Genomic DNA, 71,381 nt, shown 5'->3' with positions numbered 1-71,381 from the left:
TCATGACCAATTAACAGCTTACAAATACTTTCATTTAAAAACATTTTGGTGCTGAATTTGACCTGAAGAATGACCACCCTAGGAAATAGGTCAGTTAAATCTTTCTTTCATTTAACCTCAGGAACCACCCTCCGCTAGCTTCATACTTTTCTTCTGCAGCTTCCTCATCTCTCTCAGCATTCACAGAATTGAAGAGAATTGGGGCCTTGCTCTGGATGAGGCTTTGGCTTAAGGGAAGGCTGTGGCTGGTTTGATCTTCTATCCAGACCGCTGCAACCTTCTCCGTATCAGCAATAAGGCTGTTTCCCTTTCTTATCGTTCGTGTGTTCACTGGAGTAGTACTTTTAATTTCCTTCAAGAACTTTTCCTTGGCAGTCACAACTCGGCCTACTGTTTGGTGCAAGAGGCACAGCTTTCAGCCAATCTTGCTTTTCATCATGCCTTCCTCAGTAAGTTGACCATTTCTAGTGTTTGATATGGCACAAGTGATGTGTGGCTCTTCCTTTCACTTGAACACTTCGAGGCCAGTGTAGTGTTATTAACTGGCCTATTTGCAAGGCTGTTGTACCTCAGGAAATAGGGATGCCCGAGAGATGGGGGGAGAGCCCACTGGTGGAGCAGTCAGAACACATACAACATTTATCAATGAAGTTTGCCATCTTACATGGGCGTGGTTTGCGGCACCCCAAAGTAATTCAATAGTAACATTAAAGATCACTGGTCACAGATAACCAAAACAAATATAATAATCATGGAGAATTACCACAATGTGACACAGAGACACAAAGTAAGCAAATGCTGTTGGGTAAATATGCTGGTAGACTTCCCCAAGGCAGGGTTGCCACAGAACTTCATTTTGTAAAAAACATAATATCTATGAAGAGCAATAAAGTGAGGTGTGTGTGAATATTGAGAAATTTAAGAGGAAAACGATTGTCACCCAAGGTCTCTCTTCCTCTCCCCAAGACTACCACCGCTAACATTTTTGTGTCTTCATTTCTAGGTTTTTCTCAGTGGATATAAAAAATACAAACGATTTTAAAATAAAATTGAATCACATGGTGTAAGTGTTTTATTACTCTGCTTTGTTCTCTTGACATCCTACGATAAGTATTTTATTGCCATTAAATACTCTTTCAAAATACCATATTTATCACAGAATAATATTTTTAGACATTCAGGTTGTTTATAATTTTTAATGATTGGACATAACACTGTGATGAAGATCATTAGACATAAGTCTTTAATCACATTTTGATTATTTTTTTAGGAGATACTTGAAAGTGGGATCCTTCTGACAAATGACATAAATATTTTTACGAAAATTCTTACTGCTAAGTTGTTTCCAGGAATGTTGCACCAATTTATAGCCCTAACAGCAAGTATGGGTTAGTGCAAAAGCATTGCAGAAACAAGTCAATATTTTTAAGTGTTTTTCATATTAATAGGAGGAAATGATATCTCATTATTTTGATTGATATTTCTTTGATTAATGGGTCTATTGACCAATTCTTAGGTTTGTTGGCCATTTGGATTTCTTCTATGAGTTGCTTGTTTATTTTCTTTGGTCATTTTCCAATTGGGGTATTAGTATCTTTTATTGACTTGATGTAATTAAGGCTGTTATTCTTTGTCAATTTTATTGCAAATATTTTTGCCATTTTTTTCATTTCACTTTTAATTTTTATTATAGAAGGATTTTTAAAAATACAGACAGTTTTGGGTTTCTTGTTTGTCTTATGTAGTTAAACGTAACAGTTTCCCCTGTGATGGATCCCAATGGCTTTATGCTTAGAAAGCTCTCCACATCTCAAGATCAGTTAAATGTTCCCCTATCGTTTCTTTTAAATAATTAAGAAGATTTATAAAATCACAACCTATAAGAATTGGAAAAGCACTGTGTTCTTCATTTTATAAATGAGACAACTCAAGCTTAGGAGGCAAAGTAACTCAAAAACCGGGAGACAGCCAGTGAGTAGAAAAGCCAAGATTTTATTTCCGATTAAAGAATAATTAGCACACAATAAAAGTTACATATCTTAAGTATTCAGTTTGATATGTTCTGACAATTGTACACACTCTTGTAACTACCACCCAAACCAAGATACAGAATATGTCTACCACCATCAGCACCTACTATCTGACATTGTTCACTATAGATTTTTTTTTTCCTTTATTTGGATTTTATAAAAATCCAAAAGTACTTTTTTGTGACTCTCTTTGTTCGCTTACTTAGCATAAAATGTTTAAGATTCAATCATGTTATTTGGTCTACAAGTAGTTCAGTCATTTTTTATTGCTGAATGTACTATGAATACACTAGTAATTGATCACATGAATATATTATGTAAATATAGTATGTTTTGTTCATTCTCTTATTTATCAACTTCAAGTTGTTTCCAGTTTGGGGCTTTTTTGAAAAAGGCTGATGTGAATATTCTTGTAGAAGTATTTGTTCACACATGTGATTTCATTTCACTTGGGAATGGAACTGCCGGGTCATTGAATAGATGTGTGTTTTACAGTTAGGGTTTTCCAGCTGACTCTAAACACCATGTCCTAAGCCATTCAACCACACTGCCCCTCAGAGGTCCAAGCATTAGGAGATCGAGTTCAAATCCTAGCTCTTCTATGTCCTTGCTGTGTAAACTCGGGCAAGTTACCTCATCTCTCAGTGCCTTGTTTCCTCAGCTGCACCAGCCCCTCAGGTTATTATGGAGATTAAATGAATTAACAGAAATAAAGCACTTCGAACAGGTCTGGCACATGGTTAGTTTTTATTATTATTCTTATAAGAGAATGTGTCTACATTTAGCCTCTCGGATAGTGGATTCAGAGAATGGTTCTCTTGAAGCCAATGGGAAAGGCCTCCCTGTTGAAGGTGGGACCACACCATAAAGATGATTTATGGAAGAAGACCGTCCCTTCCCACAAATTCAGCTGGACCTGCCACCTAAGCGCCTAGTGTTGGGATCTGGCGGCCTCAGGCATCCCTGAGGCTCTCATTCTCTAGTTCCTACACTCGTCCTTATCTGGTCCTACATGCATTCGGCCTCTGTGTCTGCAGGTTCCACATCCACGGATTCAACCGACTGCCATTTTATATAAGGCCCTGAGCATCCTTGGATTTTGGTATCCATGGGGATCCTGGAACCAGTCCCCTGCGGATACCGAGGAACAATTGTACTCATGCTCGGTGTCCAGCCGCAGCCAGGCCCCGAGGACTCGCTCTGCCCTGAAATCCTCCTTCATATCTGAGCAGGAGCACATACCTGGCTCCACCTCTCCTCCCTGGGCATCAACCCTATGGCCCAAGACTCTAACAGTGCTGTGTAATTACCGATGTCCCAGCCTGAGGTCAGCATGGAGGGAGGTCTTCAGGAGGAACACGTTAGTGGCCCGAGGTAGTGCTGTTGGCCCTGAAATGAAGAACACTTTTCCAATCTTGATTATTTCCTGATCTCTTTGGAGCATCATCAATTATGGCCCTTTCTCCACGCCACTCTCCCACTGGCCGGTAAGCTCCACAGGGGCAGAATCCAGACTATTTAGCGCAGGATGGCATACTTGAGTGCCTAGCAGAGACCCGGCATACAGTCAGGAAGGCACCCAGTAAGCATTGCTGATGTGTAAGAGGAAAAGGTACTTACAGACAAGTATTCAGCGTCTCTCCTCTCCTCTTACCTGCCGGGGAGATTTCTGCCTCCCCTCAGAGTTCTGGGCTTTTATTATCAAGATCAGAAAATAGTTGAGAAGGGAAACAGAGCCCAAGGAGTCTTCTTAGATTTTGCTGGAAAATAAATAGAAGCAAACTATTCATCCATCAACAGGAGTATTTATAAATAAATTATGACCATGCATATAATAGAGTATATAGTGTAAATACACAATCTAACGTGCACTAATCCATAGACTTTCTCCATGCTCTTATGAACATGGATAAACACATAAGGCTCGGTTTTTTAAATTTGGAAGGTGATATATACGTACGTATATGTGATGCCATTCAAATGAAATTTGAAAAATGCAAAATTATGCTACTGTTGCTATAATAGATGGTTATGAGATAGACATAGAAATATTATATATACATAATATTATGAAAATGATAAATTCAGGATACAGGTCATGTAATTTGGGGGCAAACTATATGATAAGTGCACTTTATTTGTAGAGTATAAGTGAAAGTATTGGAGGAAAGAGGTTTTTCATTCCATATCCATCGAGTGACCATTAGGTGCCAGGCACTGCTATTGGCACTTAGGATAGATCAGGAACCAGACAAAAGTCCCCATTGTGGGCTTCCCTGGTGGCGCGGTGGTTGAGAGTCCGCCTGCCGATGCAAGGGACGCGGGTTCGTGCCCCGGTCTGGGAAGATCCCACATGCCGTGGCTGCACCCGTGGGCCATGGTCGCTGAGGCTGCGCGTCCAGAGCTTGTGCTCCTCAACGGGAGAGGCCACAACAGTGAGAGGCCCATGTACCATAAAAAAAAATAAAAAAAAAAAAAGTCCCCATTGTCACTAGTATCCTTGTAGCTTTCTAGGCCTGAAGTAGAAGCACCTGTCTCAGGGTGGTCCAGCTGACAGCTAATGAGGGCCTGGAGGTGTGAGGGGCGTGAAGAGGAAGTGTTGGAGCTAGAGGCCACCTGGGTGGAGGGCAAGGCCCTGCGGTCACGGGGGAGGCACGGTGTCTTGGAGGAAAGTGGGACTTTGCATCTGGGTGCCCCGAGCAGTGGGGTGTCAGGGCAAGAAAGAAGGGGCTCCTGCTCTAGGCCTCGCCCTGCAGCAGGGCCAAGTTCTGCAAAGATCGATGATGTGTTCCCTGCCCCCAAAGAGCTCGCAAATTAGTTGTGACAACCATTCACTCAGCAGTTCGTTCAGCAAATACTTTCTGAAGCGTGCCGACATTTGCACTAGAGAACTCATCCTCCTCGTGACCCAGCCAGAGCTTGACGTCCAGCCCCCGAAGGCAGAGACGAGAGGGCCCCCGGCTCCGGACAGCAATGAACCTGGGAGAGTTACGAGGTGCACTCTCCTCTCACCCAACTCAAGTACCTGCATGTCTCTTCCATAAACATTGTTAATTCCCCACGCCAGGTCCCTTGCTGGCTCAGCCCCCAGGAGCAGCAGGCCACAGCCATAACTTTCCAAACTCAAAACATCCACTCAGGCAGGATAAATTTCTGGTTCTGGCAGGACCCTCTGGGAAGGGCTGTTACAAAGGCTCACCCAGGGCAGCTGGCTGCTCCGGGGGACTGAGCATCAGCCTGGAAAACTGGAGAACAGAAAGAGTCTGTAAGCAAGTCAGAGATCTGGGTTTAAGTCTCAGCTCTGCCACTAACTAGCTGGGTGACCCTGCACTACCACTTAACCTCTCTGGGCTTCAGTTTCTTCATGGGTAAAAAGACACACTTAGATCTCTTGGGGCCACTCCAGCTCTCACCACTGTACCAGTTTCCTAGGGCTGTTGTAACACAGTACCACAAACTGAGAGGCTTAGAACAACAGAAATGGAATGTCTCGCAGTTCTGGAGGTTGGAAGTCCAAGATCAAGGTGTCAGCAGGGTTAGTTCCTTCTGAGGCTATGACAGGGGAGAGTTCCAGGCCTCTCTCCTGGATGCTGGTGGTTTGCTGGCAGTCTTGAACATTCCTTGGCTTATAGAAGCATCACCCAATCTCTACCTTCATGTTCACTTGGGCTTCTCCCTCTGTGTGTGTGTGTGTCTCTCTCTGTCTGTCTCTTCACACAGTTATTCTTTTTATAGGACACCAGTCATATTGGATTAGGGGCCCACCCTACACCAGTATAACCTCATTTTAACTACTTATACCAGAATGACCCCATTTCCAAATAAGGTCACATTCTGAGGTCCTAGGGAGTTAGAAGTTGAATACGAATTTTGGGAAGACATAATCCAATCCCTAATGAAAATCTTGAATCTCTAATTCCTCCTCCCATGGACCTCTGGGGGGGCATAACATTTATTATTATCATCCAAACAGGACATTCTGAGAATGAAAGGGGGCACCATGAATACTTACGACAGACAACAGGTGTAACTGGGAACTGACCCAGGCAAACTGGGACATACGGTTCCCGCAGGTACTGTTAGGTCCAGCAGAGGCACCTGACACAAGACTGAGAAGCAGGGATTGGGACACTTCTCCTGCTTCCTGCTGGTCACTCTGTGACCAGGCTGAAAATCACATCCTCTCTCAGTGCCTGGGAAATGCCGGAGGCTGGGACATGCTGCTGCTGAGGATGTTCACCCATGGGGATGAGTTGGAGAAAAGTCATCCCAGTTTCAAGCAGGAACTCTTCACTGAGAGGCAGATATGGACTCGAGCCCAGGTCAGACCTGCAGGGTGTGCGTGACACCATATGAAGTATGGAAAAGTCCCCTCAATGAGTCTTCAATCTATCTTGAGTGAGATTGAGTCACATGAGTAATGAATAAGGAGGTACTGGGCTGCTTGGTGCAAGCAGGGTTCAGAAAAGGAGACAGTCGAGTGCTCTAAAGTAACTGGGAGATTCCAAGGTGTGTAAATGTCACTTAAGGCCAAAAGAAGTAGCCAGGCAGCCTGAGTAAAGCAGGCTTCATAAAATGAGTTGAGAAGTGTCCCCTCTTCCTCTATTTCCTAAATTTGTGTAGGATTCGTGTAATTTCTTCCTGAAATGTTTGATAGAATTCTCCAGCGAAGCCACCTGGGTCTGTAGTACTATTCTTTGTGGCATGGCTTTAAATTATGAATTCAATTTCTTTCATTGATTTGGGTCCACTCAGACTTTGCCTTCTTCCTGAGTCAGTTTTGGTTGTTGGTGATTTTTTGTTGCACTTCACCTTTCATCTAGGGTGTCAAATTTATTGACATAAAGTTTAAAAAATAATATCCTCTTAGTATTCTTTTTTTTTTTTTTTTGCGGTACGCGGGCCTCTCACTGTTGTGGCCTCTTCCGTTGTGGAGCACAGGCTCCGGACGTGCAGGCTCAGCGGCCATGGCTCACGGGCCCAGCCCCTCCGCGGCATGTGGGATCTTCCCGGACTGGGGCACGAACCTGTGTCCCCTGCATCGGCAGGCAGACTCTCAACCACTGCGCCACCAGGGAAGCCCCTGCCCATTTTTTGATTGGGTTGTTTGTCTTTTTAATATTGACTGCATGAGCTGTTTTTATATTTTGGAGCTTAATCCTTTGTCCATTGATTCGTTGGAAAATATTTTCTCCCATTCTGAGGTTTGTCTTTTCATCCTCTTTATAGTTTCCTTTGTTGTGCAAAAGCTTTTAAGTTTCATTAGGTCCCAGCTGTTTGTTTTTGTTTTTATTTCGATTACTCTAGGAGGTGGGTCAAAGAAGATCGTGCTGTGATTTATGTCAAAGAGTATTCTTCCTATGTTTTCCTCTAAGAGTTTTATAGTGTCCAGTCTTACATTTAGGTCTTTAATCCATTTTGAGTTTATTTTTGTGGATGGTGTTAGGGAGTGTTCTAATTTCATTCTTTTACATGTAGCTGTAAAGTTTTCCCAGCACCAGTTATTAAAGAGACTGTCTTTTCTCCATTGTATATTCTTGCTTCCTTTATCAAAGATAAGGTGACCATATGTGCATGGATTTATCTCTGGGCTTTCTATCAATAGCTCTTTTACTTAAATAAACTGTTTATTTTGGAACAATTTAAATCTACAGAAAAGTTGTAAAGATAGCACAAAATTCCTATATAACCAACTCCCAGTTTCCCCTAATAGTAATGTCTAACATAACTATGGTACGTTTCTCAAAACTAAAAAATTAACACTGGTACATTTTTATGAACTAAACTCCAGACTTGACTTTACTGGATTTCACCCGTTTTTCCACTAATGTCTTTATTCCAGAATCTAATCCAGGATACCACATTGCATATGGTCATCATGGTTCTTAGTTACCTCTGGACTGTGACTATCTCTCCATCATTCCTCGTTTTCATGATCTTGACAGTTTTGAAGAGTATTGGTCGAATATTTTCTAAAATGTTTCTCCAGGGCTTCCCTGGTGGCGCAGTGGTTGAGAGTCCGTCTGCCGATGCAGGGGACATGGGTTCGTGCCCCGGTCTGGGAAGATCCCACATGCCGCGGAGCGGCTGGGCCCGTGAGCCATGGCTGCTGAGCCTGCCCGTCCGGAGCCTGTGCTCCACAATGGGAGAGCCCACAACAGTGAGAGGCCCGCGTACCGCAAAAAAGAAATGTTTCTCCATTAGTGTTTCTCATGTTTAGACTGGGGTTATATGGGGGTTTTGGAGGAATACCACAGAGGAGAAGTGCCCTTCTCATGGTATCATATCAGGAGATCAAAGATAATAAAATATCACTGGTGATATGAACCTTGGTTGCTTGACTAAAGTAAGGTCTGCCGTGTCTCTTGCTGTAAATGACTACCTTTCCCACTCCATGCTCTTTGGAAGTGAGTGGCTAAGTCCAGCCACACTCATGACAGTGGAGGTGGGGAAAGCTGAAGTATTGTTTTGCCATTTCTTTCCATCATGTCTGTTTCTGAGTTTCCTTTGAGTAATATTTTTGTCTTAGTTATGAGTTAGATTTTCCTGCTCCTTTGCAAATCTAGTGATTGTGTGTGAATTTTATGTTCTTGAATGCTAGATTTTGTTGCATTGCTTTAGAGAGTGATGGATTTATTCTGGCAGTCAAGTAAGTGATTTGTACATCAGTTTAATCTTCTGGGCTTTTATTAAACCTCTTTTCAGGACGTCTAGAGAGTCTTTCTTCAGATTCATTAAGTCCTTCTATTAGGTATGTCCCTTCTGAGGCCTTAATGATATAGAAGAACGTCTCTCCACACTGTCTGGTGGAATTGAATGATTCCCAGTTCTGTGTGGGGTGTGGCAATATTTTGACTAACAGTTCCTCACTGTCATCCTTCTCAGCCAAAGACTCGAGAAGACACCATGCATGTTTCTGAATCTCCTTTCCTGTAAAACTCTTTCTTCCCTGGTATTCTCCCTCACAAACTCTAGCCACCTCAGCCCCCCTAAACCCCAGTCTCTGTCTCCCAAAGTCAGCAGGACACTGGATTCTGTTTGAGTTTCCTCTCCCCTTTCCATGGTTCAGGAATTAACTCCCAGCAGAGAACCAGGGCCAGTATAGAGCTTACCTCTTTCACTTTCCCCCTCTCCGAAATCACAGTTCTGAGCATCCCATTTACCCAGAGTTTAACAATAGCTATTTTATCTATTTCATCCAGTTTTCTAGTTGTTTATGGCAGAAGGATCATTACAGACCATTTTACCATTTGTGGTGGGAAGAACTTCGAAACTTCCATAATTCCTGTCGCTTCCCTCAGTTCCCTAACTGAGGGTAGCTACATCCTAGGGTTACAACTTTCATAATACCTTAGTAGTTGGTTTTGCCTTTTCAGTTCTCCAATACAATTGGAAAATTGTATCATTAATAATTATTTATATTATACTCTCTCCATCAAAATAATGTGTTTTCTGTCTCCTGCCAATCACCTTCCTTCCATTTATTTATTTATTTATTTATTTATTTATTTATTTTTAATTTTTATTTTTGTCTGTGTTGGGTCTTCGTTGCTGCGCGCGGGGCTTTCTCTAGTTGTGGTGAGCGGGGACTACTCTTTGTTGAGGTACGTGGGCTTCTCATTGTGGTGGCTTTTCTTGTTGCGGAGCACGGGTTCTAGGTGTGCCGCCTTCAGTAGTTGTGGCACACAGGCTCAGTAGTTGTGGCTCGCGGGCTCTAGAGCAGAGGCTTAGTAGTTGTGGCGCATGGGCTCAGTAGTTGTGGCGCATGGGCTCAGTAGTTGTGGCTTGTGGGCTCTAGAGCACAGGCTCAGTAGTTGTGGTGCACAGGCTTAGTTGTTCCGCGGCATGTGGGATCTTCCCAGACCAGGGCTCAAACCCGTGTCCCCTGCATTGGCAGGTGGATTCCTAACCACTGCACCACCAGGGAAGTCCCTTCCTTCAGTTTAAAATGATAAGAAAGAGATGGAGGGAGAGGGTTGGTGATAATGCATTTTTTAAAAATTGAAGTATCATTGACCTCCAATGTTCTGCTGTACAAATAATACATTTCTTGAAGAAGGTTGGTGGCTTCATAAAAGTAGATATAGATGTGATCTCTCTGCCTACCACCTCAAGCCAAGGGGCCCTGGAACTAGAGCAGAGGTCAGCAGGAGAGTTCCCAGAGGAGCATAAAAAGTGTCCCCTGGAGTTGGGAAGTCCTAGGGTCATGCGTCTGACTCTCAACAGTAGACCTCTAAAGGCAGCAGGTGGATGGTTATTTGGAAAGCCAAAGTCATGAGAGGGCTGCTCTGGGAGTGGCTTCAAGGGCCAGGCTTTCCCACTGGGGCAGAACAGGTGGCTGGGAGGAGCCCATGTAAAAGGCTCAGGTGACCCTGGCAGACAGATCTGGGATTGTCAGCTGGAAGATGAGATATCGAGGTATCTCTATGTGTGGTGGGGAGGATTTCCAATAATTCATAAAAAAATTTTTTTTAAAAACATGAGAGAAAGCGCCTAGTTTGGGGCACCATCCAAATTAGATGGCCTTACTTTAGACTACTACATGCTAGAAGAATGAGAACTTCTCCCACTGGGATCCCACTGCAGGGCGGTGCAGGACAAGGGGAGGAAGAGACCACCTCCCCTTTCTCCCCTGTAGGTTTCAGAGGTTGGAGGGGGGAGGGAGGGAGAAGTCAAACCTGAATAAGAACTTAAAACTTTTAGGCAGCCTGGACTCTTTGGTCCATGAAAACGAGATTCCTCCTTAGTACCTGCAAGGACCAGAAAACTATGGAAGCTGCATGAGTTCTTGGGATCAGGATCCAACCCAGCAGCTGGGAAAAGCAGTAGTTGGAAAAGGGAGTACTGTTTCCTTATTTCAGGCCAAGTTCAGTTCATGGAATAAACCAGTTACAAATACTAAACACGTGAAAATAGTTTATAGGAAAAGAGATGGGGCTCCAAAGCCTCCCCTGAGTCCATGATGGTGGCCTTGCTGTGGCCAAACCAGGGTCCAGATCTGCCTTACCACCCAGAGTGCCCACTCCTGTCGTGGACACTTTAGACTCGTGTCCTGCCCCACTGTGTGGGCTTCACATGGCTATGCAGACACAGCATGTGCCACGTGTGGTCCGTCTGGAGAGAGGAAAGAGACTGGGCTTCACAGGACAAACCTCAGCAAACAGTGTGAGGGAGAATGGGGTCTGTTTCAGGAAAGACCACAGCGGTAAGTGAAGGGAGTGCTCCCCCAACTCTCTGTCATGAAAGACTAGTGAGGATTTTCTTTCCAGTCTGTCCAAGAGCTCTATATATTGTAAGATACAATAAAAACAAATTGTTAGGAAAAAACTGAATAAAAGCAAAGCATACAAATCCAAGTTCAACATTCGTATCGTTAGATTCGACATGCAGTCACTCCATCAAATAGCAATTTTGTATCATTAGATTCGACATGCATTCACTCCATCAAATAGCAATTTCTGCACGTATTTCGTATTTCACGTGTATAGTGACAGCCCCCCACGGATCGGGCTCTTGAGTAGCACTAGCCGGGTCAGTTCAATGACAGCCGCTCGCTTCTCAAGCAGCCTTGGACAGACCCAGGCTGTGTCTGTCCTCCCTGACGGCCTCTCCAGGCTCCTTGAAAGCAACTTCTGATTAGGTCCATCTCCAGAGCATCGGTGGGTCCCGCGGCACCAGCTCCGTGCCCTTATTCTCTCTCTCAATGTTCGTGCTGTTCCCTCTACGTGGGACACCCTCTTCTTTTTTTTTTTTTTTTTTTGCGGTACGCGGGCCTCTCACTGTCGTGGCCTCTCCCGTTGCGGAGCACAGGCTCCGGACGTACAGGCTCAGCGGCCATGGCTCACGGGCCCAGCTGCTCCGCGGCACGTGGGATCCTCCTGGACCGGGGCACGAACCCGTGTCCCCTGCATCGGCAGGCGGACTCCCAACCACTGCGCCACCAGGGAAGCCCCAACACACCCTCTTCTTGACTTGGCATATCCCATCCTCACTATTCTCTGGATCCCAACGTCAGTACCACCTGCTGTACTTTTTCCATCCTCCTGGAGAGCATTGCTCTGAGGCCTCTCTGATCTGGTGCTTCACTTTCTACATAGCACTGTGGTCAAGTCCATGTCTTCCCTTCCCTAGGAGACCATAGGATACTTGGGAGAAGGATTCATTTCTGCTTTATCTTTGCTGCCTTCATAAAGGCAAACAGTGAATCGCCTCCATGCCAGTGGTTACCCAAGAAAGTTGGCTTTTATCAGCGACTGGCAACAACAGAACCGTCTCCCACGGTCTGGATGGAGCAGGCTGGGCAGAGAGAAATGGCTGTTTGTCTATTCTTCCTAACCTCGAGGGCCAAGAACGTCCAGGCCCTGACGGCCCCTGGCCAGGGAAATCCCAACAGCACTACGAAAGGTAGTTGATTGCTCAGGGGACCCTTTTGAAGGGCTCTGTGCCTCTCAAAGCTCTTCAGAAAATGAGGCCACCAGCTGTCCCCTGCCTCAGTCAAGCAGGACATTTCCTTTCATCTCACTCAGGCCTCTCCCTGCCCAGCAGGGTGTCACAGCCCAAAGCCAGTTGTCCCAAGCTGGGGAAGCAGATCTGACAGATGGAAGATGGGTCAGCTGTGTGTGTAGGGAAGCACTTTTGTTTAGAGCCTTGCATGCACGGCAAGCCCAAGTCTTGATTACAGGGTGATGAATCACGGGAGGAATGTGCCACCTGGGCTGGAAAACCATCGGGGCTTGTTTTTCTCCTGCATCGGAGGACAGCACGCAGGCAAAACGTGCCACCTTTCATCCCTACGGGAACGGACCACGCCCCTCCTGTCCCTCAGAGAGGCTGCCGTCCCTTCAACTCTGCCGTGATGACCCTGCTGCACAGCAAGCTTGGATGCCCTCAAGTCAAAGGCAGTCTGAACTGGCTGGCTGAGAAGCGTGCGGATCAGGGCAGCCTCTGTAAAGGAGGCTCTCTGACCTGGTACAGCGGAGACAGAGTCCCCGAGTGTGGTCCAGCCTGCGGAAGAGTCCCTGCTGCATCCCGCCTCAGAACACAAGTCCCCGAGCCAAGGATTGTATCTGGCTATGAAAGCAAGGAAGACGAGGGGAGAGCTCGGAAAACAGGTAGGAAGACTGAGGGTGGAGGAGGAGCCGGAGGGAGAGCTATGAGGAAAGATGATTTTTTGTGACTTTGAATATTTTTACTGAAATATATTTGACCTATAACACTGTATAAATTTCATGCATATGACATGTTGACTTGATACATGTATATATGGTAATATGATTGCCATCATAGCCATAATTAACACCACAATCATGCCACATAATTAGAGTTTCTTTTTAGTAGGTGGAACAATTTAGATCTAGTCTTTCAGAAAGTTGGATGATTATAACACGACGCTTTTGTCTATATTCACTATACTGGACATTAGGTCTCTAGGGCTCTTCACTACTTGTTGCAACTTTGTACCCTTAGACCTCTGTGTTATTGCCCCCAACACACACAGCAGGGGTGGACTGTGAGAACATTATGCTAATTAAGTCACACAGAGAGAGACAAATACTGTATAATATCACTGAAAGGTGGAATCTAAAAAAGCCAAATGTGTAAAAATGGAAGGTGATTCAGACATAGAAAGCAAAATTATGGTTACCAAAGGGGAAAGGCAAGGGATAAATTAGGAGTTTGGGATAAACAGATATACACTACTATATATAAAATAGATAAACAGCAAGGACCTACTGTATAGCACAGGGAACTATATACAATATCTTGGAATAACCTACAAAGGGAAAGGATCTGAAAAAGAATATCTATACGTGTGTGTGTGTGTGTGTGTGTGTGTGTGTATAGCTGAATCACTTTGCTGTACACCTGAAACTAACACAGCATTGTAAATCAACTCTACTTCAGTTTTAAGAATGGAAGATGATGACAGAGAATGGAAAAGAAAAAAGAAAAGAATGAGCAGCAAGAAAGGAAAATAAAGAACTCTTAAAAGCCGGGGTTGAGGGGACGAGAAGGCAAATAGGGAATAATGTTTGCAGAGCCTCGTGGATTGATGGACGCTGTTGCTTGGATACATGTCCCCTCCGAGTTGGGGCCTTTGGTCCAAACTCCGTCTTCTCACACCAGCAAGGACCAGGGCCACACATGTGAAGCCATGAGCTTCTCAGCAAAGCCCAAGGCAGCCCCATCCCCTTTCTCCTTCCAGTACAAGTCCTGGGGGCCCAGGGGGACGAGTTCAGGGTTCCACTCCAGCCCAGCAGGGGCACTGGGACATGGTGTCATTTCACACAGGACATCTGCTGAGCTGGCTGGAAAGTGTGTGCACATGAGTGTGTGCCTGTGAGTGTGCATGCCTGTGTGGAGGGATGGTTGAGGAGCGTGCCTGCCCGGGTTGGAGAATCTCGCCCCTCGGAGAGTTCTGCTCACTTGTGCTTTGAGCGAAACTGGTTTCCTCTTGTAATCCCCAGTGTGGTGAGCAGAGGAAGTGGAAAAAGCACCCCTTGAGGTTTTTTTCCATACGGAGGCCACGAAATTGCGCAAGGAACTCAGAAATAAGGGTCTGCTGCATCCATAGCTTCCAACTCACATCTTCCTGGGCTCTGGAAACCCTGTTTTGTCCCGGAAATGCCCAGGAGAGATGGAACAGTACTTTTTAAAATTATTTTTAATTGTGGCAATTAGACATGCCAAAATTGACCATCTTTTTTTAAACTTTATCTTTTATTGAAGTATAGTTGATTTACAATATTGTGTTAGTTTCTGCTGTACAGCAAAGTGACTCTGTTATACATATATATACATTCTTTTTCATATTCTTTTCCATGATGGTTTCTCACAGGATACTGAATATAGTTCCCTGTGCTCTACAGTAGGACTTTGTTGTTTATCTGTTCTATATATAATAGTTTGTATCTGCTAACCCCAAACTCCCAATCTTTCCCTCCCCTCCTCCCCCTTGGCACCCACCAGCCTATGCCCAAACTTTACCATCTTAACCATTTTTTTTTTTTTTTTTTGCAGTACGCGGGCCTCTCACTGTTGTGGCCTCTCCTGTTGCGGAGCACAGGCTCCAGACGTGCAGGCTCAGCGGCCATGGTCACGGGCCCAGCCACTCCGCGGCATGCGGGATCTTCCCGGACCAGGGCACGAACCCGTGTCTCCTGCATCGGCAGGCGGACTCTCAACCACTGCGCCACCAGGGAAGCCCTCTTAACCATTTTGAAGTGTAGAGCTCAGTAGTGTTAAGCACATTCACGTTGTTCCCTTTTCATCTCACAGACTTGAAACTCTGTGCCCATGAAACAACTCTCCATTTTCCCCGCCTCCAGCCCCTGGCAAGCACCATTCTACTTTCTGTGTCTATGGACTTGACTATTCTAGGGACCTCATCTAAGTGGAATCACACAGTACTTGTCTTTTTGTGACTGGCTTATTTCACTTCATATATAATGTCCTCAAGTTTCATCTGTGTCGTAGCATGTGTCAGAACTTCCTTCCTTTTTAAGGTTGAAATATATTCCATTGTATGTATATACCATGCTTTGTTTATCCACTCATCTACCTTTTGGCTATTGTGAATAATGCTGCTATGAGCATGGGTGTACAAATCTCTTCAAGCCCTTGCCTCTTGTTCTTTTGAGTACATACCCGGAAGTGAAATTGCATGGATCACATGGTAATTCGATCTTTCATTTTTTGAGGAACTGTCGTATTATTTCCCACAGAGACTGTGCTATGGTTCCCTCTCTCTAGCGGGGCACAAAGGTTCCAATTTCTCCACATCCTTGCCAATGCTTGTTATTTTCTTTTTTTTTGATAGTAGCTCTTCTAATGGATGTGAGGTGGTATCTTGTTGTGGTTTTGATTTGAATTTCCCTAATGATTAGTGATGTTGAGAATCTTTGCATGTGCTTATTTGTACATCTTCTTCAGAGACATGTTTATTCAAGTCCCTTGCCCATTTCTTACTCAAGATCTTTATTTTGTTGTTGTTGAGTTGTATGTGTTCTTTATACATTCTGCGTCTTAACCCCTTATCACATGCATGATTTGCAAATTCTTCCATTCCATGGGTTGCCTTTTCACTCTGCTGATTGTGTCCTTTGATGCACAGAAGTTTTTAATTTTGATGTAATCCAATTCATCCATTTTTTTCTTTTGTTTCCTGTAAGAAGAGTATTTTAGCCAATTTCAATACCATGGCTCTTCTCAAGATGCCTTTAAGTGAGAGAACAAGATAAAAACCCTGTGCTGATCATGGGTGCCCTGGATCTCAGTGGCCACAATGAGCAAACGTGGACCAGGACAGGAGCTAACCTTTCCTTTCTGTTACTTTCCGAGTCAGAGTTTGTACGAGGTTATAAGAAATCCTTTTTTTTTTTTTTTCCAGACCTATGCTTAGGGGTTTGGGTTTTGGCTTCTTTGTTTTGTTGTTGCTGGTTGGGTTTTGTTTCGATGCTGGGTGTTTTTTTGTCCCTGCCTTCTGGGTACACATTTTCCTGTCGTACAGCAAGGAATCTTAAAGAATTAACTTCACATACAAGATCCAAAATGAGCCACTTATTTAGGAGAAAATATCCCAGGTTTTCTGGCCAGTTCAGATCTTCGTTACTTGCATCAGACGCGATCATCCTAAAAATCAATCAAGGGTCCCCAGGGAGTGAGCCAAATGCAAATATTTAACTGCTCTGAAAGATAAGGAGCTGAAAGCATCTTAGAAGAAAGAGCTGAGCATTCAGGTCTTGGCTCTGTGCTTTATGAGTCCTAACTCTGATCGGTGTCAGTTGCTGAGTCCTCTGCCAAAGAAATACTGGAAAGCCAGCTCTCCCTAATTCCCTCGGTACGCCAGCAGCTGAAGGTCACCTTCTGTGAGGCCAGACCAACCTTTAATACATTCCAGTCTACTGGCATGAACGCACCACTTTCCTCTAATAATGGAAAAAGCAAAGCTAGTTTAATTGAAGACACTTTCAACCCAATGGTGCCACAGGAGGTGAGGAAGGGCTCCCGGGCAGGGACAGCAAAGCCACTGCCACACTACCCACCCTCTTCACCCTTGCCCTCACTTTCCTCCCTCATGTGAGGCCTCACACATGCTCCCATCTGCAGATTCGGAAGTCCCGCTGTTTCCACCTATCCCCCTTGTTTCTTAACCATTAAGACAAGTTACCCATGTAGACAAGTTACCCGAGTACAGGCCGTGTGCCAGGCAGCTGAGGGGGGTGACCCAGAACTAGTATCACACAGGTATAATGCGGGTATAACTTATTACCATGTGTAATGCATGGTATAATGCATATTACACTAGTATTAGACCTCACGTGCTACAAACAGGTCGAAGGGATTAAAAGACATCCCAGGAACAAGAGCGACCCATATGAGAGAGACTTGTCACAGCACCACTTAACGTTCCATTATACATCAGGCGTGGTGGGTGCTCGAAGAAGAGGGGCCTGTGAGGAGGGGACCACCCACCCCCCCGCGGTCTGGTAGTGGAGCCACGTTACACCACACAGACACCAACACCAAGGCAAGCACACACGTCCCAACATCAGCTCCTGCACGCCCTGACACTCACACACACACACGCCTTCCATACACATCCACACCCTGCAAAGAGATGTGTTCTCCGCACACCAGTTCACGGGTAATTGTTTTTAAGTTCCTCTGCTGAAAGAAATGAGAAATGGACAAAAGCACATAGCTTCCTAAAGAAGTTTGGGTGGCCCAAGAAAGCACTCCCGGTTGAATTTTTTTTACTGAACCATAATTGATTTACAATGCTGTGTTAGTTTCTGCTGTACAACAGGGTGATTCAGTTATATATATATATATATATATATATATATATATACACACACACACACACACACACATATACATATATATTCTTCTTCATATTCTTTTCCATTATGGTTTATTACAGGATATTGAATACAGTAGGACTTTTGTTGTTTGTCTCTTTTATATATAGTAGTTTGCACCTGCTAATCCCAAACTCCTAATTTATCCCTCCCCCATCCCCTTTCCCCTTTGGTAACCATAAGTTTGTTTTCTCTGTCTGTGAGTTTGCTTCTATTTTGTAAATAAGTTCATTTGTATCATATTTTAGATTCCACAAATTAGTGATAGCATTCATATTTGCCTTGCTCTGTCTGACTTAGTATGATCATCTCTAAGTCCATCTATGTTGCTGCAAATGGCATTATTTCATGCTTTTTTATGGCTGAGTAATATTCATATACATATATATACCACATCTTCTTTATCCATTCATCTGTCAATGGACATTTAAGCTGCTTCCATGTCTTGGCTATTGTAAATAGTGCCTCTATGAACATTGGGGTCCGTGTATCTTTCTGAATTAGAGTTTTCTCCAGATATATACCCAGGAGTGGAATTGCTGGATCATATGGTAACTCTATTTTTAGTTTTTTAAGGAACCTCTATACGGTTTTCCATAATGGCTGCACCAATTTACATTCCCACCAACATTGTAGGAGGGTTCCCTTTTCTTCACAGCCTCTCCATTGGCTAAATGTATAATGTCATCCTCCTTTTGCCCCATTCCAAACAGGCTTTATGAGTAACCCATAAGAAAATGCACCCTAGATTCCTGGAAGGGTTGGGCTTTTTGAAGGAGTAAATTAGTGTCCATGGGAGGTGGTCGCTAGAATTTTAGGTGAAGAAAAGTGTGAACTGTTCATCCCGGAATTTCGAACACTCTTGCGGATAAGCGTTTATCCCGTGAACAGACGCTGGCCTCTCTTTTCATGGACTCTGGCTCGTTTCCAGCACAGGTCAAGTTCAAATGCTTTATGCTGCCTAGACAGTTACTGGGCCATGAGCAAGTCCAGGTGGTTCTGATCAGGTCTGGAGACGCCTGGCTTTTCCACTAGAGAATCGGTCGGTTCCAAAGGTCGGCATTCCTGCCCCTCGGTCAAGTTTCATGCCTAATGGAACGTCGCTTCCCGGTTCAAAGTGAAGATCTTGGATTCCTTTTTCCCACCTAACCTCCTCACAAAAAGTCATAAGGAAAAAAAATGGTTGGCTTGGAATAGAGGCCCTGAGGTTTGTTTGGATATCACCCACCCCTTGTAAATCAACATTTTAATGAGTTAAGCACACAGTGAGAAACACAGGGGTCACATTCCTCTGAAATACTTGGTCGGGGTGCATTTAGCCTAATCCCAAATCAGGTGGCAGGCCAGGCCCTTGTCACATCTCCCTTGTCCCCAGGTTTGGCTCAGCACCCAGGACCCCGGATGGTCAGGACAGAGCAGGGACTCACAGCCTTGAATTCCCGTGCTGGTGGGTGACAGCTGCCTGACGGCCTGCCTGGGAAGGGGTGGGGGATACGGGCTTCATGATGGATACCAACAATTCCCACCGCGCTGCTGTGATGGCCTCCCCGGGGGGGCAGGCAGGCAGAAGAGGAGGCAAGTGATAATGAGGACAATGCAAGGGTCTGACGTGGACATTTCAGTAGGAAACAAGCAATTACACGAGAACAAACATTCCCAGCGCCACTCACAATCATCCGAACACATAACAGTGATTATAAAAACGATAGCAACAAATTGAGACCCGGAGCTGTTTGCACTTTGGGAAAACGGTCCTTCTGGGGCGGAGCTGTGACTGTCCACAGGCACATGTGTGACTCTGTGTGTGTGGTGGGGGGCTTTTGAAACACATGAATTTCATTTGACTTGATTTAAAACTGGATCTCTTTCCCCTGCAGTTGAAACCACTTCTCCTGAACAAACACATTTCCATCCACCAGGCGGGGAGGAAATAGTGAGTCAGAAAAGAGGGGAGGATGTTTCTGGACCTGCTCTAGGTTCAGTGGAGCCCTGATGGGAAGCGTTCAGACCCGAGAAGAATGGTCCCCAGTGCAGAGCTCAGGCTTGGAGGTCGGATCACATCGAGGAGGGTCTGGGATGCAAACATTTTGCTAGGAGCCTAACTGACCACAAGTTGTCCTTTTTTTTCATCAAGTGTCACAGCACAGTCAAGCTAGTTCTTAGGGTTTTAAAGGTGAGTTCTTTTCCTTCCAACTCACTAAACGGAAATAAAAGTAAGTCTCTGGGTCTGGCTGTCCATCTCAACTGTCCCTACATTGTGGGATGCCTTCATCACCCCTCTCCAGCCTCCACATCTTAAACAGCCTGAAGAGAGGAGACATCCAAAAGTAAGGAGTCGGCTCTAGAGAATTAGGAGAGGACTCGGAGAGTTTAGATGTGACAGTGGTTGGCAAATCAGGGGCAGAGTTAGACAGGCTTCCTGCTGACATTAATTGCCATTTACAGACTGGGGTGCAATTTTCCTCTAGCCGGCTCCACGCTGCCTCTTCCGACGCCTCTTCCTTCTCTGCAGGGGCCTTGAGGCCTCCCCCAGGCCTGGTCAGGGCCTGATTTGCATGCCAGAGGAGAGCTACTGTTGCTAGAAGTCACTGAGTAACCTGCGGAATGGGCAGCCAGACTTGGATTCCCCGTGGTCTCAGCTGCCAGCCTCTGGAGGGAGTGCTGACCCCCCAGGAATCCAGTCAATTCTGTGGAACCCATCCTGGCTGTCTCTGGGTCACACTGTGAAACACACACTTGGGTTTTGGCATGCGATGCCTTTATCCCTTCAGCTGATGGGCTAAATCTTCTAGGCAAAGAGGCAAAATTACCCAGATCTGGTCATTACAAACTCTCCAGAGGACTCAACAGCAAAAATGGAAACCGAGGCCCTTAAAGCACCTCCCACCCCCAATCCATTCCCAGGTACAAATAGTGACGGTGATGCTGGTGTGAATTATTAAAAAGTGCAACAGAGGTGGGATTATGTACAAAACAGTTCAGCAGCATCTCCTCTTTTCTAATTCTTTTTTTTTTTGAAAGGAAATCAAATGTGCACTTCTGGGGTTTAATGGCTTTATTTATCTCTAAGTCCTGACATCCAAGGAATCTCAGAGCAGCCCTAGCCCAGGATCCCACCTGGCTAGCTGATGGACAGGCTTCTGCAGTGTGCTCAGTTTCAGGGCCCAGGACTCAGGAAATCCGGGGAAGAGAGAAGGTAAAACCATTCCTTGCATCTCATGGATGCCTACAGCAGAGCTTAGCTGAGACGCCGAGGACAGGACCGTGAGAATTCCGAATCCTTCGCCCCCGCCCTATCCACCAACTCTGGTGCTCAGGTGATGGGAAGGTCATCCTAATTAAAGCCACGTGGTGGGGTTTCAGCTGTGGAAAAATTGCTGGATCCTTTCTCCTACCTCCCACCTCCTCTGTCTCTCCTGAAACATACACATGCAACCTTCCCTCCCTTTATTTAAGCAAACAACTCTCTCCGTGATTAAGTACAGCCCCCGCTTATCTAAATAGTCCACAGACCTATAAAGACACAGGCACTCTCGGGTGCTATTCCGAGCTTGTTCTGGCACCCGTCTTCTCCAAACCTGCAAAGCGCAGCCTGCCTCGGCCTTTGCTGACAGAAATTCCTCATGCCTGTTCCCCGGGTAAAGCAGCCTTGCTCGGCAGGCTGTCCTCAATTTATCAGAGAGGTGGGATTTCCCCTCCAAATACTTCATCCACCCCGCCACCCCTGTTTTCGTGGCCTCTCCCATAACCTGAGCTTGAAGCTGCCCAGATGTGAGCATCGGAACATGAAAAGCCCCCGTTCTGTTGTCAAATTCTGATTCTGTTTGGCGGTGGAGGGGAACACCATCCATCGAGAGGTGAACCCCAAGGCCCCCCAGTGGGCGGGGCTGGGGGGAGGGATGGCGGGGAGGTCCAGAGGCAGACCTGGACAGGACAGGTCTGGATGGCTAATAGTTTGCTGAGGAAGAAAAAAAAAAAAAAAAAAAAAAAGAAAAAGGAGTCTGGGGAAAAAGAATCAACCCTGGAGAGCTAGGACAAAGAACCCTAACGAGTGGATGGAGAGGATGGGCCCCCAGCTTTGGGTTTCGAACTCCGACTCTCCCCCAGTTTGATTTTCTTTCCACCCCAAAGCATGGTTCGTATTTTGAGTTCCGAGGAGATGGGCGCTGCGTGGGGACCCAGAGGTGACATTATTAGCGCAGGGAGCCAGGACACTGCTGAGCGGGCAGCCCTTCTGCGGGCCGCTTAGAGCCTCCGAGGACCGGCAGCGCCAGCTCCGCCCCTCTCCCGGGAGCCAATCAGAAATGCAGAATTCCAACCCGCCCTCAGATCTATCCAATCAGAACCTGCATTTTAACTCGGTCTCCAGGTGACATATGCATATTAGAGGTTGAGAAGTACTCCTTGGAGAGCAGGATGTACCTGGCAGTAAAGAGTTAGGTTCATCCCCTCCCTCGTGTATCTAACTTACCTCTGTTAATTAATACCTAGTTAAGAATAACACAGAACTTCAGAAAGGGCTGCAGCAATATGAAGCGTGTGAGTAGGGAAAAGAGATACCAAAATAATCGTCTGCCTCTCATTCCCAAGCCACCACGTATGTCCTACTAGGATGTCATGCAAAGTAAGATCCAGAGGACTGCTGGCATCTGGAAAACCTAGAGCACTAGCTCAAAGTTGAGATTCTAGGGCCCCATGGCAAACCGCCCGAATATGAATCTCTGGAAGTGGAAGACAGAAACTGCACATTAGTAAGCGCCCCTCGGTGACACATGCTAAAATTTAAGAATGAGCCTCCCTATTTCCTTTAAGTACTATTGGATGGTTGGTACGGATTCCTCTTCCTCCAGAGAGAAAGTGAATTGCTAGTACTTCTGGATCCGTTGTTGCCTTGGAAATAAGACCCACCTAACTTGGATAACATTGTGACCCTGACTTCTTTCTGCCCCTGAGTTGGAGAGCACCTGTACAATTCCTTCAAGAGGTGTGAGTGCTATGGAGCCTGAGGGTAAGGCTGCTGTTCTCAGCACTGCCACCCTCTGTTAGTCACGAGGCTCTGGCAGTCCTGACACTTGGAACACCCCAAACTCCAGGGCGACGCCAGCTGCTGAAGCCAGGATGCCTTTGAACACACTTCATCATCTTTTTGGTGATTTGATTTTTTTTTTTTTTTGATAATTCTATTTTAACTTTTTAATTTTTTTAATTTTAATTTTTTAATGAAGTATAGTTGATTTACAATGTTGTGCCAGTCTCTGCGATACAGCAAAGTGACTCAGTTATACTGATTTGATTTTTAAAAATGCAAAAGAGCAGTGAGAACATATGGGTCGTGGTGGTGGTGTTCAGTGGAGTGACAATGATATCCACGCCCAGCCTAAAAGAGATTTTCCTTCTTATTAACCACAGAGGAATAAAAAGGAAATGCCAGGGCTTCCCTGGTGGCGCAGTGGTTAAGAGTCCGCCTGCCGATGCAGGGGACACGGGTTCGTGCCCCGGTCCGGGAAGATCCCACATGCCGCGGAGCGGCTGGGCCCGTGAGCCATGGCCCCTGAGCCTGCGCGTCCGGAGCCTGTGCTCCACAATGGGAGAGGCCACGTCAGTGAGAGGCCCGCATACCCGAAAAAAAAAAAAAAAAAGGAAATTCCAGTATTTTCCTTGGCTGGGCTGGCATTCCAGGTACAGGTCCAATAGTATGGGAAAATCTTTTGTTTGTTTGTTTGTTTTTGCGGTACGCGGGCCTCTCACTGTTGTGGCCTCTCCCGTTGCGGAGCACAGGCTCCGGACGCCCAGGCTCAGCGGCCATGGCTCACGGGCCCAGCCGCTCCGCGGCATGTGGGATCTTCCCGGACCAGGGCACGAACCCGCGTCCCCTGCATCGGCAGGCGGACTCTCAACCACTGTGCCACCAGGGAAGCCCTGGGGAAATCTTTTGATACCAGAGCATGACTTAGTGGAATTTTTACATGTCCTCATACCACACCTTAAAAATGGTGTCTCTGTGCTTAGGTGTGGTCTGGGGTCACTTGGAGTATTTGCTCGCTTCTGGGTGAAACTGCCAGTTGTCTGAGGTTTGGAAGTGCCTTGTTAGTCAGGGAAAGACATGAACTGAAGTTGTCACTGTCGTCACTTACAGAATTAAAAGTCACAGCGAATTCCTTAGGCAAGAAGCCTATAGCAGCCTATAGCCTCATATCAGAGAGCTTGGGGTCGCCAAGTGGCACAGTCTGGATCCAGAGGGAGGCTCAGCTGTAATTCAGACCTTGATTCCATGGGACTGGGACTTGGGAGCCCTGGGTTCTGGTTCCAGCAACGCCAGTGACCTGGGAGCCCCACCCTTCTTGGGAAACCCTAGCCATCTCACATCTGAGCTTCCCATCTGTAAATTAAAGGGGCAGACATGGTCTCCTCTAAAGCTCATGTGGGTCTCAGACTCCAGGTACCAAAGAGTTTTCAAATTTTAGTTGGAATTTTAACATAGAATTGGCTGGAGGGGAAAGATCATCTGAAACCAAAAACATGGAAAAGAAACGCAGGCAGCGTTGAAAAATACATTCTTGGAGAGCAAGTATTTAACTTTCTCTCTGATCTGAAACACAGCCGGGGGGAAACTTCTGGTAATGATTCATGGGAGCAGGTGGTGTACATGGGATGGGGTGAGGGTGTCTGCAGGGCCCCCCAGGTACTCCGCTGGCCCACCATGCCCTGTTGCCATTTGAAAGCTGTTAAACTGGGACCCGAAAAAAATCAAGAGATGGGTATGTGTGCAGTGGAGGAGGGTGAATGGTGCATCACTGGCGGGAAAAAGTCACCGTGCACATTACCGTTGATTAATTGAGTGATTTTAGTCGAGTGAATATTGATACATGGCAGGAAGGCATGAAAATAAAATGAACACATATGGGAATCACTATTAACATAAGTGATAACATCAAAACATCTGGTAAGATGCAGTTAAAAAAAAACACACAAATGAAATGGAATGTAAAACATTTTCACAGTATTCAAAGCTTTTGTAAGAGATTTAGACTCTATAAGAGGAGTGCTACATGGAGAACTAGAGGAAACAGGAATCTCGTCTGTGTCCTGTGTATCCGCTGGTGAAAGGTCAGGAGGGCCAGCACATTAGGCCACAAGAGTCTCTCCTAAATCAGAACGCCTGAGCCCAGCACATCCACGGGGTTCCAGCAGAGCAATTAGTTACTTGGAGTCTGATGAGAAAGGCAGACTCTAGGTTTGGGCAATGGGGTTTCTGGAATTTACAGACCCAGAGGCCTTCGGGAGCCCTCAGTGCTAATTCACCGACACCCAAAGCCACGTGTGACACAGGATGCTCTAAAAATAAAGTGTTCTTGGAATTCTCACCTCATTTTCTATCTTCTAAGATAAGTACGAATATTCTTCAAAGATTTAGCTGAGTTCTGCCCATGACCTCACTGGATTCCACCCAGAATGATGATTTTAAACCTTCACGAATACGACCTTTGCACTAGCAATAATTACCAAATCACACAGAGACCTCTTTTGGAAACCAATGAGAAAGCCAATGAGTCTGCACATCGTTTTTGTTACATCCTTTGTTGAGAAAAACAAAGGTTTGTGATCAAATGCAGCTTAGGACCCAGAGCCTCCCTTTGCCCCGCAATGGCTGATGTGTCATAGTCAAGGCTGTCCCAAGTCCACAGTGAAACTCAGTCTCGGGACTCTGTGGTTGGACTCTACAACTGCAATTCACATTTCCAATTTATTTTGAGCTCTCTTACTGCTTTCTACCTGAGAATTCCCATTTAGAGAGTCCACCTGTTCATTTATAACCTTCCTGGGGTAACTGCTATGGCCCACACAAGGGCCTTTCCCAAGGCCCTCACCCTGGACAGAGGCCTTGTTGCCTGATCCACTCTGTCCAAACAAGCAGATACATACGAGCACAGAACTCGTGAGTTAATCATCAAGACTAAGACCCAGATCCAGACGAGCACGAAATTGCTCTGAATTTCAGTTGACAATAGGAAAGTAGAATATCTCTAATGAACTAATATATATACACATTAAAAAAAATCATCCAAAATTACAGGCAAATCACTTAAGATCCCCAACACTTTATGATTAAAGGTCAGAGAGAACCAAAAAAAAAAAAAATGTATGAAATGATGGGTCACTAATTGTCAGGGGTTCATTAGATCAGGATAACCCTCAAGAACGTAATGAAGTTGGCAGGCTGGCTTTCAGACTGGAGTTTTGGGAAGTTAACAGAATCTTCCACTGTTTCTGTGTCAGGCAGAGGCCATGTGGGTGATGCCTTCCAGCCCCACTGAAGCATTGGATTGGGTATAAACATTTGCCCAGAGAGACAATCGTTAAATCCTCGAGGTGTTACAGAGAATTGAGAATCAGGCTTGAGGGAGAAATTAATTTGGGAGGAATTACTTCCTATACATTGAATACAGGAGTCAAGTTGCTTCCGTGAATGGGTTTATGTACATCACGTATTAAACACGATGGCTTTGAGAATTATCTTAGGGCCCTTGGGGGAAAACCGTAGCTGCTTTGCCTTTTAGACTCCCTCTTTGGATGGGGACCCTTGTAGCTTAACTTTCCCTCTGCAGAAATGAAAAAAAAAAGCCAAACAAACATTTTTTTAAGTGCAGAGGACAGGCAGGCAGGCTATTCTGAATTTCTCTGATCTCTAGGCAATCAAGTTCAAAGGAATTCATTTCTTCACAGGAAAGACAGGAATGGGATGTATTGTGAGTTTTGATTAGCGTTGTGTTCGGGCCAGGGCAACCCAGAACCCCTCAGGAAGGAGGATCAACAGCTACACTACCAGGAGAATCCACCTCCCACTGGAAATGCTCAGAGAGACAGCCACTCAGCTAGAAAGTTGCCTCAAAGGCACCAAGAGACCCCAGTCTTACCACACCTTTCAAATGCTCAGTGGAGATTTTTTTTAAAACCTTGAAAAGTAAGTGGGTCTGTTGGTCGCTTTAAAGCAATGTGAAATGAACCAACAAGGGAATTAGAATACTAAGCTCTTTACCCAATGACAATTCACCCTAGACTAGCAACTTGCTCGACTGTTCTCAATTTTTTCTGTTTTTCTCCTTTAACTCTGTTTTTTGAAAACCACCGTTGCCTTCTCAGTCTACGAATCAGCACCTCTGTCACACCAAGGCAGGCCCGTGCCGCCCTCCACGTTGCAGGAGGTGAGATCAAACCTGAGGCTGACGGTAACCACCTCCAGGGCATCTGAGACTGGCTGGTTCATATCAGAGATGACACATGGCCACAGGGCCAAGCAATGCAGGCCCCTCCCTTTGTTCTTACTATTTCTCCTGTGCACTGTCACTCTCTGAGTGTGGTGTGTGTCTGTTTCTGTCCACAACGAACAGAAAGAGAAACTCCTCGGGAACTGAAAGCCGTGCATCTTACCAACAGTTAGAATTTTCTAGTTCCAAAGGCGTAGATTAGCTGATAGATCCATAAGCAATTTGTAACGACACAAAGAGAGTGGCAGAACCTAACGTTTGCTGCCGCCTCTCCCTTGCCGCCAACCCCCTTTCTTAACCGGCAGCGCTTTCTTTTGTAGTGACTGTGTCTCTGATTGAGATGGTGCTGCACCTGCCTTCCCCTGGGGACGTGCTGCTCCACACTGCAGGTCTTCAGAAGCTTCCTGATCTAAATGGGTTTCCTCATCTGGGCATGCAGCTTTAAATATTGGCTATACTGGGGTCTGGAGCATGGGGATGGAGGGAGGGGTGGGAAATGCTGCAAGGGCAAAGTAGCTGGATTACGATGCCCTCCACCTCGAAGGAGCAGGGGGTGTGAACCGCCGAGGGTCCAGGGGTGTCCGCTCCCCCCAACCCACCCCATGAGAATCACTTAAAGACCGACTGGAAAGTGGGACATTCGTGGTTCTTCATCTTCTTCATGAAGTTTTTGAATTCTTTGTTTTTCTTGTCCCACTTATGGATGGCCGTCAGCAGGTACTGGCTCTTGACCTTGCGGCCCATGATGAGGAAGTGGTGGCTGAGGTTGTCCAGCTGGTGACAGGGGCAGTCGGCCCCATTCTTCAGGTACAGGACCAGCTTCTTCAACTCCTTCTTCTTGATGGGCCCCAGCTTCAGGGGCTTCTTCTTCTTGGGAACAATCTTCTTGTCGCCATTTTCCTTTTTCACTTCTTTGATTTTCATCCTCAGGGCTAGAGAGGGGGAGGACACAGAGGGGAAGAGGAGAGAGACAGTTTTAGGACACGGCTTTTCATCAGAAACCACAACCCACCTGCGGGCAGAAGAGCAGGAGACATAAAAGGCAAAGAGCACCTAAAAGAGGGAGGCTCTATCTGTCTATTCTACAGATAAGGACCAAGGTCTCAGCTCACCTTCACGTACCAATTCTGCTCCCTGGTTTTGCGGTATCTGATGGTATCTCAGTGGTTGCCACAGGATGCCATGAGAGTCTCAGATAAATGTTCAAAACCAAATCATGTGTCTTTTTTTTAAAACTCCAGGACTCAGACTATCGTACAATGCTTTCACAGAAGGAGGGGATCATCTAATCCAATCAAGTCCATGTAATCGAATGCTACCAACATCAGCACTCAGAGAAAAAACTTACCCTGAGTTTGGTTTGTTTTAAGGAGAAAGTTATTGGTTTAGGTTTTTTTTTTTAACATCCAAAGGACCTAAAATTCTTTGTCAGTTGGGTCCTGGAAAGAAGACAGACAGAGCCTGTGTGTGTGCAGTCAGCAAGGGAAAGCTGACTGCATCAAACGTCAGCGTCCAGCTTTGTCATCAGAGAAACCAGGGTTCCAACCACTGGGCCTCCAGGGCGTTCAGACAGCAGGTACCGTTGACGTGCTGTCCACCACTCATCAACCACTAGATGGCGCCACTAATGGGCTATCCTACCCACCGTGTAGACCCACAGAACCAAACTCGACTTTGACCTCTCGACCCATTCGAGCAAGTCCTGGTGAGGGCCTGATGGATAAATCCAGGTGGTGATTCCTTAAATCTCACATGGTACCTGGGCTTCTTCCATTCTCAGCACGGCTCCCTGAAGAGAGGGAAAGCCAGCCCTCTGCCAACTCTGCCTTCTGGCCTCTTTGTCTCTACAGAGCCTGAGTCAACAGTGTTTCAGGGTTAGTGTGTGGACCACACACTCTAGTGCTGGCTTCACGGGGTTAACTGGTGAGGATAAGTTAGCGTGGAGGCGTTCTATTCGTTGGAAATGCACCAGAAACACAAACACAGCGTCCCTATAACAGTCAACTCCCCTCGAAGCCTCGCCAGCCCTGGAGAGTTCTAAAGGAGTTGGAAATCATTTCTAGATTCTGGTCACCAGATGATGTGTCCATCCCTTGAATTCTTGTGAATTCCAAATCACCAAGCCCTCTCTTTTGAATAACTCAACGCTTCCACCCACATTCCATGAGGAAAGACTTGAATCGAGCTACAGAACAGTAGCTAATGACTAGGAAAGCATCTGGATGCCCTCAAGAGCGCTGAGTATTTTCCATGTACTTCCTCGGTGAAACCTGATACCTCCACGAGGAAGGTGCAATTATTTCCCCCATTTAACAGATGAGAAAACTGAGGCATAATGGTTACGTTTACTTGCCCAGAGTCACTGACCCTAAACTAAACCCACGGACTGAATGTGCACTTATAATCACCATGCTGTCCAGGCCGAATTGCAAAATTCTTTATAATGAAGCTGACATTTCAAGTGCTGATTAAATGGACCAAGACAATACGGGAAAAGAGCTCGGGCTCTCTTCCCAGGTTTACCCACATTTCAAAATGACTTTACTTACGAAATGGTTAAGAGCTCCTCCCGGTTGAAAGGGAACACCGCAAGAATGAAGGCTTTATTATTTATTCTTTAGCTGATTAGAAAGCACACCCTTGGCCACCCCAAGAATTAGGAGAAATCCTAGGAACAAAGCTTCAGTGAATGTGTCAAAATCAGGAAATCACATGCACTCCCATCCCTTTTGCTTACGGAAGGAGTTCCAGATCTGCAGCCACCGAGCCCCGGGTAACAAATACCCCAGGCCCACAGCCCTTAAGAAAGACCTCACTCCCAAGGGTGGCGGAGGTCTTGGGGACTGGCCCAAGCAGCAGATGGTTAGCACACGGGAGTGCGCTGAGCACAGTTTCCCAGTGAGCTCCTCTCTTTATTGCCCCCCATCCCACGGAACCAGCCACTTCCCAGCACCTCTGATTTTGCTTGATTCCTGCACCCACTCCCACCCTGAGGGCAGAGGCAGGGGGACCAGCAGGTGGGAAAGCCGCGACTAGGAATCAGCAGAGACCACCCCTCTGGGACCTCCGCCCAGACCTGCCCAAGCAGCTCTCCCTCTCCCGCCCCGGCTCAGCTCCCCTTGTCGGCTTACCATCCTTGTACCTGGTGGGTCACCTGAGAAAAGACTTCACCTGGGCCAGTCTATAGTTTGCTCATCTAGAAATGTGTCCAGGGGGTTGAGCCAGAGGAGACTCCCTGCCCAGGCCCAGGCAGATCAGGGCTCCATCTCTGCCCGCCCTCCGCACTGCGAGAACCGACTGACCCGAGGAAGGCGGCCAGGGACTGCAGGAAGGCGAGCCGGTGAAGACACCCTCCGAGAAGTGCCCCGACGTGTCACGTGACCCAAGGTCTAAAGCTGGGATCAATTACATCCCTGGCGGGGACGAATGCATTTCCAGTGACAACTGGGCAGCCTCTTTTCTGCAGAGAAGTGAGCCATCATTTTTTTTGGAGAACCCGCTGTGTGCCAAGCCCAGGACAGGTGCTCTCTGTGCGGCTCTCCTGACTTAATGCACAGCAACCGCTGTTTTAACTGACGACGATCAAGAAGGACTCAGGCTAAGGGACAACACGAGGCCACACTTTGTAAAAAGAGACTCAGGACTAGAACCCACCCCTGACCCCAAAGACCATGCTGGTTCCTACTATACCATGACGACGGGGTTTCAAATGCTATTGCTTCAGTGGAAACTATTTCCCTCTTTTGATTGTGTTGCTTTTAATCACAACTCAAATCAAAAATTAATGTTCCTTTGCCATGACCGTGTCAAGGAATTTAGTTTACATAGGTGGGAGCATGGCGGGGAGAGGGAAAAGCAAACGATGGAAATGTGTTCTGCATTAGACTCTTCGTTTCTTGCCATTTGGCTCACTTTCTTTTTTTGAGGTAGGGAGAGTAGAGAAGAAGGAGGCACATGTGGCCAGAAATTACTAACATCTTTCCATCTTTCAGGGCTTTATTTTAGGGATGCAGATTACCAACAATGTTTGGATAGGCGATTAGCCATCCCAGGTTGATTTCCCCCTGCCTTGTGGGTATGTGTGCAGCCTCCCACCACATACATCCAGGGGCTGCTGGGACGGGGTGGGAGGACACTGATCACCACTTCCTTTCCCCCCACCCGGCCTCCACCACGCAGACAGCCTGGACCCCAGGGATTTCGCCCATGGACTGTGTTTGCGCTGCAACCGGTGCTGGTGGGCAGGGGGGAGCAGCCCCAGCAGGCAGCAGCTGGGCTCACAACGGGGGCGCTGCTGGAGTCCCAGGTCCTGGGTTCTAACTGGGTGGTCACAGAACCCGGATCTGAGCTCCTGGAGTCTGTAAAGCGTGGAGTGCAGTCTGCCTGCTGGCCTGGCCGGTCGAGCATCCAGGGGGCCCGTGCTGGGCAATCCCAGGCAGACTACTGCGCCCACCCTGTCCCCATCCTTCTCTGCCCCCTTCCCGAGCCTGTCTCCCACAGGGTGATGATTCTACACCTGCCTCAGGCCCTTGATCTCAGCTACCCGTGACAGCCAGACCCTGAACTAAAACAAAACAAAACAAGAAACAAAACCCTTCTCTGCATTTTTTCTTAGCAGCAACGGAACACCCTCCAACAGTAGGATATGACTCCTGCCTTTCACCTTGCTGGTCACGGCCAGCGAGGATGCAGAGACCAGGAACTTTGAAAACTCAAAACTTAAGGTCACAGTTAGGGGCTGTCTGGGTCTTTCTCTGCAACCTTAAAATAAATAACCCCTTCGATTCAGGTTAGACCCTGGAAGTTTCATCCCACTTGCAGTCACCGAAACTGTATTTTTTGCCCACAAATGATACCCCCTTGGTAGCCTCCCCACAAAGCCTGGCCATTTTCTGAGGCTGAAATGAGCAGAGGAAGCTTGTTACACTCATCCCAAACCCACACTCTCTTCAAAACCATCTTTTTCTCCTGACCTGTTTATGCTAATGTGGCCGCCATCCTTCCAATTACCCAGACAGGGAGCCTGGATGAGAGGCCACTGTTGGCCAAGGGCCAGGCATTTACACGATCGACAGCGTGGAATCGCCGCAGGAGTGCAAGAAAGGGCCTGAGACGGGGAAGGTGCCGAAGGGGCTGAGTCAGTCCCCAGCTTTGTGACTCATCTGATTACAGAAAACGGTTGCAGTGAAGAATAAAGTACAGAGACGAGAAGAGAAGGAGGGACCACCACTGGGGAGTTCCTGCGAAGTCATCAGAGGCACGGATGGAAAACTAGGCAGCTCAGCGTCTCAGAAAGCACAGGGAGAAGGCGCTTCAAGTGGAAGAAATGTTCCTTCATCCCCAGTGCTGCAGAGTTTAAGAATGAGTGTGGGACTAGCTTGCTAGCCTTGGCAGTGGTGGGGGGGGGGTTTGCTGACGACCTGTGGGAACCACGATCCCAGGGGGTGAGGGAGACTCCCAGAGAGCTCCACACCAATGGGAAGTGAAAAGGTTTTCCATCCTGACAGCCACCAAGCATCTGGAATGTTTGTGAACAGTTATCGCCGGCCACTTCTAGCCAAACATAGTAGATTGAGCACACAATCATTTCCACCCCTCTAAAATTATAGTTTAAAAAAGTTATAAACACACGCAAGAAAAATGGTAAAGAAACAAGGACATCACATTTAGTATAACAGAAAGCAAATGGATGGTGGGTCCTGGCTTGATGAGAAAAGAAAAGCTGAAACCCAGCTGCTAACAGAGGGAGCTGACAGTAAGAAAGCAGCAGATCCACATGGCAGGACCCAGACATGCTCGTGAACTGGGGCCATTGGGTGCTTCTGCACTCGATGACAGAGACTGTATTAAATATAGGAACTGAGGAGTCTGCATCAGGGCACCCAGATCCACCAGCCTGGCCATAAATCCGGATGACTGCCCCTCACCAACTCCAGCTGCAGCTGTACGTTTATTCCGTACAGAAGGTTTGAACCCAGACAGACTGGGCTTGCGGACACCAGACTCACAGGAGGACGGGGTAGGGAGGAGCTGCCCCGACACCCAAGGATTAAATGAAGGTCTTCACAGTGAAGAGTGAGGCCCTCAGGTCTTAGAACACTACAGCGATACCCCCAGTCAGAGGACTGTAGGGTTTCTATCTAAAGAAACTAGTAGCCCCAAAGAAAAGACCTACAGCTCCCCCTAACAAAATTCCAAAATGAGGCCCAACAAATCACAGGCCATGCATACACACAAAGAGCTCCAATTTAGTGCTTTACTCTCAAACTCCAATGGCCAGCCAAGGATCAGCAGGCCTTTAAAGGAAAGCCTCTAAATGTGAACAGGAGACAAAAACGTACAAAACATACAGAAAAAAAGAAATCAGAGATAACAGAAACAAGGTATGGCACAGAAGAAAACTGTTCACAAAGATCATGGAAGATATTGTATTCATGAAACCAGAACAGAATGCTATCAAAAGGAATGTTCAGAGAACCAAGAGTATTTGAAGTTTGAAAAGGTAAGAGCAGAAATAAAGAATGCAACACACGTGCTTTGAGATGAGGTTGGAACAAAATGACAAAGAGATGGAGATAGGAGAAAGAAAGATAAAAGAGAGAATCCAACCAGGAGGTTCAACATCTGACTAAGAGAAAACCAAGAAAACAAATGAGAGAAAATACCAAAGAAATAATACAAGAAAAATTTTCCAGAAATGAAGAATGTAAGTTCTCAGATTAAACAGTGCCCAGGTCAATGAATCACAGCATTTAGAAACACCAGAGGTAAAGAGAACTTATAAAATCCTCCAGAGGCAAAGAGAGGCTACATCTGCTGCAAAGGACCAGGCATCAGAATGGTACTGGATTGGTCAACAGCAACACTAGAAGCCAAAACAATTTCCAAATTCAATGCTGAGCCAGTCAATGTGGGAGAGGAGAATAAAGACAACTTCAGGCATGTAATGGTTAAAAAAAAAATCTTCCATGTATCTATTCTTAGGAAACTGCTCCAAAAATGCAGCACAAGACCCAGGATCAGGAAACTAAAGCTCTAACATAAGATAAAAGCAATGGAAGTCTTCGAATGGTTTCTCCAGAGCAACTGTGTGGCCGGCGTAAAGCTCAACCAGTCCAGACTGAAACAGGAGGACAGAGGGATAGATGTACATCTACAGGAAGGTCTGGGGCTGAATTCAAAACACAAACATGGGGGCTTCCCTGGTGGCGCAGTGGTTGAGAGTCCGCCTGCCGATGCAGGGAACACGGGTTCGTGCCCCGGTCCGGGAGGATCCCGCATGCCGCGGAGCGGCTGGGCCCGTGAGCCATGGCCGCTGAGCCTGCGCGTCCAGAGCCTGTGCTCCGCAACGGGAGAGGCCACAACAGTGAGAGGCCCGCGTACCGCAAAAAAAAAAAAAACCACAAACATGAGAAGCCAGGAAAATAAAATGAGGCAACTGCTATCTCAAGGGAAAACCAAATGGTGTATAATGAAGGAAATCTACATGCAGTACACTACAGGGCTCAGCTGCAAATAATATTGACATAATTACAATAAATTAAACGCTGAATGTCAATTTAACCGGAAGTGTGATATAACTCTATTGAAAAGAATGGGGAGAAGAGGGAATAGAGTATAAGACAGATGTCTTTATCGTCAGTCATAGAAAAGCAATAAATAGTGTCTAAAAATTAAAACGAAGAATTTAACTAAAACTTAAAATTGGGTAAAAATTAAAATTAAGAAACAAAAGTGAGACAGATCTTTGTCTTCAATAATAGAAAATCAATAAGCAATGTCTAAAAATCAAAATTAAAAATTAAAAGTAAGTATGGTATTTATTTACTCCATTTTGCTATCTATCGTAAGAAACAGCTAAAATCGCTGAAAATTATTACCTCTGGGTTGTGGAAATTAGTGGTTGGACGGCATGGGGCAGAGGCCTGCAGTTTTTTGTTAAAAGCCTTTTAATACTATTTGACGTTTTAAATTGCATTTATTCTGAAGCAAAAAACTAAGATTTAAAAAAAGCCTGCTGTCTAGTAAAGAACTGAAATGTATATAAAACGTCAATGAGTCACAAAATGGGAGCTCTTAAAAGCAACACAAAGATTACATTTCCTGGTCCTTCACTCCCCATTCAGCTGGAGCAGCTTGGCGTTACTTAGGGCTTCTCAGGAAGGGTTTTGTTTAAGAATTCTGCTTTTTCCACTGTTTATTTGGGAGGACGGGGTAGCCTATAGAGCTTGTCAAGCCGATCATTTTTCAGATAAAAAACCAATTAGGTTAGAATTCGGATTATTTACTTTGAATGCAAAGGGACGTCAAACCTGGTTCAGCTGAATAGGCTGCCCGAGGCTGGAGGTGCCCGCAGCTCCCTGCCTCTCAGCCCTGCCACAGCTCCTCCGAGCAAGGAGCAGGAAAGCATGGGGTCCCTGCAGATTCTGGGGACAACTGACCAGCAGTCAGATATACTGTCTCCAATAGGTGCTAATAAAAAATCATCCTGGGGGCTTCCCTGGTGGCGCAGTGGTTGGGAGTCCGCCTGCCGATGCAGGGGAGGCGGGTTCGTGCCCCGGTCTGGGAAGATCCCACGTGCCACGGAGCGGCTGGGCCCGTGAGCCATGGCCGCTGAGCCTGCGCGTCCAGAGACTGTGCTCCGCAACGGGAGAGGCCACAGCAGTGAGAGGCCCGCGTACCGCAAAAAAAAAAAAAAAAAAAAGAAAAAGAAAAAGAAAAAATCATCCTGGGGCAGGTAACCCACCACACAGTCTGACTCCTGACTTGCTTGCTTTCCTAAATTACTTTCTCTGGCAGACAGGGCTGAAGTTCCCAAACAGATGATCTGTGCAGCAGCGGGGCAAGATGGACAAACTCTTTACCGAGTGGCCTGTTCCCAGACCCCAGGACCAGGAAGAGCCCACAGGTGAGCGCCTGGAGCATCAGCCCTGGGGGTTCAGCTTACATCCCTCCTCCCACCCTGCCTCCTGGGGAAAGAGCCTGTTCAGATAGCAAGACCTCTCACTAAGCAGTCAGACAGAGAGGACCTGCTTTTCTACGTCCCAGACCCGTTTTCACAGATCTCTTGGGTGGGCGACCCTGAGGCAGAAAGCACCATCCCCAAAGCCAACTGTGCAAATGAGATTTGGTAACAGCGCTGAGTAAGGGCGGGGCTGGGAGAAACTGCTGCTGCTTCCAACACTCAGCAGAGGGTCTGGGCACCGTGCAGGCTGGCTTGCAGGCATCGGGATCCAAATGAGTCCTGCTGACAAAGGCCCTGCAAAGGCAGCTCAACAGACCTCCGTTCCCAGCAGGGGCCAGTGTTTGCATCATTAATTCCTTTAGCAAAGAAAGGGGCTTGCGCTTGGTACAATAACTCAGACTCTCTCCCTGACCACAAACCACGTGCTGCATACTTACACGCATCTACTGGCTACAGGACAGACGCTACAGAGGGAAAAGGAAAAAAAAAGGAAAAATCAAAACAAACACACAAAAAGATTGAAAGCGGCTTTTCTTTTTTTCTCATTTACAAAAAAACAGCAGATGTAAAAAATGCTCCTGAGTGGCTTATTTGAGACAAATTATGTAATTGAAATTGGCCTGTTTTCTGGATCCCAGACATCTTGGGGAGGTGGGGGGATGGTCAGGCAGGAGGGTGGAATTTGCAGCTCTATGCCCTCCCAACCCACTTACAAGTACTCACGCACACAGCATGGCGGCGTCGGTGTCAGCCATCGGAATCCTGTTGCCTAAGTGCTTGATTTCATGGCTTGTGTTAAATCCCCACTGATCGAAGCTAATGGTGCAAAATGGAAACCCCACTTTGAGAGCAAAGGGCTGCCTGGTGTGGGTTTATTCTGGACGACGTGTGCACCGCGGCCCAGGCAGCAGGGGCTTGGGCCCCTCTCCTCCCAGTAAGGACCGCATCCCTCCTCCATGCCTCCCCAAGCAGTCGGCAGAGGAGAATAGGAAACTTGCTTAAATAAAGTCAGTCAAAAGGATTAATGGAACCTTGGCTCCAAGTCCGGGCCAACCGGCCAAGGCAAACAGTCCTTCTGCCGGAGGGCTCACTAGTTTTCCATTCCAACCCGCAGTGTTCATCCCACACGGCACGTTGGAGTGTGCAGTGGTCTTGGAAGGAAGACGATGGGGACTGGGTTTCAGAACCAAGAAGCGGAAAAGCCATGAGCTAGCCCTGGCTCTGAGAGATGCTCCAGAGAGGGGTCCTCAGGATCTCCTGGAGGGTTTGTTAAAATGCAGATTGGGGGGCTTCCCTGGTGGTACAGTGGTTGGGAGTCCACCTGCCGATGCAGGGGACACGGGTTCGTGCCCCAGTCAGGGAGGATCCCACATGCCGCGGAGCAGCTGGGCCCGTGAGCCATGGCCGCTGAGCCTGCGCGTCCGGAGCCTGTGCTCCGCAACGGGAGAGGCCACAGCAGTGAGAGGCCCGCGTACCGCAAAAAAAAAAAAAAAAATGCAGATTGCCGGCCTGTCCCCAGAGCTTCTGCTTCAGCAGTAATGGGACGGGGCCTGAGAATGCGCATTTCTAACCTGTTCCCAAGTGATGCTAATGCTGCTGGTCTGGGGACCACACTTGAGAACCACTGGTCCAAAGGGTTTGAGGGTGGGCTTTTTGGTCTGTCACCTTGGTTATTCAGTGACGCATTCTGAGGACGCTTTCTTGGATGGTGTTTAAACTTACTGGAAGCCCAGGGCAGCCCGCCAAACTCATTAAAACTCAGGCTGAAGTCAGCACGGGCAGGTCCAAGACCCAGCTGACCTTGGGCAAGCTGGTCTAGTGCCATTTTCAGAATCGCTGAGGTCTCTGGGGCCCCTACCCCACAGGGGTGGAATCTTGCAAAGTCAGGAAAACCGAGGCTTTGTTAGCAAGAGGCAGCACCTTTCAGAGTAAAGGACTCTAAGTCCAGAATCAGCCAACTCCAGCTCCTGGTTGGGATTCCATCACTAACTTCTGTACAAATCACTTTACTTCTCTGGGTCTTCATGTAGCCATTTGGACCAGTTAATCTCAATTTCCATTCCAGCATGGGCATTCTGTCTAAGTCTTCATATTTCCTTTCTCTGTCTTGAAATCCAGTATAGATCATCCAAGGGAAAGTATCCTCTATCTCAGACGGTACCGGCTGCCCTTGCCTGCTCACGGTGCCCGGGGACCCAGCTGACAGTGGTCACAGCCCAAGCCCACAGAGAACACAATGGCACAAGAGCCTGGCCCTGACTGTGGAGTTGTCTAAACTCAAAGGCAGCCCCCCAAAAGCATCTCCCAGCATGGCGGCAGGCAGGTCTTCACACTATCCCATCTGACCGACGGGAGAAGAGGCCTGGGAGTGCCCTGACCCCTCGGCTGGGAGATCCCTGAAGCAGCTATGAGGCACGCCTCTGAGAAGGCCTCAGATCTCAGCCCTTCACTGTTCTCATGGTTGATCCCTCTAAGGCAGAGCGCGTACTCCAGACAAAATTTATGCTTTTCCAACCCATCCCTCCGGCCAAGCCACAGATCATCTCTTCTCCAGCCTTGACCTTCAAGGCCCCACCCCCACCATCTGCATATGGACTCAGCACAGGTGGTAATTACCCGTGAGTGTGCTTTCTCAGCCCCCTCCCACCGTGAGCCTGCAGGCCTGGCCCACCTACCCACCCCTGTCCCTGGACTAGTGGGTGTCCCACACATCCCAGAGCTCAGCTAACACTGATACACAAGCGAACGAAGAGATGTAAACAGCACAGTCTGCCCTGAAGTTCACGGCCTCACTGGTGAGACGGGCACCATTCGCCCAAACCTCTGCTTCAGCAGCAACAACCACGGCCAACAGCTACTTGGCAGATCAGGCCCTGGTGTAGGTGCCTTTACATGTTAACTCACCGAATTCTCTAGCAACCAACCCTGTGAGGTGGACACCCTCCTGACAACTGGCTTGCTGATCAGGAGGCTAAGGCAGGATGGCTCAAGAAACTGGCCGAGGTTCCACGGATTTCGAGGGGACACTAACTGTGCCAGGAGGCGTGGAGGCAAGGCCATCACCATCCACCGCCTGAAGCACGGACAGTGCTCAGCTAAGGTCCAGGTGACCCAGGCCTCGTGTGAGGCCTGGGCCAGTGGCCGCTGCAGGCTGGGTCTCACTAATTCTTCCCTAACACACAGAGAATGTTCTCCGACAAACCGACCCCAATCACTGTCCCTAACAGAGGTATGCCTGTGAAACCCTTGCATGGTACCTATAATTAAGAGAACATTTCAGAAACTAACACAGCATTGTAAATCAACTTCACTTCAATTAAAAAAAAAAAAAGGAGGACATTGTGCTTCCCTGGTGGCGCAGTGGTTGAGAGTCCGCCTGCCGATGCAGGGGACGCGGGTTCGTGCCCCGGTCTGGGAAAATCCCACATGCCGTGGAGCGGCTGGGCCCGTGAGCCATGGCCGCTGAGCCTGCACGGCCGGAGCCTGTGCTCCGCAGCGGGAGAGGCCACAACAGTGAGAGGCCCACGTACCGCAAAAAAAAAAAAAAAAGGGGGGAGGGACATTGATACGTTGAAACAGTAAGTAAGAGAAAAATCTCTGCCTTTGAAAGGCCTAGGGTGAGGAAAACTGCAGAGCAAGTTTAGGAGTGTAAAAGTCTACCACGTAAATTTATTTGGGAAGCAATCACTATGCAAAATTGTGCACATCAAAGACGCAGAGGAGAGAAATACTCCAAAATATCAGCAGTCGCTGTCTCTAGGCACCCTGAGTATGGCTGATGTCTAAGCTCTTTATTGTGTTTCCCACTATGCTCCAGGTTTTATAATTTTTACAGTGAGAAAAAAAATTATCCCAAAGAGAAGTAAGTCATCTTACTCTGGGCAAATAAGATGTTTACAGCTTACAGTTCATGACTCCTCCAGCAGGTGCTCAGCAGGTCTTCACAGAAAGCCCACGAGACACCAAATTAAACGTCGATTAACCCTGTGTGCATTCGACCCGATTTCCCAAACAAACAAAAAATTAAATTCCTTGCTACGCCCTGAAGTTTCCTGGGGCAGCCAGCAGGGAAAAGCCCTGGTCATGGGCAGGGAAGCGAAAGGAATACAGCTGGGGCTGCAAACCAGGACACTTCGGAGATAGAGGGCCATTCATTTTTATGCTGGGACCACAGGAATAAACCGGGGCTTTCCTGAGCGAACAGGATATGTAGCCACCCTAACAAGGAGGTGGCCCGTGTGTAAAGGGGGGGTGCATGTTTCACAGGTGTGGCTGGCATGGAGGTGGTGACGAGTGGTCTGGCAGAGGAGAGGGCACCGGAGGCCCTTCTTCGCCCTCTCCTGGCTCCCAAAGCTACCAGGCAGGTGCAGAGGTCAGAGGGTCAGCACCCGGTCTGACCACAGGGTTGCCCACACTTCCGCGGCCCTGGCTGGGGAAGCAGAGTCCAGTGGACACAGAACCATCGGGCTGGAAGGAGCCTTTGACACAGCCCTACGTTCTACGACCCATTCCCTCCGTGGAGTGAGGACAGCGAGGCCCGGTAATGTCAGTGACATTAATAAGAAGAACAGGAGACCCGTGTCCTAGGGCATCCTCCACCGCTGGGGCCTGGGGGCAGGGAACGTCCTCACTCAGGAGCCACTGTCGCCCTTTCCCTCCCAAGGACGTTCGAGGTATAAAAGGATTCGGAAAGGGAAGTACCTCTCTGATTCGTCACAGGTGTCTCTCAAGTACCAAGTTCAAAAGAGGGCAAAAAACCAGCCTATGTCCAAAATGGTTCATTCTAACCATCACAGGATGGCACAGGCAGAAACAGAGGCTGGTCCTAGACCTGAGCCCACCCCTCGCCTGACATGAAGGTTCTTCCTGCTCATCCAAGATCCTGACCCACGTAGCTACCCAGCTGACTGCACTTGAATGTTGCTGTTTCTTTTTTTCAGTCTTTCTAGGCTTTGTATAAAGAGCAGGGAGGGCAGAGGGCGCAGTCACCCTAGCAGCCTGCCTGACCCCGGCCTGGGAGGCACCAAGGACCAGCCCGAGTCCAGCCCACCGTGCACACCTTCCCCATCCATCAGATGGGGCAGCACCCGGCTTCACCCCAAAGCCCCAGAGAGGGGCAAGAGCACACACGTTCTCCTGTCACCCGCCCAGCACTGCCCCACCAGAGACAGACGTGTATCCCCTTGGATGACAACGTAATCCAATCAGGATTACAGTGTATCTCCAATCAGGATGGAGAGGAATGCTGGTCTCCCAAAGGTGAAGTTTGTCTTGGCCTCATGTAGGTCTGGATGAAGCCAAGAATCTGAAAAGTTAAGGGCAGTCGGCACCCGGTCCTAGCTCTGAGCTGGCCTCCTCTTGAAAAGGGAACCCTCTTACACTGTTGGTGGGAATGTAAATTGGTGCAGCCGCTATGGAAAACAGGATGGAGGTTTCTCAAAAAACTAAAAATAGAATGAACATAGGACCCAGCCATCCCACTCCTGGACATATATCCACAAAAACAAAAACACTATGTATGTTGAAAAGATACATACACCCCAATGTTCATAGCAGCATTATTTACAATAGCCAAGACATGGAAGCAATCTAAATCATCCAGATGAATGGATAAAGGAGATGTGGTGTATACACACACACGCACACGCACGCACACACACGCGCACACACACAATGGAATACTACTCAGTCACGAAAAAGAATGAAATGTTGCCATTTGCAGCATGGATGGACTTGGAGGGCATTATGCTAAGTGAAATTAGTCAGAGAAAGACAAATACTGTACGATGTCACTTAAAAATCTAAAAAATACAACTAGCTACTGAATATAACCAAAAAAAAGCAGACTCAGATATAGGAACAAACTAGTGGTTACCAGTGGGGGGGCGTGATGGGGGATGTGGAAGGGGGTGGTGCCAACTGTTGGGGGGAGATAGAGAGGCTCAAGGATGTCTTATACAACACAGGGAACATAGCCAACGTTTTGTAAATGGAAAGGAACCTTTCAAAACTATATAAAACAACAGATAACATGAATTGAAAGCTGGCCTCCTCTCTACTGTCTAGGGTCCTTGCTCCCGCCAAGCTCAGCAAGCAGGCACGCAACGTGGCCAGTGGTATCGGCCCCGAGCTGGGTGTCCCGAGTCCTGCTTCCAGATCCTCTGTCTTCACTGAGTCTCTTTTCTTTCTCTCCACCCACCTGGAGCCCCACACACACGTAAGGGGGCAGATGTGGGTCCTCAGAGCCCGGGGGACCGCGGGCGAGGTGAACAGAGAGACGGGATGGGGTGCCCCACTTGGGGCTCTTTTCTGCTTCTCCAGGAAAACTACTTATTTAAAAGAGACGGAGACAAAAATCAATACATCAACAAACAAACTTCCCATGGCTGCGGAAGCCGCTGCGCCCCGGGGCCGAGTTGGCCCAAAGGAGACCCCTGGGGAAGCCGGTGGATGGGCAAGGACTCGGATGACGGGGACAGAGCTTCTTGGGCAGCAGGTGTCGGACCACATCCTGGGGTGGCGCGCCAACTGCCAAGGCACGCCTACCACTCAGGCAGCCAGTGCTTCCTACGTGTTTACCAAGCTCCTGGCTGCGGAACCGACAGATTTTGGTTAATGGGCCCCAGGACGCCCTGTGTGTGGTGCATCCCTTCCTGCTGAAGACAGTCAGGACCCCGGGGTTCCGGGCGATGGCTCTGGCTCAGTCTGCTCCCCAGCATCCGGCTCCCTGGCCAGGCGTGCCCTTCACTGGCAGAGGTCAAGAGGGCTGACCCTCTGAGCCCACACACTCGCTTGCCCCCAGTTGTCCCCCCAGAGCTGGGACGAAGCAGGAGGAGTCGGGAAGCTGGGTGGGTCCCCCCGGATCTGCCCAAGAACGGAGGTCACCGCCCTGCTCATGCTCCAGGCATCGGGGACTGATGTCACCGCCACTGACCAGGGAAGGTGGAAGACGAATGTCACCCGGCCTATGATCAGAGCTCCGGCACCAGCACAGACACTTCAGGACACAGAATGCTCGAGCTCACGGCCACCACCCAGCCATTGCAGATAAGCTGGTACTACGTAGGAGCACCTTGTCACCTGTCAGCACCCGTTTTGATCTTTGATGGACAGATGTATAGACACCGTACACCCAACAGCTACAGTGCCAATTTGTCGTAAATTGAGGGTTTGCAGTGAAACCATCCTTAACACGGAACACGGCCTGCACACGTGACTAATTACTACTGGTAGCCTGAGGGGCTGACACACCCTCTGTATGAAGAATTTCATTTGCTGGCCAGTGAGGAAAGATGCGGTTTCAAGATCCAGGCCCCCTGGGCAACGCTGCTGGCCGTTTTCTGGCGTTCTGATGTACCCTAGTTGTGATTTCTCCAAAGTGCCTCCCTCCTGTGAATGCAGATTCTCATGCCGCACGTTCAACAAATAAACGGTTTTTAAAGGGTCCTTATTTTCTGAAGTGCTTCAGATGAGCTGCTGGGGCAAATCCATCCATGTGCTGGAGACCTTCGGGGCACTGCAGGCCAGGGGCACAGAGGGGGGCTCCACGATCGCTCCTGCCACCCTTTAGAACCTGTTCCAAAGATGCCTTGGGAGCCGACCTTGCCCCACATCTGCAACTGACTTTCCCTGGCTTGGCTGAGGGGAGACAACCTCTCACCTCTGATGCTGTAGACACTGCACCTTGAGACTCTTGGTTTTCTGCGGTTCTATTCCCAAACTCACCTATAATGTTAGAAATCAGCCTTGTAACACCCCTGCCCCCAGCAGCTAAACAACAGAGCCACTGGCTGTATTTGGAGCTGCTCCCTGCTTCCCAGGGGCCACCAGGAGCCAGGCCCTGCTGTGTGTGACACGGCGCTCAGCGGGCCACCATCTCACATCTAGAATTTTCTCTGCCAGGCCAAGTGCTCCAGACCAACAAGGCTTTTTCCGCCTTACAAATGCCTTCCAAGATTCGCGCATTGGTACTCACCGCGTGAAGCCGGCTTTCTTTGTCTGCGAGTCCATCACGCCTTTGACGACCATCGCCCTCTGCTGCCACCTCCCAAGTCCACCTTAGGGACCCCGGTACTGACCGCAAGTGTCAGGCATCATCCTTAAGGGCCTTACAGAGACCTGGTAAAGTCGGTGCAACTATCATTCACCTTGTAAGACAAGAGGACTTAGGCTACAGTTTTCCAAAAGACACCAGCTAGTAAGTAACGGAGAACCAGGACTCGATCTCAGGTAGGTTGGCTCTAGAGCCCTAAAGTGAGTTCAGTAGCGTGCCCCCAATTCACACGCACCTGGACCCTCAGAATATGGCCTTATTTGGAAATGCAGTCTTTGCAGCTGCAATTAGTTAGGATGAGGCCACACTGGATTCGGTGGATCCCAAACCCAACGACTGGCGTCCTTACAAGAAGAGAAGAAAGGACACAGACACCAGGGAAGAGCCTCGTGGAGACAGAGCGGAGACTGGAGTCACGAGTCAAGGGATGCCGGGGACTGCCGGCAGCCAACAGAAGCCAGGAGAGGGCCCTGGGGCGGAGTCTCCCCAGAGGGTCCCGTGGAGAGCACCCCGCCTTTGGTGAGCGGCAGGGCCACACGCTGTGGGCGGCAATGTCATCGTCCATACCCACAGGGGTATGGACAGGCCAGGGGACACTGGGTAAAGGCCCCGATGACCATCCAGGAAGAAAGGACACAGCGAGTGTCTCATCGGATAATCACAGCCCTTCCTCCTTGAGGTCAGACACCCTCCCAGACGCCCAGGAACCTCTTAAACGAGTAAGGGTCAGTCATGCGCCGCGAGTAAGAAGTGGCCAAGCCAACCCAGGTCCAGGCCCCCCTCCTCCAGCGTAGAGGCCCCCGTGGACCAGTTTCTGTGATGAAGGTCAGGGTAAGATTTCCTTTGAAGAAAGGTTCTGCTTCGTGGTGTGTGTATTTAAAGAACACTGCGTTAGGACACGGAGCACGTTCTGAGAGCGACATGGGATTTAAGAGGCCATCCAGCCAAAGTCTTGTTCCAGAGGTCAGCGAACAGGGGCTGAGAGGAAGCAAGCATCCGGCTCATCAGGAGCTGGAACCAGGACCCCCGCTGCCCCCCCCACCTCGATCCCCAAGCGCTGTCCTTCAACACACACTCCGTCTCAGAAAGAGGACCCCCGGCCCCTCGGGCTCCAACCGCAGGTAATCACACAGTCCCCTTCCCTCCTCTCCAAAGGCAAACAACCCTCCCCCTGCTCCAAGGCCAGAACAAAATACCCCACACCGGAAAACCAAGCTGCAGCCGGGCTGCAGTACAACCCCGGCTTGCTCTCAGGTCTGTTCCTTCCTCCAAGAAAGGTGGCTGCAGTGAAGGAGGAAAGCCGGGGCCAGAGGTCCCTCTGCCAGTCCCTCCAACCCTTTCAAGGAGAACCTGGCCCCTCACTCTGACCCAGGACCACCCATCAGGCAGAAGAGCAGGCTGCGGCCCAGCACTCCATCCCCTCCGGTCCAGGAAAGTCTTACTGAGCCATCCTGGGGCCTGTCCTCGTGAGTCCCAGACCTGCCTTCCTCTGGGGGCCTTTGGGGGTGAGTCAGGGGCTTGGACAGCAGGCTTCACTCCCCAGGAAATGGGCTCCCAGGCTTCACACCCCCGTGACAACCAGACCCGGGGGGAACGCCAGTGACCCTTCAGGCCACTACACACGTAGCTGCGTGTTGGTTTCCTGAGCCAGAGTTTTTTGGGGTGTGGGCCCCCCTGGAATTTCCACGCTGAGGGCTCCCAGGGAGGAAGCAGGCAGCTTCTCAACTCTGGCTGGGGTTCCTCATTCTAAGGCCCCGGGGCCAGGCAGGAGCACAGAGCGTTCTCGGCTGGTCCAGACCGGATTCCACCCCCCAACCCGCTCGGAAAGGGGGGACCAAGATGGAGATGGTGAGCAAAAGAAAAGGAAAGCACCGGTGCTCTGCGGGGCCTGAGTAATCAGAGCAAGGAGACCTGCCAGAAGACACATTAGGTCTGTAAGGAAAGAAGGCTGCAGGCGAAGAGCTGTCAGTCACGAGCAAACCCACACCAGCCAGGGAGCCCCGTCATTCCAGAGAAGCCGGTCCCGGGCTCCGCTGCCCCCAGCGCCTCACACACACACACCCTCACACACACAGTTACACAACTGGGGAAGGCAAGTCCCCAGGAAAGCTGATACCCGGAGCGGGGGGTGGACCAGATGTCCCGCCTGCATGAAGGCAAGGGCAGGAGGGAGGCCTGCCCGGGCCTGCACTTCATTCCAGGTCTGTCGGCCTCCTCCCTGGCAACCGGAGGACCGGTCCCCAGGAGTCAGGAGCTCCAAGCCATCTTTGTGGTCTTCGCCACAAAGACACGCAACTCGGATCAGCTTCGAGGTTCTGCTGTGCACACCGGAGCTGGCCTTTCCCTCCTGAAGGGTCTACACGTGAGGGTTGGGGGGACTCGAGGCTGGCATCCCAGGTTGCTGGGTGACTTGACCAGGCCGCAGGCTGTCCCTCCACCTTCCTCCGGAAAATCAGCCGACGTCCTCCTGAGAAGGAAGGTTCGCCCTCCGACACAGCCACCTTCCTGGGGAAGCCACCAGCAGGAGTGCCGCCAGCAGGTGGCCTGCGGACCACGGACTCTGTGGGGCTGGAAGGACCGGAGAAGTCAGCCTCCTGCTTCCTGCCAGATGCAGGCCTCTCGGGTTCGCAGGCAAGAGGCCATCCCCCCTGTGAACAGCTCCCTGGGGAGGGGGGACCCCACCACCACCTTGTCGGTCAAGGTTTTGTTTCCTCAGCAAGCCGGGTTCTACCTGAGCTACACAGCACACGATTTCCCTTGGCTGGACAGGCCAGTCCCAGTTCTCTCAACCACGGTCCTCCTGGCCCTTGTGGTCCTGAGAGGCAAACACAGCCTTGTCGTTTGAAGGAGGAAGTGGGAAGAGAATCACCAGGCCCCAGAGAAAGCGGGAAACACCCAACTTTGACCCTGTAGCACCTAGGAGTGATGCTCACAGCCTACCTGCTGACACTTCACAGCTGCTGCCCACACAAAGTATCTGCCATTGGCTACCACGGGCCAAAGGGATGTTGAGTGCTCATTCCACAGGACCAGTGCAGAGGGTGTCAGTAAAAGCCCCGGGTCACTTGCCACTGAGGGACAGAGGCTCCCAGATGTGCCCTGTCTGCACCCGGCTTGCCAAGGCCACTGGCCCCTCTCGGGGACAAGACTGACGCAAAGTCTCAGTCCCGGACGTTCTGAGCGTCCTCTCCACCTGATGCTTTGAGCTTTAGTCTTCAGGTAAGATTTGCTCCCCTTGTGAACCCAGAGATGTCTGGGGGATGAAATCAGCGTGTATTTTAATAACCTCTAATATTACTTTGAAGCTCCTCTGAGAAAACCATCACCATTAAGTATCCTGGTTCAGATCTGGTCTATCTATAAAATGCATTCATTTTATTTTTTCTTTTTTAAGGAAAGCCAAGTGTGTGGCTTAGGTTAGAAATGCTTTAGGGAAGAGAGGCCATGAAGCGTTGCCCAGCAGAGCTGTAAGATGGCACATGGGACCGCGGCCAAGGTCACAGGCTCGGGGTGGATTTGCAGTGTGTCCTTTCCAGGACACAACAGTACAATCTCATGGGGTTTATCCACCAGTTCTGAGAAGTATACTCAATTATCCCCATTTGGCAGGTGAGAAAACTGAGGCCCAGAGAACTGGAGTTGGCCAGAGTCTCGTGGCTGATAAATCATGGGGCTGAAATTGAAAATCAGTTCTGAGGTTTGGAAAGTCCTCCTTAGAAATCACCCGTACTGTGCCTGCAAACTGGTCTCCCACCAGGCTGTCTTCCCCGCACAGGTGGAGAGGGTCCCCACTGTCCCTGGGTTTCTGAGGAAGCACGGGGGGGACATGTCCAGGAGAGGGGCTGAGGTCGGGGCGCCCAGCAGCCAGCCAGGCCCCGTCAGGGGATGCAGACCTGCCGTGGACCAGTGCCGCTCCCAGGCTGGGGGTCCCACAGCTGCACCCCAACCCAGCTCCTCCGTGATGGCCTCCCACTCACTGCTCAGCTCTTCCACATGTGCCTGAGATAGAGACCCAGGTCCCCGGCAAGCAGGGAGGTGCCAGCAAAGATATTAATCAAGAAACCAAGTCACAGTTTTGCGGAACAAAACCATAAGATTTCAGAGCTGCAAGGAGCCTTAGAGGTCAGCTAGGGTGACCCTTTCAACTTGCTTAATAAGGAAACAGACTCAGAGACGTCACTGACTGGCCGAGTGGCAGCGCTGGGTCACATCGCAGGACTCCAGGACTGGGGCGACTGTCTGTCACATCCCACTTTATCTCCTCGCACAGAACTTTGTAAGCTTGTTTTATGGTTGCGTTTTGTGTACAGGTGGGTAAACTGAGTCACGGAGCAGTGAAGCGGCTTGCCCAAGCTGACACAGTAGGTGGTGGGACCAGGCCTTGAACTCAGGCCTGTATGACACCTCAGGCCGTGCCTGTTCCTCCGGATGGACTTTTTATATCCCAGGGATTACACCATGCCCTTCACAACAATCCCTGCGAACTGCTGGCATCTGCCGAGGAGGTGGTCTCACCCAGAGAAGCAGCAGTTCTAAATGGACTTGCTGTGAACACCGAAACCTAACAAAATCAGCCTGGTTGGCATCTGGAGGAATAAACAAAACACGGGGACTGGAGGAGGGCTCGCCGACCCGCAGAGGTGGCCCTGGGCGCGCCTGCTGCCCAGAAATCCCTGCCAGGCTCCAGAGTCTTCCCGAGTCCGGGGAATCGGCGGCGGGTTCTGGAAGGCCTCTCTCTGGAGCGACGGGGAAAGGAGGAGGCCCCTGACCTCGGCCGTGGAGACTCAGCCCCTGGAGGGGTGACTGGCACCCACGCTCACCAGGCAGACACGCTGTGCACAGATGAGCGCGCTCAGACCTACCCACACACTCAGACGTGCGCACACACACAGACCACACTCGCACCCCAACCGAGGCCTCCCCCGCCCCCGCCCCCCTGTGGCCGCAGCCGCTCTTGCCTCCCCCTCCACGAGGCCCCGGACCCCTGGGTTGACTCAGCCCCACCATCACAGGCCTGGCTCCACAGGCGCCGAGCGTGCTGCCCGCCCGGCCGCTAACGAGGGCTGGAGAGCAAGTCAAGAGTTTACGACGGCTCCGAATGACCGCCGCTCTCGGGAATGACCGGCTCTGCGGTGACCCGCGTGTGGGCTGATGACACTCTCGGGCTCCTGCCCCGCGCGCCGCAACGGAGGTCTCCCGGGGCCCTGACCGCAGCCATTGCCCTGACCGCAGCCGTTGGCCTGCCCGGCTGCCCAAGCTGCATGCCGACCTCATCAGAACGGCCGACAGCGGCGCCTTGCAGTGGGTGGCCCGGCACCGGACAGCGCTGCCCTGAGCCCACAGGCCCGCCTGTCCTAAACCTCTCACCTCTGACACCTGAGGCTCTGCACATCAACGCTTTGGATGAATGAGCACCTTCTCCTTCAGTTTTCCTCCTCCCCCTCTTCCTCCCCCTCCTCCTCCTCCTCTCCCTCTCCCCTCCTCCTCTCCCTCCCCCAGCCCCTCCCCCTCCTCCTCCTCCCCCTCCTCCCTCTCCTCTCCCTCCTCCCTCTCCTCTCCTCCCTCTCCTCCTCCCTCCTCTCCCTCCTCCTCCTCCTCCTCCCCCTTCTTCTCCCCTCTTCCCCTCCTCCCCCAACCCCTCCCTCTCCTCCCCCTCCCTCCCCTCCCCCATCCCCTCCCTCCCCCTCCCCCATCCCCTCCCTCCCCCTCCCCCAGCTCCTCCCTCTCCTCTCCCTCCTCCCCCTCCCTCTCCCCCTCCCCTCCTCCTCCCACTTCCTCCTCTCCCCTCCTCCCCTTCCTCCTCCCCCTCCTCCTCCCCTCCTCCCTCTCCTCTCCCTCCTCCCCTCCCTCTCCCCCTCCCCTCCTCCTCTCCTCTCCCTCCTCCTCCTCCTCCCCCTTCTTCTCCCCTCTTCCCCTCCTCCCCCAACCCCTCCCTCTCCTCCCCCTCCCTCCCCTCCCCCAGCCCCTCCCTCCCCCTCCCCCAGCTCCTCCCTCTCCTCTCCCTCCTCTCCCTCCCTCTCCCCCTCCCCTCCTCCTCCCACTTCCTCCTCTCCCCTCCTCCCTTTCCTCCTCCCCCTCCTCCTCCCCTCCTCCCTCTCCTCTCCCTCCTCCCCTCCCTCTCCCCCTCCCCTCCTCCTCTCCTCTCCCTCCTCCCCCTCCCCTCCTCCCTCTCCTCTCCCTCCTCCCACTTCCTCCTCTCCTCCCTCCTCCCCCTACCCTCCTCCCTCTCCTCTCCCTCCTCCTCCTCCTCCCACTTCCTCCTCTCCCCTCCTCCCCTTCCTCCTCCCCCTCCCCTCCTCCCTCTCCTCTCCCTCCTCCCACTTCCTCCTCTCCCCTCCCCCCCTTCCCCCTCCCCTCCTCCCTCTCCTCTCCCTCCTCCTCCTCCCCCTTCCTCTTCTCCCCTCCTCCCCTTCCTCCTCCCCCTCCCCCTCCTCTCTCCGCTCTCCACCCAAGCCCTTCACTTTAAAATAGGCTCCTGACGCCCCTCATTGCCAACAAGACAAATGTTCCTTTCTTCAGCATGGCATTCAGGGCCCTGAGCTGACTTTTGCCTACGCTGTCAATCTCATTTCTAGATACCCGCCCCCATACGCCTTATAAGCCCTCCACAAAGAGAATCGCCACTCCCCCATATACAGATGACGTCATGCCTATGTGTCCTGGTCTCGGAGGGGTCCACCACTTAGAATATTCTTCCTATGTCCATCTTTTTGGTGAGGAACTCCAACCAATACTTCAGTGGACAGCACAAGGCGCCTCCTCTCTGGAGCTGTCCCGACCCCTCCCCAGGAAGACCTGCTCCCCCGCCTGTGCTCCCACGGCCCCAGCGCTTAACTGTTACAGGGATTTCAGCGTTGATGACGTGATCTTATGCTTGCCTGTTTTCTCCCCTCCGTCCCCTCTAGACGGTAAGCCTTCTGCAGGTGGGAAGCACACCCCGGTCATCCTGCATGACCACTGTCGTGCGCACTCACTGTTCCCGAGTCTGCACGTGATACAGCCTTCCATTCCGCCGGCATTTAGGACATCTCTAACGCAAACGCGGGACTGGGTGAACCGCTCACTTCCCTCTCAAGGGCAGGGAACACCATACGGACTGGCACAGAACTGGTGGGTGCCAGGTGCCGAGGGGCAGAACAGAAGCCCCATGGGGAAGCCCCCAGATGACGCTTTGGCCTCAAGCTGGCTCCAGGAAGAGGGAGGGTGAGGTGCCCTGGTCCTCCTGTGAGGTCACCTAGAGACACCCAGCCCCCAGAACACACCACCCCCCTCCACCTCCACCACGTTTGGATGGAGGCCTGATAACGTGGGCCACTCACCCCCTCAAGGCAGCTCAGTGCAGGCCTTCTCACTGAGAATGCAGTTTGAAAGGCTGCACACAAAAGGATGGACGGAACTGCCCCTACTACAAAGCTCCCCTGATGTGCACAGGTAAAAGCTATCTTCTGCCTGAGGTCTGACCTTCCTCGCCAAGGGCAGGGCACCTGCAGAGAGGAGGCAGCGCTCTCTTTGGCCTTGACTGTGGGGACTCCCCTCCTCCCAGGCTCTGGGAAGAGACAATACAAACACTCCTGCCTCTGGATGTCTGTCGATCCCAAAGTCAGCATACGTAGCTTAAAGTATAAGCAGGGCCGTGTTCTCCGCAGAAGCCCAACAATCGTCTGTAGGATCAAATCTGTGCAAGGCTGCCCACCTTCTGAGATCGTTAGACTTTTCAAAAGAAAACACACGCACACGTCATATGCCTGTTTTTAAACGAATGCATGTCAAGAGTAAAGGAGCTGTCACCCTAGAGGCTGGGTGCTCGCTGGCACCTGGCACGCTGTGGGCACCTGAGCCTCCGCATCTCAGAACAAAGGCCAGGCCGTGACTCTCTCTAGTCAGCCCCCTCACTTTCGTGGAAGCCGCTGTAGTTGACGTGAAGTTAGAGGCTGTCTTCGTAGGCTCAGTCGCCCAAAGCAGATTGCCACACTCCCCCTGCAGCCATGCCCCGCCGGCAGGATCCCTGACTCGGACCCACAGCCATGCTGGTTGGGTCACCCCTGTAACACACCTGCTCACTCCAGCTGCTGCTCCCCCTGGGGCCCCAGCATCCTACCAGCGGGGAACCCGGAATCAGAAAGACCACCTCCTTCCTCACACCTCAACTCAGCCCTTGCGTCCCCGGGTTTCGGCCAAAGCGAGTCCGAACAGGACGCCGAGTCAGCTGCCAGAACCAACAGATGACCTTCTCTGCCTGTGCTGATTTACCCAAATCAGGTTTTGTCAATTTAAGAAGTACTATTTGATACCATATGATCTCGCTTATACGTGGAATCTAAAATATGACACAAATGAACGTATCCATGAAACAGAAACAGACTCACAGACACAGAGAACAGACTTGTCACTGCCAAGGGGGAGGGGGCTGGGGGAGGGATGGAGTGGGAGTTTGGGGTTGGCAGATGCAAACTATTATATAGAGAATGGATACACAACAAGGTCCTACTGTATAGCACAGGGAAATATACTCAATATCCTGTGATAAACCATAGTGGAAAAGAATATGAAAAAGAACGTGTACATATATGTACAACTGAGTCACTTTGCTGTACAACAGAAATTAACACAACATTGTAAATCAACTATACTTCAATAAAATAAATTAGAAAAAAAAATTTTTTAAGTACTATTTATTTCGAGTCTTAACTCCTTTCCCAGCCCTCACCTCCTGACACCAGGATGCCTTCCTTGACTTTCTCCATTAAACTTCATCTCCTCTAGGGAGCCGCCCTGGATGTATCCAGCCCCCGCAGGAGACCCTGCCCTCCTAACAGGCCCGAGAGTTGGAACCCTGCACTAAAGCAAGAGAACAGGGACTGACCAGCCTGGCTCCGGCCTGCCTCATCCTCCAGGTCCTCAGATCTGTTCGGGACCTGATGGGGAGCTGAGACCACAGGAAGGAACACAGGCCGTCCCTGCCACAGACACAGGCCATCCCTGCCACAGACACAGGCCTGGGTCCAAGAGGCCCCAGTGGAGCCTGAAGGGTTGCACGTGCTTATTCCAGGCCCCGATTCCAGCTCTGCAGCCATAGTCATGGAGGTGGGGACTTCCTTCAGCCCTAAAGCCGTGTCCAGAGCCAGTTGGCTTTGCAGTGCAAGACACACCAGCGTGAGCTCATTTTCAAAGGGCTCACAGAGAGCAGAGAACACGTCTGAGGAAACTCCCAGGAGGCAACGTCCCGGGGAAAATGCTGACAGAAGTTCTCCCAGGATAGAGAACATCCCTCTTGGTTATCCTGCCTGAAGGAGAGACAGCATCGCTTAGGGAAGCTGGTTCCTAATTTCTCCCCTCTGCCAAAGTACTATTCTGGCATCTCTTTCCAACTCACAGACATCCTTTCAGAATCTGCTGTAAAGGATTTCCCTTAATTCCTGCCCTAAAGAAATACTCCTTTATTCCCCTAAATACCCGCAGGCCAGTAAGCATCCATTACCTGCACATAAATCCCTAAGGAGCTGTCAGGACAGCCGGGCCTTACACACCCACGGCTCCTCCAGCCGTGAAAGACCAACACCGTTTCCTCTCAATCCTCAAACGTGAGCCCTGACCCCAGCCCCCAAAGCCCTCGCAGGTGACATCATCGCTTCTAGGGTCCTGGCTTCCCCTCCCTGACCCACCAAGGAAATCAGGATGAGCAGGACCCAGGATGGTGCCTAAATAAGAGGTGGTACCCACAAACACCTTCAGACTCAGCCTTCCATGAGGACCCCAAGACCAGGGTGATCCAGAAGCTCTAGACTCCAGGGCTGTCTGAGAACAAGCAGTATATAACTCAGCAGCCCCTCCCTGAAAAGTCACTATAAATAGCCGCTGCACTATCTCCCTCAGAAAGACCTAGAAGGCTCCGTTTCCTCTCATTCCATCATCATCATTCATCCGTTCATTCCCTCCCTCACTCAGACAGGTCCTGGGCACACGTGCCTGTGCCGCCCTCACAGGGCTGGATCTGCCCCCTGTATTCCTAAATGGAGCTCTCACAACCCCCAACGTGCAGAGCCAGAGACCCTGGGAAAGCATCTCAGCCCTCTGCCCCCATCCTTCAAGCTCAGCAGAATCTTCAAGGTGATTTCACCCCCGACCACCATGCCCCGGCCCCGGCTCCCAAATCATTCAACATGCCCCGGCCTCCTGCCAATTTGGTTCAACAAATGTCTATTTGCAAAGAAAACTAAGGTGGCCACTTCTGGATGGGCTGTTGGTGTGATGCAGGGGGAAGCCGGACTGAGGCTTGCCCCCCTCTGAACCAGGAAGTTCCCGGTGCCACACTAAGCGGCACTTGAGCCCAGGGAGGCCCATGCAGCAGGGGCAGCTCCGGCACACAGGGGCCCTGCCAGTCCTTGGGCCTGGCAGCCCACCGGCCCGGCTGCAGGGCCAGGTCCTCCAGGGCACGGTGGGAGTAACAGTGCTGGTGACAGGCCGGGCCTCTGACACAGCAAATCTGTAGCTCAAATATTTATTGTATGCGTCTGGCTTTCACACAGAATTTGCAATCTGCCAGTTACCAGTGTTTACCTTGGTAGAAATTCACGGGAAATCTTCGTCTGAACAGGCCCGGAGTTTATTTTACTGCCAGATAAACAACTTTCTTTGATAAATCATCCATGTGACAGTGTTCCTGAAAGACTAAACAAAGATTTCAAGTGCAATCTATAGGGCTTTGAGAAGCCTTCCAAAGCTAATGCATGTTTAATTGGCTGCTCCAAGCAGGCTGGGGCACGGCGAGGGCCTGACATCTCTTTGGCCATTTGCTCTCCTTTGAAAAATAAATACAGATTGGAGCTTCTGGCTCCTTTCTGAAAAACTGGAAGAAATGTGCCAACACTTAAATGCTCACTTGCTTCTGAATATGGCCTATTTCTCTGGCTCACGGGAGTGCATATCACAGATATCACAGCTGCTGGAAAAAATGTGAAAACTGCCCCAGAGACAGTGCTTGGGAGAAGGGGACAACACGGAGGACTCTAAGGTCTCTCTTAGACCCAATGTATTATGAGCAGAAAAACTCACATCAGGAATAAGATTTCTAAAAATCACTCAAAAACAAAAGAACAGAGTTCAGTGGGCGTGTCCTAGAATTAGCAAATGCTCAATCCAAGCCCTACATATTCTGCCATCATCATTGTCTGATGACTTCCAGTTTTTACAGTGACTTTAGGGTGTCATTTCACTAAAGCCCGGACTGTCTAACTTCTAGTATTTATATAGAGTTGCTTTTTGTTTGGTTTTGGTTTGGTTTTGGTTTTGTCAACTTCAGCACCTTGAAGCCGCATCAACCTTTTAAAGTTTTCCCCGGTGGGGTTTGTAAAAGATTTCTCCAGTTTTTAATCCCCTACTAACAAGAAATTCATCAGGACATTCCATTCCATTTCCTAATATTTTGTGCCAAGCAAGCTGGTTTTACTAGTGCTTGAATCCTCCTACCGAGGCCAATCTCCATCCTGAAACAACTCTTCCCAATAAGAAGAGAGAATAACGGTTATGGCTGGAGCAGGCGCCATGTCCCAGGAAATGAACACGCTTGACTGACCCAATTCTCCTCCCAACACAGTCACACAGGAATCACCATCCACAGGTGATAGAGACAGGCTCAGAGAGGTTAAGAGACTTTCTCGTGGTCGCTCAGCTCATAAGGGTGGGATTTCATCCAAGTCTGTCTGGCCTGAAGCCTATGTTCTTTCTATTCAACAGCACCGCCTGCCCGTCCACAAAGAAACCAACAATCGCCAAGCTCTTTCCCTGTGTCAGGCACAGACATCCGTCCATTTATACCCGGCAAACGCTGAGAGCACCCAGTGCCCCTTCCCAGAGAGCTTCCTCTCCCATTCCTGGCAGGATGGGAACGTGATGGGCATGAGGGGACATGAAGGAGGAAGGGTGTGGAGTCCAGACTGGCTACCCAGCTAAGAGCTGCTGGGAACAAAAAACGGTAAGGGATGCCAGGCAGAGAGTGGCCTTGGGCAATCTGATGACTAACTCCTTTACCTGAGTCTTATTTTCCTCCATCTGTAAGCTGAGCGCCCTGGACTGCCTGATCTTTGAGGTCCCATCCAGCTCAGCAGATCTTCAGAATGACAAAGGGGTACGGAGGCACAAGGCAGCACCCAAAGAAATGGGCGAGCAGCCCCCCGTGTCTCAGCTCATCCTCTACCCGCCTCCTCCTCCACCCACCCGCAGAGAGGCTCCAGGGAACAGAGGTGAACTTGAGGGTAAACCCTTCCCGTGGCTCCCCTTCTCTATGACCGTTTACATACACATCAGATGATAAGGAGGACACGATGCTAAGTGAAATAAGCCAGACACCAAAGGACAAACAGTGCAGGCTTCCACTTACACGCGGTACCTGGACTAGTCAAAGCCTTAGAGACAGAGAGTACAGTGGCGGTTCCTGGGAACTGGGGGGAAGGAGAAGGGGGGTTAGCGTTCGGGTACAGGGTTTCCGTTTGGGATGAAGAAAAATATCCAAAGATGGATGGTGCCGATGGCGGCACAACAGTGTGAATGTGCTTAATGTCACTGAGCTGTACACCTAAAAAGGATAAAAGGGTACATCTGGGCTTCCCTGGTGGCGCAGTGGTTGAGAGTCCGCCTACCGTTGCAGGGGACACGGGTTCGTGCCCCGGTCCGGGAAGATCCCACATGCCGCAGAGCGGCTGGGCCCGTGAGCCATGGCCGCTGAGCCTGCACGTCCGGAGCCTGTGCTCCGCAACGGGAGAGGCCACAACAGTGAGAGGCCCGCGTACCAAAAAAAAAAAAAAAAAAAAAAAAAAAAAAAAGGGTACATCTTATGTCATGTATATTTCATCACAATAAGTTTTTTTTAAAAAGGAGGGGAAGGCAGTTGGGGGGGCCACTCAACAGGAGAATCACGGAATGGCAGGTTGGAGGGGGCGTCGAAGGGCACCCAAACCCCGCGGTCTGGCAACCGACCGTCCCAAGGAATAACCTCTTCGGAGCTGGACTCATCGACAAAGAGGGAGCAGTCACGTGCCCCCCCGCAACCACGTGTCTTGGGTCAAAGAAAGCAACGACTCCAGCAGGATGTGAGACAGGGAAGGGCTGGAAACAACTGAGCGCCTTGGAGCCGCACACCCTGCTCCTCTAGTGAGGGGAGGCCTCATCTGCTGGGGACAAAGGGCTGGGCCACCCGTCCTTGCCAAGCCCCCCGGGATGAACAGTTAGCGAGTCCAGCGGGTGTGCGGGGCCCGGGGCTGGGTTCCTTACACCAGCTCACCCGTTCCTCACCAAAGCCGATGCTGGGTATTAGTGTCATCTCGTCAGGAAACCGAGGCCTGGAGAGGTTCTGAGATGTCCCAGTGTTGCCCGGCGTACGTATAGGGGCAGAAGGGGAAATGAACTCAGCTCCAGGGGTGCCGCCTCCACCCGAGGATCCTGGGTTTCTGGGTCCTTTCTCAGTTCAATATACTTTCTCAGGGCCAAGTATGCTAAAGAAAAGTGTTGCTATTGGCATTTGCCTTATCTAAGAATCTTCCTGCCAGGTACAGCCAAGAGAGAATTAAATGTGCAGAGAGTGCTCACCAGAGGGGGAAATTTGGCTCTTTTCCCAGCTTTTCCTTGCGGTGCCTCAACATGGCTTCAGAGTGCAGAGTGGTCCCCATGGGATCTCGGCCCAAACTGCCCAGGGCTTGATTCCCCCAGCCAGGCCCCCAGCTCTCCACTGGGAGGCCGTGGAATCGCCACCAGGACCCACCCAGCCCACTGGAGGGCTGCAAAGGCCCTCAAGGGTTCAGCAGTGGTCTCTGCACGGAACAAGCCACCCCCATCCCGGGCGAAGGATTTAGGATGGGCCACAGGCCACGAGCTGGGAGTGGCATTTCCAGGGCACCTAAAGCTCTGACCCCGTGTTTCCCTGAATGTGAAATGCCATACGGCTCCTTCCAGCTATTTCCAGATCTGCGGACGGGCTGTGTATTTTAGAGACCTTCACTGACAATAAAAACCAGTTGTTTTCAGCCTGTCAACTCCACCCCGGGGTTACAGTTCCTTCCTCCATGTCTATTTAATTTTACTTTGACTGAACTAGATTTCTAGATATTAGGGCTTTTTTTTTTTTTTTTTTAACATATACACTCAGTCACCCAAAACAGGGAGGCAGTTTCCCTCGAATTTAATAAACAAGTTACACATACTCGTTTGGAAAGACGTTTTCTCCTTTTATAAAAAAGGAAGGCCATAAACAACAAGGTCCTACTGTATAGCACAGAGAGCTATATTTAATATCCTATAATAAACCATAATGGAAAAGAATATAAAAAAAATGTATATATATAACTGAATCATTTTGCTGTACAGCCAAAATTAACACAACATTGTAAATCAACTATACTTCATTTAAAAAAAAAAAAGAAAGAAAACTGGAAAACAAAATAAAACCAATGCTCTGTTACTTTTTGCCTACAAGGTGCATCTACTGCCAGAATAATATCCTTTGTCTATTCACCGGTTTTCCATAAGTACTAGTGGAATGGGATAATAGTGAAAAAAGAGGATATACAATGGTTAGGTCAAAAAAAGGCTACCCATACAATAAGTTAAAAAGTAAGTCTAAATTATCCCAATTTCTAGTCATCTGGGAACATTTTAATATTAAATAATTTTTACGTTGTTCTTCTCACTTAAATACAACCTAATCTTGTGATATAAATGTACTTGTTCCCATTTAACAATTGTGAACATTAAGGAAAGGCATTTCCATGCACTCTGTAGAAAATCTAGGATTTGTACTCAGATGCGTGCTTTCTATTATATTTTTGGATTTAAAAAATTCCTATATTATTCATCTTTGTGAATTTTAAGATGATGCAACATAAAACCAGGTTGTAGTTACTTTAACAGAAAATAAACTGGAAATTAAACCACTCAAAAAAAAAAAAAAGGCGAATTTCCATCTCCTTACCTCCCGCACACTGTCATTCACACACACATCCAACGAACTTTTATTTTATGCCTACCGCGGATAAGACACCATACCAAGGACGATTTAACTACACACAGGCCCTGTTTTATTCATTTTAAGACACAGATTCTCTTCACATTTTAATGTGAACTATGTTTTCTCTGTGGGCGGGGCATCTCACGTGATGGATGGTGTGTCTCACAATCAATGGGTGTCTTAACGTTAGGTAAAATATGGTATCAGAGACAGATCCTGCTCTCAAGCAGCTTACAGACGTTGCAATTACCGTGCTGGCAGCTACAAACTCCTCCTCTGTGGGAGGAAACCCAAGGTTTAGTTTGGAAAGGCTGAGCCTCCTTTTTTCAAGAAATCAAACAATGCACCTCCAAACAGCAGCCCAGCCAAAACACCTTGAAAGCAGAGTGAGCCAGAGTGAGAACAAATTAGTGAAGGTCCAGAAACCGCAGAGAATGTTTCTTCTAGGAAATACTCCCAAACACTAATGGTGAGAGCCAATTTTTTTCTCTTTCCTCTTTGACTCAGTTTAGTGTTGCAGTGTACAGTTTTACTCTTTATGAGGAAACATATAAATGGGGAAAAAAATGCTTCCAGAAGGCAAGGAAAATTTCTAGGGGCCAAGAAATCTTTTTTCCACAACCAGAAAATACTGGGCTAAAGAAGTGGCCACTTGAACTCTCAAAAAAAAAAAAAAAAAAGGAGAGGCCAGTACAAGAGGAAGCTCTGAACTGTCTTAGCAGAAGTATATTATTCCACACATTTCTACCAGGGAAGCTTAAGGGTGTTTACAGATCCAGAAGCTAGAGAGAGTGGCCAGAGGCAGGATCCTAACCTCACAGCCATTATAAATCAGATCCCCCATCCCTGGGATAAGCTGAGCTGAAGGAAAGACAGTTATGGGTGCTGAGTTGTTAACAGCAGGATTACTAGTGTGGCAGCTTGCAAATAATATATTGACCTGTCGAAGGGAGAACAGCAGCACCCTGTTGTCATGGAGCAGGAAAAGCAGAGAGAAAACAAGCAGCAGGGCCGGGTGTTCTCACTGAAGCACAGCAGGCAGCCTGGCCGCCATGTTGAATCCAGAGACTTTGCACCATCTAACTTTTGGCCGTCACACATCTGGTGCTTGATCCAGGCTGATCCAGCTGCATTCCTGAGCATCAGCCCACAGGTGTTTCTACTGAGGCTTTTCCCTGCTGGGGGCAGAATATGTGCTCTGAACTGAGGAGGTACAGTGCAGGCGTGGAGAGAACCAAGCAGACCTGCCAGAGAGTTAAAAATGCACCGCCCAGTGCAGTGGTTAAGAATCCGCCTGCCAATGCAGGGGACACGGGTTCGAGCCCTGGTCCGGGAAGATCCCACATGTTGTGGAGCAACTGAGCCCATGCACCACAACTACTGAGCCCTCGTGCCACAAGTACTGAAGCCGAAGTGCCTAGAGCCCGTGCTCCGCAACAAGAGAAGCCACCACAATGAAAAGCCCGTGCACCGCATAGAAGAGTAGCCCCCACTCACTGCCACTAGGAGAAAGCCCACGTGCAGCAACGAAGACCCAACATGGCCAAAAAAAACAGTGCCGCCGGGGGAGCCGGTGATGGGCCGGGCAGGCCCAGCTCCACGGGGGCGGCAGGGGTCTGGGGACGCACTGGCAGGAGAGGGTGAGGGCGTGCTGACCCAGAAGGAAAGCACCCCTTGTTCCTGGAGCTCCCAGGGAGCCTTCCAACAACCTGATGTCTTCCCACAGGGGATGTCAGGGCCGCTTAAAGCAAAGTTTGATCCCTAGAGTAGGGAGTAAAGCATTCTTTTTCTTCTCTGTTGTGTGTCAGCTTGCCCTGCTGCATTTCTTTGTCTCTTAACTGAATCCCATCAGCGTGGCTGACTACCTCCCTTACTTGAAATGAGCTGAGCTAGGAAACAAGTTTCTCAACAAGGCTGCATTCTCCAGGGTGCCGAGAAGGGCAGAGCTGAGCTCAGCCCCTGCAGAGAGAGAGAGAGGGAAAAAAAATCCTATTTACTGCCTTATGAGACCATGACACACAGAAAACCCATAAAAGTCTCTCCTGCATCCAGATAAAGAAGCTTGGCGTCCAGGACACCCAAGCACGGAGGAGATAAATGCCTCCAGGATGGAGCCCAGCGGCTGTTCATCTTCTCTTAAGGGGGGAAGGCAGCGTGACAGCGAGTAAAAGAGCTCCAGTGGGGCAAGTCAGACGCCTTATTTGTGAAATAAGTGGACTTGATAGGATGACCTGGAGGATCCAGGAGAATTCAAAAGTTCTAGGAACTCAAGAAGGAGGTAATGTCCGGGCGAAAGGAACACAGTCCCAAACAGCTAATCAGATTGCCCAGGCCCTGACTGGTTATTTAAATAAGATACACCCCTGGCGCCTGCACGCAAGGAGCAGGGAGCCACTGCCTCGGGGAGAGGATGTCCCTCCCCAGGGGGCTTACCCCAGCCCCCTCCAGACCTTTCCCCTTCACCCAAAGGTCAACCTTCACACTCAAATTCTTTCCCAAGGTTTGCTTCTTCAGCCCATGTCTAGCGAACGGCTCTAGTTTAACGAGTTGCCACTAAAGCCCCCAACAAATGCAGGTTGGTGGGTTACTGAGAATCTGAACGGGAAGATGCAGATTCTCTTGTCACGGCTGCCGAACAGCCTTCGCCTGGAGTTTCCACAGCGCCCCCTTCAGGCAGTGAGTTCTATGACGCCACGATTCTCTAGGAAATCACGGATTTGTGTTTGGTCGGGGTGAAGAAATTTCTTTAATGAAATTTTCGTCTATTCTAGGTCCGTATCTGAGGACACGGTATCTAGCACAGAGCTCTGCACTCAAGAAATGTTGAGTGACCGACTGGACGCATGGCTCAGTCAATGACTGGACACACTGAATCTGAGTCGCGTCCTCCGCACACGCAGTCCCGGGAGAAGTCATCTGAACGTAAAACATCAGCTAATAAATATATTACCTTTCAGAGTGGGCTCTAATACGGTTCCCTGGAGTTGCTGAAACGTCAGGGAGTCGACTTCTAAAAGTGAGTGTGGTGATTTACACTATCGGAAGAGGGTCAGTGAAATCTAAAGGCGGCCCCTGAGTATTATCCACACTGCCCCCGGCCCCCCGCAAGGAAGGATGCTTCGGGATAACAGCCACATCCGAGCAGATTCTTCCTGCCACCACCCCCCCACACACGCCCCAATCACGCAGCAAAAGGCTTCTTTCTCATCAGGACTTCTGAGAGATTTTATTTCTGGCCTTTTTCTCGATGCCCAAATGCCTCTTTGGGAAGGAACCTCGCGCCGTTCGCGGAAGGAAAGCTTGTGACTCGGACAGGCTGGGGCCGCGCAGACTCTGCCGCAGAGACCCGCCAGCCTCGCCGGGCGTTGGGCTCCCCTTGATGGAGCAAGGGGTGTGAGCCTCAACAAGCAAGTGTCACCGCCGTCAGATGGAAGGGTCATCAGAGTTTGGGGACATTGCTGCAGGTCCCTCTACAATTTATTTGAGTTCATTTAAAATGGCAACCAGAACAAAGGATGTGACTCAGACACAAGCAGTGGAACGCTTGGGAGGCGAAATCGTCCTGGAAGTCATTCACCAAGAACCAAGAAGGCAGAGAGAGATACTTAATGCGGAAATAGGACACGAAAAACGTGTGCATCCTCAAGAAGCTCTCCGTGGCAAAGGGTCAGAATTCGCCAATTCCCGCCTTCAGTCACAACGACAAATACCCTGAGACTACACCTGTCACATGTACCATTTCCTTCAGCTTACATGTGCGCATATACACGTGTGCAGCTCTCCAACACGGCACTTTGCCAGCACGAGGCCCTGTCATGTACTTTATTATGCTTGGTTAGTGAAAACCCAGAGTAGGTAGCCCTGGATGGATGTAAACACTCACGTTCCCATCATGCTTTCCCTGGGAGGAATTCTGTAAGAAATCCAGCCTCAGGGACACAACGGCCAGAATCATGAGAACCTGTCCTTGGCAAAGCAGGCCTGGCGGCAGTCACTTCTCAACATCCATATAAAATCGAGGCAGGCTGGAGGGAGTCGGCCCTTCAAAAGGATGCAGTTCACGTCTACCTTTCCAGAGGACAGCCTCCCAAGGTGTGTGAAGCTCGGACTTCTGCGGGGCAGACTACCGGGGACCGTCCCTGAGAGGCTCCCTGAGATCAGCCCCCGGGGCCACATCCAGCCCTTCTCCTAGGGCTGCAAGTGCAGATCCAGAAGTCCCTTTTAGCCCAGAGTGATGTGCGAAGAAGGGAAGGAAAACCCCTCGCTGTGGGATTGTCAGTTTCCTGGCCTGGAAGGACCCGAGAGCCGCCGCACCCACTACCCGCCCGCCCCGGGAGTGCCCTGAGCACATGGATGCTCCCCTCCCAGATCCTGGCCAGAGTGGTGCTGACACCTAGGGGTGGATGGAAGAAGAGCTGTGCCGAGAGGCCAGCCCAAGCCGCCCGGTTTCCCCCAGCTCCTCTACAGCTCTCCCCAAGCCTGCCTCCCTCCACTCCTCGAGAAGGTCCCCCCAAACCTGCCCAGCGATCCCACACACGGAAGAACAGAAGCCAAGTTGGACTTTCATAAAAACCGGCCGGTTCCCCCACCCTATCTGGTCTTCCATCTGCCTGAGAACAGCAGCCGTCCGGGGAGAATGGAGGGAGAGAACACACATCTCCAAAAAGATGCTCCAACAGGCTCTGCACCAGGGATGCGGAACGGGAGCAGCCAGGGATGCCCGACCTCCCGGAGGCGGCCAGGGACGCTTTCTTACCAAACTCGCTGGCACAGAGATGCTCGATTATGGCTTCGGATTTCAGCTCGTTGTCACAGGGAGGACACACCGTCGTGCCTAGGAAGGACAAGGGGAGAGCAGGAGCTGAGTGACTGCGGTGGAACGCAGGGAGGATCTGCCCCTGGGGCCCAGATCAGCCCAGGAACCGGGCTGAAAGGAGTTAAAGGTCTTCTGGAATTTCTGATAGGGCAACTTGAGAAAAGACGAGTCCTGGAGACCAAAACAGACGCACAGTTTCTTGAAAATTTGGGGACTCGAGCTGTTGAATACGGTACAACTATTAAAACCAACATGATGTGAGGCTGGATGGGGCGGGTCCTATGAGTCGTGGCTTGATGGATGTGGTGGGTCCCTAGGAAAAGCTGACTTGTAACCAAACACTTCTACCCCAGTTGTTTGTCCCCTGTTCTCCCCTCTCCTTGAAATATCCCCTCTGATTCCTGCCCCCTTCCTGTTCCCAAACTCCCCACAAGACGGCCGATCCATCCGACCAGCTCTCTAGGAGCCAAGAAAGAAAATCAGCCAGACTCACAGACTCCAACCACAGGCCCTGAACACCCCTCCCCAGGAGAGCTATTGCATTGAGCTCCTGCCGGGGGCGGGAAGCAGGAGAAGCTGGTGGGGGCTGGGAACGGCACCAGCCCTGCTGCCCAAGGGAAGGACTTGGCGGGACGTGGGAGAGACCCTCTGGAGGCGTTTTCACACTGTGAAGGGCTTTGAAGAGGAGGTGTGTGTGCTGCAGGCATGGGGGCCACTGGGGGCAGCTGAGGCCCCGGGGGACGGGGAGGCCTCGGAGGCCAGGGCCAGCGGGTCCTGCCAGCCAAATGCTGCTGACGCTGGAGAGACCCCTGGGAGGTAAGGGGTCTCCGTGGAAGGCAGGGAGAGAGTGGCCCAGTGGAATCGCCAGAAGGGAAGGCGGCTTGTCACCACCGCCGCCGTCCCGCCGTCACCTCCATCATCTATCAGACAACTTGGAGTTTTATCCATGAGGCAGGAAAGCAGGAGCACGTTCTAAGGGCCCTCCACCTTGGCACAGCACTGGTGGAGGCCATGTCCGGCCACGCTGGGGGCGCAGTCACCCCCAGGGAGGACGGGGCACTGAGTGACCTTCGCTCCGACTCAGGCTCTTCATCCTCCTCCTCCCCCTCCCTCTTCGTGGCTCCTCTGACGGCATCTCCTTCACCTTCGAGCACTTCTATGCCTCAGAGAAACAGGCAGAGCCTCCCACGGTGGACGAGGAGGGAGCTGCACAGTCCTCCGGGGCCAGTGCCGTCCCCCAGGACGCAGCTGGTCCCCAGCGCCAGGGAGGTGATGCGTGACCCCCCCACACATCCAAGCGAGGTGCAGCAGAGGCCGTACACCTTAGTCTTTACTGACAGATCCCTGTCCCACCTTTACTCTGTGCCCAGGGCCGCACTCCATCCAGAGTCCTGCAGCAAGAACCACAGCCACGCCCCGAGCAGGAGACCATGGGGCTATCTTTTGGCCCGGATGCTGGAAATGTGCTTTTCAGCCAGAACTTAAGATTGGATTCCAGAGGTCGTGTTTCTGACCAAAGGGAAAAATTCACCCAGAATTTTGCATCATGGTTCTTGCTTCCATGGGGAGAAAAACGGAAAGCAAATCCTGCAATATGGGAAGGACCGTGGTACCTACTTCGGGAGTGTGGACTGTGTTTTGAGGCTTTCCTTGCTTGGGTTATTTTTTTTTCAGTGGAAGTTATCACGTTGCAAAGTTCTATGCATGTGACCTTGACCAAACAACTAGCAGGGCAGGACTTTCCGAATACAAACACCGGGTTCCCTCTCGCTCACTCACATCACCTTGTCTGGACGCTCTGAGTTCCCCTATCCGACTGGTGGCCCCAGGCTCAGCTACGTTTGGCCCTCAGCATCTCCCAGGCGGGCAGGACTGAGTTCTGCGTGTTCGCAAGGCTTGCCTCCACCCACCTCGACTTTTCTCACAGCCGACTGTGGAGCAGCTCTAGATTGTGTAGGGCGCTATTAATCTGTGGCCTCTCTGGATTGTGCTGGGGGGCCCTGCAGGCGGCCCGAGCAGGAGAAGTCCACCCAGTCATCCATCGGAGAGGCAGAACGAAATGGCTGTTTTAAGGTGTATTTGAAATAATGTTTAAAGCAAAAGAACCAAAAGCCAAAAGGTTTTGTGTTTCATCAATATTTGAGGGAGAGGAGGGAAAGTCCAACACTGGAATCAAGAGTAAGTGGATTTTAAAAAATCAACGCACACGCATGCACACAGCACACACCCCCACACAGCGCACACCCCCACACAGCGCGCGCGCACACACACACACACACACACACAGAGCAGGTCTTCCCTGGCCAGCTTTTCAATACGAGGAAGGGACCCTAAGGAAAGCTCCCGGGAAGGATGAGTGCATCGTGGCCTCTTCGATCTGTGACTAAAACAGCCAGGCTGTTTTACCGCACAACATGCCTAATCAACAACAAAATAAAACTAAAAGTATGTGCTTGTTCGCAGAGCTTGAATCAGTAAAACCTGGCTAAGAGAAGGAACGACAATTTATCGGCCTGGGAATGTACAGGTCTAATGCAAGTGCAAAATTTAGAAATAACTTTCCTGAAAACAAGCAAACAAACAAACAGTTTTCCTCTCCCATAGCAGATGCCGAAGCAGCTTGGGCATCAGCCTTTTGGGGGTGTGGGGGAGTGTCTCTTGACTCATTCTTATTATCAAGTTTATCTTTAATAACATGCGGCCCTGGGCTTCCCTGGTGGCGCAGAGGTTGAGAGTCCGCCTGCCGATGCAGGGGACGCGGGTTCGTGCCCCGGTCTGGGAGGATCCCACGTGCCGCGGAGCGGCTGGGCCCGTGAGCTATGGCCGCTGAGCCTGCGCGTCCGGAGCCTGTGCTCCGCAACGGGAAAGGCCACAACAGTGAGAGGCCCACATACCACAAAAAAAAAAAAAAAAAAAAAAAAAAATAACATGCGGCCCCAAAGCCCTGCTCAATACCCCCAAACGGCGCTTGTCCAAGTATGTGAACAGAAACCAGCCTGCAGCATGCAGAGATATGCCGCTGCTTTGAAAATTCCATTTTAATTTTACAGAATAAAAAGAAATAAAGAATAAAAGTAGGGCATGTATACTCGGTCTCCTCCAAAAGTACCAGTTCTGATTCTGCAGCCACCAGCCGTAAGGTTACAAGGACCAGGAGTTTGGTCAGTCTCCACCTGCCCTACACACACACACACACACACACACACACACACACACACACAGGCCTCCCACCTCCGGGCTCAGCTGACAGTCAGTGGCCACTCGGCCCCAGAGGACTGACTCCTATAGGGGGTCCCTCCCACTGAGGGGCCGCAGTCCTGGGTTAGGAGCGGAGCCTCCCGCAGAGCTTGTCACCAGAGACTCGGCGGGGAGAACCAGGTCCCAAGTCCCACACGGGACTGGTCCCTTCATAACTGTTCTCTGTGTGCAGCTGGTCTCAGGAGGGTGACTACCTGAGCACTCCTGGGATGGAGCGGGGAGAGGAGATGGTACAAGGGGCAGACTTTGGGATCAGCCAAGTGGGCCAGCAGCTTAGGAGTCAAAAGCTCCAAGAAGAGAGCACGTATTTGGTCTCCCTACCACCACTCCGCCACCCCTGCCTTTAGGGCATCGAGCTGGAGGATGCTCGTCCCTTCCTAAGTAGGCAGCCCAGCCAGCACCCCTACCTTCCCGTCGGAAGGGCTTGCCCCTCAGAAGGGTTCCGTCGCTGATTGTACCAGAAAAGGGACACTTGCGGGGTGGACTCAGCCCCAGCAGAGCTGGCCGCGGCCTCCGGGGGCAGGGCTGGGCTAGTCTGCCCGCCGGCAGTGAGAACGGGGAGAAGGAAAATCCCGTGGGTTCCACGCGCACAGAACACAAAGCGCTTTGTCCGCTCCAGGTAACGGCTCGGCTCCCGTTCTCAAAGGGCTGCGCCTCCCCGAAGGTGAACTCTGTGCGGACCCCCAGGAAGGCGGAGCAGCGGGACCCAGACCTTGCCCCCGCAGGCGGGCCGCTGCCCTGCCCACCCGCCAGACCTGCCACCCCACACCCGCCCCTCTGGACCACCTCCTCCTTCCCTGGAATAAGCCAGGGCATTCAAAGTTCGGGGTGCCCTTTCCCGGGACTACCCCGCCCTCACTCTGGGGAGTACGCCCCTCGGGGCACCTTTGTGCTTTGGCATCCCTTGGAGATGAGCTGAGTCAGCAATGAGCAGGTTTCCCCCCACCCTAAACCCGTTCCTCAAAACCCCTGGGAGGCGGACCGCTCTGCTCGGCGCCCTGGGTATGGCTCCCCATCCCTGACGCCTTCCACCTCTTTGAGCCTCAACTCCGCTTCCGAAGAATTTGGGGTTGAATTCACTCCTCTAAAAGTCAGGCGACAGTGCTGGGTTGTTTTCCTTGGCTTGTTTGTCCTGTGGGGTTTTGTTTTGGTTCCTTTGCTTGTTAACTTGTTTTGTTCTGTTTCGTTGCCTCCCCGGGATGGTTTTTCCTCCCCCCACCCCACCCCATCCCCCAAGAACTGCCCTTTAAGTGGAAGGGGTTTCAGAGAAGAACCTCCGGCTCATCCCTGGGGCTGTTAGGAAAGCCTCCAATCTGCGGAGCCTCGCTCCCCAAGGGGAGCTGAGCCAGGAGCTAATGACAATTTTATCTTTCTAATTACCTGAGGATTTGTGTAAATGAGAGAAGCAGGGGGTATGCAAGAATGAGAGAGAAGAGCCTTTCCATCCCGCCCCCGCCCAAACCTTCCCGAAGCTGTTAACTGAAAGGGGTAGAGAAACAGAAAGCCTCGCAATTTCTGAACTTTTTTGCTCGGCCAGCCCTGCACCAGTGCTGGAGCTACTTGGCTGAATGACTAGCTAAGGAAAGCGTTTAAAAAAAAAAAAAAATCCTTCTCAAACCTAAGAAAATAAACAAAGCTGCACCTTAGCATATGCTCGGCCTTTCTGAGCTTCCCAGATTTGGGGTTTGGGTTGTTTGTTTGTTTGTTTTCCCCCGGCCCATCCCGTCTGGGGGGTTCAAAACTCCGATAGGGACTCGGTTCCCTCGCGGGGGTCTGAAGAGCTCTTCTGGGAGCCAGAGCTAAGGCTTTGTTTCAGCGTTGACTGGATCCCAGGACAGCGGCTCCAGGACCCGGACCGGGTGCGCGGGGGGCTCGCCCCGCCGGGCACCACCTCGGACGGGCCGGTAGCTCTCAAGGCGCTCGGGCACGGCCGAGAGCACGTCCCCAGTCCCGGGGCGCAGCGCGGACAGCCCCGGGAACCCCCCGCCTCACCTTGGGGCTTGGAGGCCTCGGTGGCGTTGGGCGGGGTCATGGCGATGCAAACGTCGCCCTCGGGGAACTTGTCGCACTTGAGCATCTCGGGCCAGTAGAAGCCGAAGAACTGCATGACGGGCTCGCACGAGTCTCGCACGGCCTCGCAGAGCCAGCGGCACGGGTAGATGGGCCGGTCCAGGCAGACGGGCGCGAAGAGCGAGCAGAGGAAGACCTGAGTGCCGATGTGGCAGTTCTTGTTGAGCAGGGGCACCCAGCTGCTGGCCTGCTGCTTCACCTCAGCCATGGTCTCGTGCTCCAGCAGGTTGGGCAGCACCATCCTCTTGTAGCCCACGGTGTGGCACAGCCGCAGGTCCACCGGGATGTCCACGCACTGCGGCGGCTTGGTGTAGAAGCGCCCGCTCTGGTACGCGCCGACGTCCGACTGGAAGCTCACGTAGTCGTACTCGCTGGCCGAGCCCGCGGCCAGGAGCCCGGCGGCCAGCGCCAGCAGCGCGCCCGCCGCGGCCCAGCGCCCGCCGCCCATGCTCGGCGCCCCGGCCCCTGCGACGCGGGGCGTCCTCAGCCGCCTCCCCGCGAGCGTCCCGCCGCGAACTTCCAGGAGCCCCCGGGCACAAAAGGCGCCGTCCGCACCCGCGCCAGGCGCTGGCGGGGCGACCCTGGGGAGCTCGCGCGGGGAGGCGAGCGCGCGGCCCGAGTGCGGCCCGGCTCCCGAGGCGGCGGGACCCGAGTGTCCGGCGCTCCCGCGGCCGAGCCCTCCGAGCCGCGCCGGCCAATCAGCGCCAGCCGCCGCGAGCGCTCCGGGCCCGCCCGTCAGTCACCCGCGTGGCCGGCCAATCGGCTCGCGGGCGGGAGGGGTCGGCTCCCTAGAACTCAGCGCAGGTCAACACCCCTTAAAAAACAAAACCAAAAAATAAATAAAGGAAGGAAGAAGGGGGAAAAAAGAGAAAAAGAAGGAAAAAAAAAAAAAAAGGAAGAGAGACTGGGGACGAAGAGAAGCGTGTGGTGGGTAAAGACGATGTTTAATGCTGCTGTTAACTTGAGTCGGATGGCAGGAAAGTAAGGAACCTTAACGGTACTTGCAAGTCCATGAGATAATCAAGACTTTTTTTTTTTTTTTTAAACACTTTTCCCTAACTTTACGCAGCAGCCCATCTCCTCGGTGTTGTTCTCTGTGGCTGCAGACGAAGATGGGCCGTTTCCGACAGACCGGGGCTCAGGAAGGCTGGGGCGAGGGAGGTCTGCTTTTCAACCCCCAGCCCGTGGGGCTCGGCTCCCGCCAGGGCCAGGCGAAGGTGTCGTCGGGCTGTTTGCTGGCTTAAAAAGGCAGCGCCTTTCCAGGTGGGATAACCGGATGACGGCCCTCGGACAACCGGAGGCAGTGTGGCAGGAAAGGGTGCTAACAAAGGTGTTAACTTTGGCAGAACAGTTTAAAAAAAGAAAAAGAGGGAAAAAAAGAGCCCTACTCAGGGCCCAGCCCAAGAGCAGTCTGTGTGTGCACGCATATGCACATTGACATGTTTGTGGTCTAGAAAGCCAAAACATTAAAAACACATGTGCACTTATCAGCGTGGCTTGTGTAAATATCAAGTCCATCACTCAGGCACACATGCTACATTCAGAGCTGGCCCAGGGACCTCAAGTCAAAAAACCAGGGGTTCCGTTAAAGCAGGAGGCAGGAGGCAAGTCTTAGCAGAAACAGCCCATCCTTCCCTTCCAGCCCCCCGGGAAATGAAGTCCCTCTGCCACTGCCACCTCAGAGTTCCTGGGGCTTCTTTGTATGCTTCAAACGGGACCCTGAGAGGGAGGCTCAAGCTTCAGGGACCTGAAGTGTGACCACGCCTGACTCCAGGGGCAGAAGACAGCAACAGCGGTTCCTGAGGTTAACTGGGTCTCCACACTGCTTGTGTCCTGAAATGTGGGGTGGAGGGTGGCCAAGAATGCTGCAGACCACATCTGAGCAGTGTGTCACCACCCCAGGTGGCAAATGGCCACAGAGCTCCGAGCTCAAGGCAGACACCGGAGGAGGCGCTGCCTTGCTGGGCCGGCTTGTTTGTAAAGCTCTGGGGAAGCTTGCTTTGGATTCTGCAGACCAAATTTCTTGATGGACGGATTCCAAGTCAAACGACTAGAGTTTCTGAAG

General features: G+C 50.5%; 1 protein-coding gene and 1 pseudogene across 2 annotated transcripts; both read right to left on the bottom strand.

Moving 5' to 3' along the window:
* Positions 1 to 27,768: 27,768 nt before the first annotated feature.
* SFRP1 (secreted frizzled related protein 1) lies at positions 27,769 to 69,764 on the bottom strand (the record flags this gene model as incomplete). The annotated part of the gene is made up of 3 exons (XM_079726763.1): positions 27,769 to 28,091; positions 63,929 to 64,006; positions 69,239 to 69,764. The coding sequence occupies 3 exons, from the start codon at positions 69,762 to 69,764 to the stop codon at positions 27,769 to 27,771; spliced, it is 927 nt and encodes a 308-aa protein (XP_079582889.1).
* Positions 49,601 to 52,270, bottom strand: LOC307068764 (annotated as a pseudogene). The gene is made up of 3 exons: positions 52,239 to 52,270; positions 49,998 to 50,091; positions 49,601 to 49,772 (listed from the first exon to the last, which is right to left on the bottom strand). The product of its transcript is annotated as an uncharacterized misc_RNA (transcript).
* Positions 69,765 to 71,381: the final 1,617 nt, after the last annotated feature.

This window comes from Hyperoodon ampullatus (genome assembly GCF_949752795.1).
Source record: "Hyperoodon ampullatus genome assembly, chromosome: 20".
Taxonomy (NCBI): Eukaryota; Metazoa; Chordata; class Mammalia; order Artiodactyla; family Ziphiidae; genus Hyperoodon; species Hyperoodon ampullatus.
This window is presented reverse-complemented; position numbering and strand designations above follow the sequence as displayed.